General features: G+C 29.8%; 1 protein-coding gene across 1 annotated transcript; it reads left to right on the top strand.

Annotated features, from left to right (window-relative positions):
* Window positions 1–1,497: 1,497 nt before the first annotated feature.
* Window positions 1,498–36,013, top strand: LOC142324161 (uncharacterized). The gene is made up of 5 exons (XM_075364880.1): window positions 1,498–1,746; window positions 13,360–13,500; window positions 32,641–32,787; window positions 32,997–33,137; window positions 34,909–36,013. The coding sequence occupies exons 1-5, from the start codon at window positions 1,675–1,677 to the stop codon at window positions 34,996–34,998; spliced, it is 591 nt and encodes a 196-aa protein (XP_075220995.1). The 5' UTR covers window positions 1,498–1,674; the 3' UTR covers window positions 34,999–36,013.
* The last annotated feature ends 19,527 nt before the right edge of the window (window positions 36,014–55,540 follow it).

Here is a 55,540-nt window from a genome sequence, read left to right as displayed (position 1 = left end):
GTTGTATTACGATCTAAAACATACAAAAGGATTGAAAATTGCCTTTGTATCTGCAATCATAACATCAACGAGGTCTTTATGATGGATACGTAAAATGTGAAGGTAAATTTATTTTTGATGGCTAAAGTATTGCAATCTGCATCAGCTTTACCGAGACTCTTTTTTTCTTCTTCAGTCTAGCTACAGGATTTAAATCAGTATAAAAGATGATTCTTTTTAGATTCAAAAGGTTTCAACAATTTCGTCCTAACAAACATTTGGATTACGTCAACTACGGCAGAATCAGGTTTACGGAAACCCCGGGAGTATGTGTTCATACATACTACACACGATCAAGTATGAAATTAGGTTAAGTAACGTAGTAAACAGAAATGACAAAAACAGTTATTATTATACTAATAAACAGTCTACTAACGTGGACTGAAAAAAATTAACATAATTGATAAGAAATGCACCAATAAGAATGCTGGATTAAAATAAATACCGTATTCACTCATTATCCCTTCCAAAGAGACAACCTCTGTCGTGACTCAAGTCTAGTTTTTTGTATTTATTTTTTTTGTTGTTAGTTTTATACTTTCATCTGTCATACAATTTTGAGAATGGGTGAAGATTTTATCTTAGACAGGTGAGCGTATGATCTCAGGCGCATTTCTAGTACAGAATTTTATACAGTATAAATTTGAGCTAGTCAACAATTTGCTTGCTTTCTATTTAGCTTTCTTTTTTCTTTCATCCTATCTTTTTTCAAAACAGCTGGAATTTAGCTTGAGTCTGCTTGACATGTGCTAATGATATGGAGTTAGGCATTGTTAATGCTTCCTTATTATTTATGTGATTTGGTTGAGAAGAGTAACTACTCCGGTAACTACCGTTTAGATAATACTTCAGAGGATGATATGTATGAGTGTAAATGAACTGTAGTCTTGTACATTCTCAGTTCGACCATTCCTGAGATGTGTGGTTAATTGAAACCCAACCACCACAGAACACCGGTATCCACGATCTAGTATTCAAATCCATGTAAAAATAACCGGCTTTACTAGGACTTGAACGCTGGAACTCTTGACTTCCAAATCAGCTGATTTGGGAAGACGCGTTCACCACTAGACCAACCCAGTGGGTTGTACCTTTGAGCCTGCCCGGTAACTCTCTTACTTTATTGAGAGCTACAATTAATGTCAGTCTAAGTATGGAAATCTTGGCAAACTCTGTATATTTTATATTTTCTTGAAGAGCAATAAATAGTCGAATCTTTAAGTAATTTAAAATGGTAATGCCAAATTAAAATAAATAAATGGTTAGGCGTTGTCAGCATGTAAATGTCTCTCTAACATAGTTTCTAAGTTCAGTGGTAGATTATTCATCAGAGGATATTATTAGAGAATATATTACACCAACATGAACGAAGTTAATAATATAACTAGTTCATGAATTATTTGACTCATTGACTCATTCAAGAACTTCATTCTCTGTTAAACGAATTTGTAGTGGTGATGTATATTTTGTAGAGTTAGTTTTACGTGTGCAAATTAGTAAAAAATAAAAAGTAATATTGAATTACAGAATTGTTATTGGTTTGGCAGCTTATTGAATTGCTGCATTCTTATATTTATGCGGTAGAACTATTATTATGGTTTGCTGTTATTATTAGTTCAAGATTAAACTGGCAAAATGCAGAGCGTTATCAATACTGTAAAAGGAACTGCTTTAGGAGTTGCAGAATATTTAACACCAGTTTTGAAGGTAATACAATTTTTTTTTTGTATTTGTAGTTTAAATATATATTTGCAGGCTATTGAAGGTGTAATTACGTTTTGTTCCTTATTAAAATACCGTTAGTTTTAGGTTACAAAGTAATGATGTTTTATAATTATTTTTTAAGTTGTTCTTGTTTAAGTTGTAGTAGTTGTTCTAGATTGTATAAATACTAAATATGCAACAATATATATTATATATATATATAAAACGAAAAATGAATGTATTTTGTACTATTAATTTTTCTATTACAATAAATATCCATTACAATAAATATTTTGTTGCTGTTATAATTCTAGTACTTTATGATAAAACAAAAATGTTGTGAATAAGTAAATAAAAATACAAAAGTAAATATTTGCTTGATGTTAAGTTAGACAAATAGTAGCATATTGTTTTCACAACATATTTTTTTCTTTTCTCCGCGGATAGGCCTTCAGGGACCATGAAAATATCATTTTATGTAGTAAAAGTATCATTTCTTTTTTCTTCCAGAAATTCTTCATTTTTTCAGACTGTTAAGCAATTCTTTCTTCAGATAATTCTTCTCTGTTGTGTTTGTTCTTCTAACTTAAATGAACCTTTAATTCAAAAATATTCTTTTTGTATTTTCAATATAAATAGTCATTTTCTGTAATGAGCTTTTTAGCTCTTCTTTCATCTGTTTAAAGAGTATTTTATTAAAGAGTAATACAACTTTAACATAATATATAAATATATAAGAAGATATATGTATATTAGAAAAGTTACTCTTTATTTTTCTTTGCAGTAAGTGTAAAAGGATTATTACAGTTTGATTAGGGAATCAAACAGGAATAATCCAAAATGTTATTTTTCCCTATTTATAGTTATTGACAAACATTATTTTATAAATTTATCAGTAATAGTAGTTATTGGAAGGCTTGGATTGAGTTTTGTAAACTATTGTTGGGAATTTTGAAAACCAGTGGATTAAGTTGTTGCTTGTTTTAAATTCAAGATATCTTAATTAATACACTTTGTTAATTATAACCCAGTGAAGATAAGATAGTAACTTTGATATTAATTAATTTTTATTTCATTGAATTTTCTGTATCAATGTTAATTAATCTTGTAAATTTTATATAAATGGTGAATTTAATGATCCTGCTAAATTAGTTGGTAAAATTTTATTATTATAAATTATTTACTTCTCAGAAACAAATTTATTTACTTAAGATTATCAAGTCATAAAATTGGTATAATATAATCCGCAAACTTCATTTTGATATATGACTTGATATTTGTGTTTTATTTTTACTTATTTATTTTAACTTTTTTATAAATATTGTATATAGATTTTTTCAGATTTTGTTGGTTACAGTTTGTGTTGGAAGTAGCTCCAAGTTTATTTCTGTCTAGAAATACTAAGCAGCATACTTTGTCGGGAACTCTGTGTTCACTCAAAAGAGACTGACAACACTTATATAATCAGCTTAATAAAGTCCAGAAATCTGATTGCCAACTAAAGAGGGAAAAGCTGGCTGGAGATTGAATTTTTATGAGCTGATACATATTTATAAAAGTTATAGGTAAAAGACTTTACAGGTTAGATAATAAGGAGAGATTTCAGACTTTTGTAATGCAGTTTAATGAAGGAAAGTGAGCTCTTGAAGTGTGAAAACAGAATTGTTTTGTAGTAACTAAATTAAAAGATCTTGAGGGTAAGTCAAGAATGGAAAATATTATTTTTTTGGGTGCTAACTTATTCTGAAGAACATTATTGTAATAAGTGGTTAGGGATTTCTGTATCCTTAAGACTAGATTAGGTGTTTGAACTAATGAACATAACTTCTGATATCTGTAAGCAAAGTCTACCTGGTGATTATTGACATTTCCCTTATGATGATGTATCTTCTAAGAAAAGTAGTGCTTATTTAAACTGCTTAATCTTTTTAGAAAAAATAAATCGTCATTAGTTCGGCAATCTTATTTAGAAGTGAATAAAGGTATAAAGATTGTGTCAGCAAAAGTGGCAAGTTTACTCAGTCGGCTTGATAGACATATTGATTAAGGCATATAGGGTAAAGATTTTGGAAAGTATTTAAGAATTAAAAAAAACAGGATATTTATTCATTATCCATCTATCAAAGTAATTAGGTAAATTATTTTAAGGATCTTTTAAAATGCAGTTGTTTGATGTTGCCAATAATTTTTGCTTCCTAGGATGAAGTTTTAGACGGTTAGTTATAATGGTGGAATTAAGGTTTGTGTTGAACAAGGCAAGAGATAAGGTATTAGCCTTGGATCATCTACATACCTTGTGAGTTATACATGAATGTTTTAGTAAACTTTCTTGAACAGTTATTAGATATCTTTAATGGATTACTGTTAAAAGTGAGATACCTGAAACTTAAATTTTTTTTCTTTTCCCTCCTGTATAAGGTTGCTTGTCTAATCCTGCTAATTGTCAAGGTATCTTATTCAGTAATGCAATATAAAAATTATTTACTGCTGTGTTAAACAGATCGAAGATGTGGGTAGGTAAAATTCTGTTTTGAATGAGTTTTAGGCAGGATTTATAAAAGAATACTCCACCACAGACCATATATTTAATTTATGAAACTTTTAATGAATATTAAATTTATACTAACTTTGTTAATGCTAAGATGGTCTTTTATGAGGAATCTAGTGAGTACTAATTTATGAACGTCATGAGTTAGGATTTCATTTAAATCTATTAGGGTGTAAAAAAAATTGTATAATAATACTTGTTTTTGTGTTTGATGCGACAGTGATGTTTCATATTTTTTTTTTTAACTGATAATGTTGTGAAGTTGGTTTATTTATTATCACTGTTATTGCTTGCTTTATTTGTCGTTCTCCACTAGTTTTTGGATGAAGAGATTTAGTTTGGCTCTACAGATAAATTTACTTTTGTACATTGCTGATTTGGTGTTCTTTGCCACCTTGCTGAAAGCATTCCAGAGAATGATTTATAAATTAGAAGAGTATTGTAATGTGTGGGGTTTAACTATAAATATAAAGAAATCATTTTTCAGAGGAGCGGTAGACTTGCTAGAAGGAGCGATTGAAGAATAGAAATAGTGAATGAGTATTAATATTTAAAAATTACTTTGACATCAGAAATGTCATTTAGGAATCTACGAAGAAAAAAAAATGGTTACTGCAATTTAAATAATACTTTGGAAAAATTTTATTTGTTAAAATGAGAAACCTGCAAAGTGGGAAATCTGGATGGCTGTAATGATTTTTTTTATTAACTTATGTTGCTCAGGTGTGTGGAGGTTCATGGTGTTTGAAGAAATGGAAAGTGTTCAGAGGTTTGTGGTAAAATGATTGTTGTGTTTAATACAAATGCACTAAATTGTATGATTTTTTTTAAAAACAAGTAAAGAGCTTTTCTTTTTTTGCGCACTCTGACAATTCACTTTGATTACATTTGCAAAGCGGTGAATCTACCTGGACATCGTTTGCCCTATAAGTTGATCTGATTTGTTGTAGATAGTAGGATCAGATGGTGTAATAAATGTTTGGATTTGCCAGATTAATATCAGCGCTTGGTTTCTAGGGAATGGGATGTTATAATTCAATGGAAGGATCATTTATAAAAGTTCTTATATAAGTGATAAGTTTAGATAACGTGAGTATTCGGAAGGAAAAAACTGTTTGCAGTTGAATTCCAAGCTAGATAATGTCATATATGAATGATAATAGATTTTTTTAGGATATAATTTTTAAATCGAGGGGGTTACTGGGTTTAGACTGCAGGCCAAGTGTTTTTACCTGGTTTCCACTGCCTCTGGTGAGGCAGAGGAAGTCAGGCATCCGGTTGGAAGATACTTGACTGTTTTAGATTACATTAGAGGAAGTGTTTTGGGAGAAGAGTTCTTGATAACGAGGAGGTGTGGATCTTCAGATGGGAGGGATTGGATCAGTTTGATGGTTACTTTAGAAAGGCGATGGGATATAGATCAGGCTTACATCTCAGTTTAATTATTAATTATTTTGTGAGATAGTTTAGGCCATTATTATTATCGTTTAATTCTGTATTTGTTATTGCGGGCAACTGTTACTTTGCAGAATTTACAATAGGTGTTATATATGTTGTGTTCTAATAGGTTGTTTTGCTAAACGTATATATATTTTATTGAAGTAGGAGTTTACATAATCGTTTGATTGGCTTGGGGATGGGAGGCATTACTCTGCATATATTAAAACTTTATTGAAAAGGTTATTATTAAATTCATTACCGGATACAAAAATCTATATATTAGGTTTAAGTTTTTTGTCAAATGCTAAATTCCAAACGGATTAGAGTTTAAATGTTTGTTTAATCGGTATAAGGATAGATTGTTCTATTTAATTCATTTCCATAATATTGTTTTTGTCATTAAAATTATTAATCGATTCTATCAGTAAACTTGTAAGTGTACATTGCTTTTAGCTTTCGAACAAGGTATAGTTTGAAGTTAAGTAGGCTACTTTAACATCGGCCTAAATTTATTTGCAAACTTTATTTAATAAATATTGTGCTGAATTTTCATTATTGTATAACAAATTCAAAAGTGGAACACGAATGAGGTATGTTTTTTGTTCAGATTAATAATTGATTTTATCTAGTTTCTTTTTTTTAATAAAATTATTAAAATTCTATATTAAGAATTATATCATTTACGTTTATTGTTTTATATTAGTCGACTGTTTTTACTTCCTTGTATGAAGTAAAGGAAGTATTGTGATTGTGAAAAATTTCGGTTTTCAGATTTCAACAGAATATCTATTTCGATTAGTTTCGGTGTGACATCTGTACGTATGTATGTGTGTATTTCGCATAACTTAAAAACTATTTACCCATAGGATGTTGAAATTTTGGATTTAGGACTGTTGTAACATCTAATTGTGCGCCTCCCTGTTTCATTGCAATCGACTGGACCAAACGTGTTCAAAAAAGCCCAAAATCCAAATTTTTGGATTTTGACCTTTTCCTTAACTGCAGTAATAAGCCTTCATCGAGAGCTTTTCAACGATATATCGCGAGCGGTACCAATTTTCATAGCCAAATAAAACTTTAATTAATGAAATATTTGGTTCTTACAAGGGGAGGTCTCATCGGTTCGAATCAGACATCTCCTTTTTTTTTTTAATTTAAATATATTGATTTATTAATAATTATTAACCACCGATTGTAAAAACAATTACAATAAATAATAACAATAAAAAAAAATAAATAAATGAAAAATATCAGAAGTTATTAATGAAATAAAATTTTTTGTACTTTTCATTTAAAAAAAGATGTACATATGTAATTTAATAGGCGTACAATGAAGTCATGTAGTGTCCACATCAGATTTTTTTACTAGTTCTAATTGTATACGTGTTGGTATTAATGATCATTATTTATTGATATATATATATATATATATATATAAAAACACGCGGCGTGTGTACCTAAAATGGTGGGCTGGCTATACATTTTCCGTTTCTATGTGTCAAATTGAACAAAAGATGTCTATTTCCCCTTAGTTTTCCTTCTGTACGCCATTTCGTGTTTGTAAATGAACAATGTGTATATCAGGATCGGATTGAGGATTCATAATAAAATTTGGTTCGCACATTTATACCGATTTTGTAGTAAATAAAAAATTACAGTTTAAACGCATTTAAAAAATGTCAAAATGGCGGCCACGTCAATTTTTCAATCCTTTATATCTCTGTAATCCTAAGTCGTATCGTCAACAGCGTCGTGTTGTACAGATCGTTCGTAGCCGGTACGGTACTAGATAGTGAACATATTTCCCGAAGATTTCGAAAAGTCGTGCTAATTGTTTTGGGATTTGGAAAACGAATTTCATATTCTTCTGCAACAGCTGAAGCATTACCATTACACGCACCCAAAATGAATACCGCATCAGTGTATTCCTCTGTTGTAAATACGGCATTACTTCGACGGCAAACTGATCACGTTCAAACTAAAATTCACAGAAAACCTTCACCGTGTTTTCTAGGTTTTCTAGTTGACAGTACCGATTTCTGCACCTTGCAGAGTGATTTAAACACTAATTCATTATTTTATTGTCCACTTTGAAATAATAATTTTTCAAATAATTTATTGTATTTCTGTCGATAAAAAAATTATTATCTAAGTAATCTTTATTTTAATTTTACAATTATGTAATTTCTAGCTTTTTTAAAATTTTTTAACACTAAATTTTGTTTTTACAAATTTTTCACATCACCAAAACAAATTTGGCTTTTTTACATTAAATAAGTACTACTTCTGACGATTAATGTTCTGTTTCTAAATAAAATTGAATTTTTCTAACCTTTCTTTGTTTCATTTTACTTGTATAACACCATTTTTTTCAGATTTAAATTCTCTAAAAATTTCGCTTAGACGTTGTACGTGTTTATTACTCATTTAACGAAGTTATTGTACGTCAAATATAAAAAACAGGTACCCCACTCTATCGGTTTTCATTGCAGATTGTTTTGGGACCTAGTTTACGTGTCAGGACCGTAAAAAACAATCTTGCACCTTAATAAATGTCTAAAAAATTTCAGTACTTCAATTACTTAAGCGGCATCTTTCTCGATCGCCATCAAAACCAAAAGTTCAAACGGACATTTTTGGTTTTACACAAAGCGACTGTTACAATTTGTCGGGTTCTCGTCGTCGTTGTAATGCGCTAGTTAATGCCTCGCGAAAAGACAATTATTGCCGATTCTTATTCGTAAATTTTAATGTAACTTTGTCGGGTAATTCAAAATCGCCGGTATGGTCTTTTGACTTGCGGAAGCGTGTTTGTTTTATGACGGTGCATATCCACATGCCGCAAAAAAATTTTCAAACTTTTCTTAGTTTTCAAACGGGTGTGTTCGGTCCAGATCTTGCTGCGTGCAATTTCCAACCGTTTACAAAATTGAAGGAGTTTCTTGGTGGGAACCGCTATGAAAGTGACGATGTCAAAACAGCTGTTCGTGATCGGCTTAATGGACTGGCGACAGACTTCTTTGACAACAGCATACAAAAACCGGTGCCGTGATTTGACAAATGCTTGAACTTAGGTGATTATGTGTAAAAATGGTTAAAAAAAATTTAGATGACGAGAGTTTTTCTGTAATTAAAGAGGTTAATGATGTAGAAGAATTATTATTAAATGAAACTAGCACCGCTTTTCAACATAATACCCGGTTACAATTAGATACTCGCCTCATCTTTCTGCGGTTTTTCTAATTCCAGTCGTAAAGAATTTTTTTCGCTTCGGTACCCGAATCGTTCTTTTACCGGATTCTTGCTGAACTTTTGTCGACAAAAATTATGACCGAACAAACAAAAATCCGATCGTGCAAAATCGGGACTGTAAGGTGGCTGTGGCAACAACTCTCAGCTGAACGTTTGAAAAGCTTCCCGTGTCTTTTGAGCGGAAACCATTTATTCTGCCTAAATAGAGAAGAAATACACATTTTGGGAGAAAATCAGGATGTTTCTCCTCCTGATGTTGTGAGTTACACTTTTTAGCACGTCACAATAGTAATCGCTGATAATTGTGCAGTGTTCTTTCAAATAATCACAGTTAATTGACCCTTTATAGTCTCAGAACACCTTAGCATCACTTTGCCGGCTGATGCGTAGGTTTTGAACTTTTCCTACCGGGTAAACTCGGATGTTTCCATTTCATACTCTGACTTTGGATTCTGGTTCAAAACGATGAAGCCAAGTTTCATCACAAGTTACGAGGTCAAAAAAAAAAGCATTACATTATATTTAAAAATTGTTAATTCGGGTGAACATGTTTTGCAGTAATTCAACTTATCAGGATAATGAAACGGGCAGTGCCGATACAAATTTCCAAATTTTTATGTATATGTCCTTTACGAATAAGATCATTAATGTCATTTTGTAAAGCGTCGGGTGAAACTTCTGTCGGCTTCTTTTATGATTAAAATCGGTGACACTTTTCTGCCCGTTTAAACTGTTCAATTCACTCGTAAAAATTTTTTAAAGTCAATACGCTATTTATCGTATCGTTTTCTAACATCCATGAGTTTTTAATTTTTTTTTTTTTAATTTCAGTTCTTGTTTATAATTTACGTATTTTATTACTCTACTTATCAGAATTTTATAACGAAATAAATAATATAAAGAATATAGCTACAAAGAATGGATATGATGATAACTCATTAATCGATAATGTATGTAAAAAAATAAAATATAATTCCAAATACTTAAGTAACATAAACATTACTACGTTAAAACCCATAAATGAATAAGTTTTATATTTTATTATTAGCTGTTTATATAATTTGTACGTGCATATGTGTGTGTGTGCGCGCGTGTGTGCGCGTGAGCGAGTGTGTGTGTGTGTAAATTATTTAGATTTGTAGTTATTTCTATGAAAAAGGTCAAAAAAAAGCATTACATTATATTTAAAAATTGTTAATTCGGGTGAACATGTTTTGCAGTAATTCAACTTATCAGGATAATGAAACGGGCAGTGCCGATACAAATTTCCAAATTTTTATGTATATGTCCTTTACGAATAAGATCATTAATGTCATTTTGTAAAGCGTCGGGTGAAACTTCTGTCGGCTTCTTTTATGATTAAAATCGGTGACACTTTTCTGCCCGTTTAAACTGTTCAATTCACTCGTAAAAATTTTTTAAAGTTAATACGCTATTTATCGTATCGTTTTCTAACATCCATGAGTTTTTAATTTTTTTTTTTTTAATTTCAGTTCTTGTTTATAATTTACGTATTTTATTACTCTACTTATCAGAATTTTATAACGAAATAAATAATATAAAGAATATAGCTACAAAGAATGGATATGATGATAACTCATTAATCGATAATGTATGTAAAAAAATAAAATATAATTCCAAATACTTAAGTAACATAAACATTACTACGTTAAAACCCATAAATGAATAAGTTTTATATTTTATTATTAGCTGTTTATATAATTTGTACGTGCATATGTGTGTGTGTGCGCGCGTGTGTGCGCGTGAGCGAGTGTGTGTGTGTGTGTGTGTGTGTAAATTATTTAGATTTGTAGTTATTTCTATGAAAAAGAAATGCAGTTTTTAAGAATTACAACTAATTTTTCTAATGATTTTGATGATCACCGATAAGTAGACAGTATAAAGTGATACTTTACCCCCTCTCAGTTCAGTGTTGCCTCCCTTAAGAAAAGCTATCTGTAACTGATTTATCTGCTTCTGAGTTTTGGATAAACACTTGAATTTTTTTGTGAAATGCTTTGGTAATTGCCTCTTCAAAAATCGTTGATTAACTTATATTTCTTCAATTTCTGGTTTCTAAGCTTTTCCATTTCTAACGGTATCTTCCCTAAAGGAGTTTAATACTTTAAGCTTAACATTTAAAATCGCCTTTCTTAATAAACGTGTCAAATTTTAGCTCCTGCAAACATCAGATTTCTTCATCGATTATCAAATTTTTGTTTGATAGCGCGTAATTCTGATCACTTTTTCCAATTATTTAGCCAAAAATTTCCTTTTTCATCCCGGGTATTGTAATGAAAAGCCAGTAACTGTCGATGTTTTAGGGAAAGGATTTTTGTACATTTAGGATAATTTCATTAGAAAGACGGTTATTGATATTTAATTAGAAAAAGACAAGACGCCAAAAACAGTTTATTTACTTACCGTATAAACATTTAAAACCGACTGTAATTATTTCAAGAAATTTTTATGTTTTAGGAGTCAAAATTTCGTGAGACAGGAGTGATTACACCTGACGATTACTTTCCATACTGCACTATTATTAAATACTGTGTGGGCAAAAAATCAGTTTCTCCAGATGGGTAGGTTATATATTTGTGTTAAATATAATACATAGTATTTTCAGATTATGCAAATGTTGACAATTTTAGTAGTGAAGAATTAGGAAAGCTTGCATGGAATCTTTGTGGATGGCAGCAATATCCTCATTTCTCTACTAACACTGAATTATAAAAACTTGTTCTGGTTTTGTTTACTGAAGTGCCATTATTCCCGATACAAATACAAAAATACATTGAAAAACACTTGAATAGTAAGTATTAAAGCTGATTATTACTAAATGCAAAATAAAATTTCCACCTGTTTAAATCTGCATGCACAAGATATTGAGTTTTTAGCTCACTGTTTAATTCGATTGTTTAAAAGGCTTATATAAAGCAATATGACATTTTTATATTATAATTTTAGTTTAAATCATCAGATAGTGAAATTATGACTTTACTTAGTTTGATTATTACACACAGCATCTGTAGCCTAACTTTGAAACAAAAGATGTTTCAAATGCAAAAAGATGTGTGTTAAAATATTTCAATAAGAATTTGGTGAAAAATAAAACTGAACATAACCATAGCCAGAGACACAGACTGAACCATCAATTAAAAAGCCTGCCTATCTCTATTATAATTTAGCTAGTTTTTGCAGGCCATCATAATTAAATTCTGTTTAGATTTATTAGTTTACTTTATGTTGAATTTGTTAAATTCAACATAAAACCATAAATGCTGTTTTTATTCATTATTCTATAATTCACAGTCTAGAAATGCTGTTTATTTTTCTATCTTACCAATTCCTCCTATACCTAGTCCTAATCTGTCTTAATTTTTTTTAATTATCTAGTATATCATTTACTTTTAAACTATTAACATTTCATTTTCTGACTGTGAGAGTCATAATTTTTATACTCTAATTACCAACTTTTTACCACTTCTCAGAGATTCAGTTTGGGATTACTTTATCCATGAGGTCATCATCAAAAGAAAAGATGAAAAATGTTTCCTTAAAAATACATTTTAGTTTTTCATTGTCTTCAGTTCTGCAGTTATCAAAACCTAAAATAATTTACCATTAAATTTATTTTTGACTGCCGGCATTTGCTAGTTGATGAAAATGAGGAAAGATTAAATACATTAGTTCAGCAACCCTCAAAAACTACTAAAGAGCTGCTGTCCCTTTCAGTTTTAAAAATAAAGTATTTAAAGTGTAATACTAATATAAAAAAGTATTTATATTATGAAAAATAATTTTAATTTATTAGCTAAGGCATCAAATATAATATATAGGCACTTTTACAAGAAAGAGGTAGATTCTTAATTTTCCTTTTATTCATTTGAAATCCAGTGAACAGTTATGAATTGTTTTCTAACTAGTTTTTCTTCAAATATTGCATTTTGCTCTGCATTTATCTTTGATGTGCTTCTATTACCAGGTAGTATATGCAGTTATAATTTGATATTCACTTGTTAATTGTAATTAGTTGAATAAAAAAGTATTAAATTCTCTATATTAATTCCTCCCCCCCCCCCCGCCCATATATTTATTCCCTATATATCTGATTTCTGCTTAAGGATGATTTTTTTATTACAGTATTTTCTATCATGTAGTTTTCACATAGAATGAAATATTTGCAAAATTTGAAATTTAGAATTAATGTAATTTATGTAAGAAATACATTTTACTTTACAAATCTTTTAACATATACTGGATCCTTTCCACTCTATTATGATAAATATTTAATGATTTTAAGTTAATCAATTAGTATTTCTTTTCTATGATATGTTTTTATAATGTAGTAATTAATTAATCTTTTCCATTTGCAGATAGAATATTGTGAAGAACAAGAAAAAGTATTGGAGCCAGATGATCCAGATGGTGGTTGGGTAGATACACATCATAATGATCCAGATGATGTCGGTTTAGAAGAAAAAGTATCAGAGATGACATTTGATACTAAAACTGGTGTAAGTGAATTTACAGTGTGACTGTCTTATTTAAGGAAAGAACTTTGCAGGTCATTAACCAAGCTTAGAATTAGAACAGATTAAAAAAAACAGTAATTATGATAACTGTGTATGCATGTCACTAGGAATAGAGTGAAAGTACAGGGGAAAATGATGAATCAAGCAAGTGCTTGAATTGACACTACTGCTGTTCTGTTTAAACTTGATTGCTGGGATTCAGTAATGAATATTATTCTGGTTGCTGCAACCGAGGAAACCTTGAAAGGTATAATCAGTTCAGTAGAAAAACAGCCATGTGAGTTGGATGGAATATCAATTGGGAAAACCCATATGCATATATGACAAAAAGTATGAAGAACAGAATTAACAGGAAGGGTTTATAAGTGAGTGTTACATCATGTAAGAAAGCTAAGGAGATGATTTATTTGGGAGTAACAAATACAGAAGCCAACAACATGCATCTGGAAATAAGGATTATTAATAATGAGGATTATAATAAAGTCCGCTGTAACTGCAGAGGATGCTAGTTATAAAATAAAACAGAAAACCAAAATATCATACTGCCACATTACCAGTAATTTTACACTGGTTGAGACAAGGCAACGAATTTAATTGTCATTAATTCTTGATAAAGAAGCATGAGATGAGGTAGATGACAGATGAGAGAATGCTTGTAAATAGTATTTGATGATAGATTATTAAGAAAGATCTATGAACCCATAATGGGGAGACAGTACAAAGAGATGAAAGAATCGCTCAGGATTAAAGTTTATCTTAATCAGCAGATAATAAGAAAATACATTGACCAGGACTGGAGACTAAAGTATAAGAAAGGTCGAATATCAAGAGAGCCATTCTCATGAAAGTAAGGGAGAAATACACATAGGAAGAGATGGATTGATTGTGTAAGATAAATGTATAATGGAAACCAGGACCAGGAGGGATTGAAGTAATAGTTGCATCGATCAAGGACCAGAGTGGTGTGGGAGCACCCAATAAGTACAAAATGTTGTATTTTAAAATTTGTCATTTCAAAATTTATATTTTTAAATAATTTTCATCACTGACCATTATGGACGAAAACACAATTTTTTTTTTGTTTTGTAAAAAAATTTAATGATTTTCTTTCACAATGTTAATGCATATTGTCATTAAAAAGAATGTTTGTTAGGAAATTTTTACTAGACTTTTCATTAATAACAGGTTATTCAATGAAACTTCTAGTAAGAACAGTTCTTGAAAAACTAGATCATGAGATGAGCAATACAAAAATAAATGTCGCTATATGATGTTTTTTTACTAAAATTGCCATGTCTATTCTCAACGTGTTTTAGAGATACTACTATCAGGCATCGATGTTTTAATCATAATAAATAAGAGAAAAGAGTAACAAGATGGCTCTAGATTTTGAGGTAGATTTATAGTAAACAATAAAAACCTACTTCTTGGACATCCAGATATTTTAATTATATTATTTAATTTATATATTAATTATTTATATATTTTTAATTTATATTATTTATCATTCTGAAAAATGACAATGATATCTGTATAAAAGAAAATGACAAGGTAATTATTAAATAATTCAATGATCTATTAAAAATCGTAATAATTCCTTTTCTCGCAAGCCAAAGTACTGTGCTAAACTTAAACCATTATCAAATATTTATTAAGTTTATGTATATTCCATTTAAAATATAATATATTTTGGACTTCCCTTAAAAAATCATAACAAGTTTTTCTAAATTCAAAAATGGGCAGATCAGTACCCATAAGTATGAATATGTAGATTGATATTTATAAAAACAAGAATGCTTATGTATCCTTTTGTTTATATTTATGAATATATAATCTTTGCCGAAGAGAATAATCACTAATTAAATTAATCGCTTATTAAAATTATTATTATATCACTTATTATATCTTACACTTATCACTTATTAAAATTAACGATATCCACTGCTAACAAACTGCTGAAAACAGTACTGTTTTCATACAACTCAACACAATACTTTGGCTTAATTAAAAACAAATTAGAAAGGAATTTATTACAGTTTAAAAAATTACCAAACCATTTAATAATTTTCTCACTAATTTATTAAAATACAATTAAAAATTTTTTACAGAAATAATGCTACCTTTGTCAATTTTTAAATACTACTAATTAAAAATAAAACCCCAAACTTTCCATAACCCATTCAACTTGTTTCGTAAATATGAGCTTAAATAACTTTCATTAACACCTTCTGATTTTTATATTTTTGTTATATTTAGTGTATTCCATGTGTTTACCTGAATATTATTTTGTGTGTATAAATAATTAATTGTGTTACAATGTGATACTGGTCTAATTAATTAATTGATTTCTCTTAATATATCCACAGGTAAATGTTGGCACAATTTTTTTTTTATCTGTGGAATATAATATCTCTTTCGTTTTTCTGTTTAGCCTCCTGAACCATCATAAGGTATTACTTCAGAGGATAATACGTATGATTGTAAATGAAGTGTAGTCTTGTACAGTCTCAAGTTGAATATTCCTGAGATGTGTGGTTAATTGAAACCCAATCATCAAAGAACATCAGTATCCATGATCTTGTATTGAAATCCATTTAAAGTATTTCCCTTTACTAGGATTTGACTCTTAGAACTCTCAACTTTGAAATCAGCTGATTTGCATTGATGAGTTCATAGAGTATCATATATATCCATCCTGTATGTGATCTATGTAATATGTTATTATGTAATGATTACAATAAAAGGATTATTTATTTATTTTAGTTGACAACTACATTAAAGAACTCTGTGTTATAAAATATTTAGTCGATGTTAATGGCTACTTACTCACACTTATAGATAAAATGCTATATAAAAAAAACACATTTAACATGAAATATTTAATGCTACATATAGATTGGTTGTAAAGTAACTATTTTAAATAACTAATAGTTTTTATATTTAATAATATATTATAATGAAACAGTTTTGTTCTGTTTCTTAGAACTTACTTGGGTAGAAATAGAACAGTACCTGTTTATCGGAGAATATGCTCAACAATGCTTTATATCACTTCAGCTAATGCAGTTAGCCTTCCACTATGAAGTGCATTTAATGATATGAGTTCACCAATGGTAGCTGCACCACTCATCAAATCTTGCTGTATTTGATCCTAAGAATATTACGAACTGCCATGTAAAGCCAATATGATCTGTAGAACAGATCATAAAACGACCCAGATGCCAACCCTCTACATCCAGGTTGTGAGGTTGTATAAAAGGTGTGGGGTATATTCATAGGGTTTACTTGAACCTGAAGTCATACCCTGCAAAATTTTCTTAAGGAAGTGGATGTAGAAGTTTTATTAAATTTTTAATTCTTAGTAGAGTGTTGATATGAATTTGACGCATTCTGATCAATATTCCACTGTAGAGTTCATGCTGAAATGCTTTGTCATTCTCAAAAATTACAGTCATGAGAAATGCTGGTGCTGATGTTATGTATTAATAAAATAGGTGATCTCTTATATTGTAAGCATCACATATAAACATTTGTCACTAAATATAAAAGTTATAGCAAATTAAAATATGGAGGTAATTTACAACCTTTCTGTATACCGATAAAACTTCATAAAGATAATTTCTAAATTTGTAAGAACAGCAGATTTGATGTAGCTTTCAAAACTACTCACAAACAAAAAAATCTACATTATAAGACAAATCAATAACAGTGCTGATCAAACAACCCATAAACCCACGAGTATAAAATTAAATTGCAGTACCTGTAGTTAATATTACATTGGACAGACTGAGTGTAAATTTTCAAAATACATGGGACATGCACAAAAAACATTACTTCATATAAATGATATATATATACTTAAAACAGGTGTACTAGACCTCCCGTCCTCCTTTTCTAAAATTGAAGGAAGTGATTTTTCTGGAAGATGCAAAAAAATTCTGGTTTTGACCACGCTAACTAGATTAGACGTTAATTTTTTTAAATGGGACACACATATTTGCACCTCGAATTTGGATTCTAGAGACATACATAAGTCTTGCCCGAAACATTTTTCCATAAAGTGGTATCTTTAACCTCTAAATAACCTTCGAACAAACTTTACCTAGTCATAGGCTATATGATTTTGGAGTGATGAAAACTTTCAATGCCAATAGTGAGAATTGATTCTGATAGTTTGTGATGAAGTTCTGATAAGTGAACACATTCTTAATAATAATGTAATTAAATGGATAAATCTCAGAGAGCTGCCAGCAGGCCCATATCCTTACATTCCCTTATTTGCCAATTTTGTCCCTTCTTTTGATATTGACCTCAATACCTGTCGCATTCTTCAACATATTTTCCTCTTCTTACCTTGTGAATGTTTGTTGCTCTCTCTCATCTCTTCCAAAATACTTCAGTATTCTTTTCAGCTTAGTTCAACAAAATATACAGTAATACCCCCAAAGACCACATTAACATTACATGTAAATCTCCATTACATATGCCATCCTTTCCTCACACTTTCCCTCTGGTGCAAACAATTTATATTCTGCTTTTGAATTCTTTACAACTTTTGTCCTTCAAAGAAACTGATATGCTTTACTAGTCATCTGGTGTTTATTCAACATCTGATATCCTCTGCAAATTTCTTGTCATGCTGACTCCAATAAGAAAGCAGTGTTGTTTACACAAAGTAAAAATCCTAGTTTTGGACACCATTCTTATTGTTTAACAATCCTGTTTAATTTGTCTATCTTCTGTATTTTTCAAGCTCTAAAATTATGCCAAATGAAGCTATAAGATCTTTGTGGTTTCCTTCAATGATCTCATCATAAACATCATTGTTTTTTTGCTATTCATGAACAGTAGTTGATTTAATGTATAGCCCCATTATGGATTCTGCCATTTTTTCAATTGTTTAACTAGCAGTCTTCACCATTCTGAACCTATTTTTGTTTGCAGGAGGGGGACAGATAAGCATTTTGTATGTTATATATCAGTTTTATATATTATATGTTAGCTATTGTGGTAGAGAATAATTTTAGTAGCTTAAGTTCTTTTTTTTTATAAAATTAATATAATTACTACTGTGTATCGGTTGCTATTTTAGACACTTATTGAATGGGCTGAAAAATTTAAAAAGGATAAAAAGCTTTTCTTGAGATTATTTCTTTGTTATATGTTACTGGTGGTGGTGTAAAAATATGCAAGTTTATTGAAGATGACAAAAAATTTGCTTTCCTTTTATTCACTTGTGTAGTAAGTACTTGAGGGTACATACCCTCAAAGGCATTATCTTACTATTTTTTATTTTTTGTTATTTAAAAATATCTAACTTAATTTTTATTTTAAGTGTGGATAGACCTATAAAAACAAAAACAAGTTTGTAAGAAATGCAAATATGAAAAAAATTGCAGAGAAATAATAATGCCTACCATAACCTCAAACCTGGCATGTACTTTAATTTTCCATTATAGTCTAACTCTTGCTAGGTGTTTGGGAGCATCTGCGGCATTATTAGTCCAAACACCTTTAAAATATTTTGTGTTAAATCATTCAAATCTCTCAATATTTTCTTTGGTATAATTTTTAATAAAACCCCAAGCAAAAACATCCGGAGAAGTGATATCTGAGAGATGTAGGTGGCTATGCAGTTGGACTTCCTCGTCTGATCGAATATCTGGAGAAGTGTTTTCCAGGAACATGCTAACGTCTTCATAAAAGTTTAATGGAGCACCATTTTGTTGAAAACTGTATCCTCCAGCAATGTAAGGAACAGCAAATTTTGAAACATGTTGACATGTGTGTGCCCTGTCACAGTGGACTCTATGAAAAAAAACAGTTCTATAACATCATTTTTTCCCGTCATAGCTGACACTTACTTTCAGTATGTTCCTTTCATTCTTGATTACTGTATGGAGTTTTCGGTACAAGAAATTTGACATTGTCTTTAATTATCCCAAATGTATGAAAAGTATCCTCATCACTAAATAAAATATTATTAAGATTGTTTCAATGTGGTGATTATCTCTGCAGCAAACTGATATAATGGGCGGCAATCATTTGGTTTAATATGAAGAAGCAGCTGTAATGTATTCTTGCAAATGGAGCGCTTATGACCGATGTCGTGAACAGTTGAAAAAGGAGGAATCTTCAGTCCATAACTAGATATATATATATATATATATATTAGATGTAATAGACTTATCTGGCAGTGAATGTATCGCTTACTTTATGCACAGTCTCTTTAACTAACTGAAACCTTCTGATGATTTCCAGTTTGTGAAACTCATCTTCTAGTCTCCAATTCGTATCCTTGAAATACAATAGATTTGGATGTAGGAGAATTGACATTCAATTCAGTACATAGAAGCCGTTGAACATACATAACTGATTGAAAGCAAAGCATAAACTGAACATTTTTTGTGGGGGGTCTGCATCTTGATGGACTACAATTGTGTTCAATTTGGTTTGTCTGCACATGCATATTCTGGTGACTCTGAGAGTATACTGAACAAATCTTTGAGATATATTCTGTCATTTTAGCCTACATTTAAGAGATAACAGTGACTTTTCTTGTAGGCCATTAGTTTTGGATGCTTTCAGCCCAGACTTCCTGTATATAAAATGTATGGGTTTGTAGGTCTGATCAGCATCTATATAGATAAAATGTGTATAATAAATATATAACCTGTTATAAATTTGCTAAATAGTTCGTTTTGTTGGTTTTCCTAAAACATGCTTATGATAATAAAATTTCAGCCAATATGTAAATATACTGCAAGAGAAGTGTAAAGTTCCTTATTATAGTAAAGTTAACTCATTGATGATTAATTAATATCCAAAACCACTTTGATTATGAATATATCTTTAAAATATTCAATTTTTTTATACGTGTTTAGTGACTTTTTACAAGATATAATACTTAATGTTATTGCAATTCAAATAGTTTTATGTTATTCATAATTACCTTTGAATTATTAGTAATTTTTAATTTACAGGTTATTATTGATAAAGAAAGGAACCTACAAGGGAAGTACCAAGAATCGCATTACTCAAAATAGATGTGTAAATAATTCAGTATTTGATAGAATTATGAAAGAAAAATCCATTGAATATAATCAAAGTTATAGTTCAAATTCACATTTAAATATTCATACAAAAACGAAAAATTATGATAGTAATTTCTGCCAAAAAAGTTTTAGTGATGTTTCTTATTTAAAGATGCATATTAATTTACATTCCAAGGAGAAAAATTATGTTTGTAAATTTTGTCAAAAGTCATTTAATTTTGGAAGCAGTTAGGAATCTTAAGAGGAATCTTAAAAAAACATACAAATAAGAAAAATTATATTTGTAAGTTTTGTCATAAGTCATTAAATTCTGAATGCTGTTTAAAGCATTTAAAGATCCATCTTGCTACTCATATGAGGGAGAAAAATTATGTACGTAAATTTTGTCAAGAGTCATTTAATAACAAAAGCAATTTAACAACACATCTTAATATTCATAAAAATGAGAGAAAATATGTTTGTACCTTTTGTCAGAAGTCTTTTAATCAAAGTTCCAATTTAAAATCACATTTAAATATTCATACTAAGGAGAAAAATTATATTTGTAACTTAGCTCTTTAAACAAAGCTTCCAGTCACTTTTGAAGTCATATGTTTGGAATATGATGTCTTGGATGTAGGAGAATTGATATTTAATTCAGTTTGTACAAGCCGTTGAACATGCATAACTAATTGAAACTACTAACCAAAGCATGTATCTTGACAGTTGCATTGGAGTCGGCTTGTCTGCATTTGTGTATTCTGCTGAATTTGAGAGTATACTGAACAAATCTTGGGGATATATCCTGTGGTTTGAGCTTATGTTGTAAGGGATTTCAAGGACTGGTTTCCTAAATATAGGCCATTAGTTTTAGATACCTTTACCCCAGACATCGTGTATATAAAATGTGCAGGTTTGTAGATGTGATCAATATGAATGTGGAAGTAATAAATATATTGACCTGTTATAAATTTTCTAACTGGTTAGTTTTGTTGGTTTTCTTAGAACACGCATTTCATAATAAAGTTTCACTCCAGATTATAAACATACTATAAAATAAGTGAAGTTCCTTATTATACTAAAGTTAACTCTATGATTAATTAATATTCAATACTACGTTGATTATGAATATATGTTTAAATTATTCAATTTTTTATACATATTTTGTGGCTTTTTGAAAGATAACACTTAATGTTATTGTAATTAAAATAATTTTTTATTAATTCATAATTATAACAAAAAATAACTTAATTTGCAGGTTGCTATGGATAAAGGAACCAACGGAAGTACCAATAATTTTATTACTTATAAGAGCATAAATAATTCGTTAAATGATGGAATTATAAGTGAAAACCCCATTGAATGTAATTGTGCATATGGTGATGTAACGATAGAACATTTAATAGAGAATATAAGTAGTGAAAACAAGTTGATTGAGCAAAAAGGAAAAGAATTTGTTTGTGAATATTGCAATGAAAGATTCAGATGTAACTGTTATTTAAAGAGACATTAATATTCATACTAAACAGAAAAAAAATAGTAACTTTTGTCAAAAGTCATTTAATTTTGAAAATGTTTTAAAGAGACATCTTAATAATATTAATACAACAGAGGAAAATTATGTTTGTAACTTCTGTCAAAAGTCATTTAATAGTAAATCCTGTTTAGTGAGACATCTTAATATTCATAAAAAAGAGAAAAATTATATTTGTAACTTTTGTCAAAAGTCATTTAATCGCAAAAGCTGTTTAAACAGACATATTAATATTCATACAAAAGAGAAAAATTATATTTGTAACTTTTGTCAAAAGTCTTTTCATCATAGTTCTACTTTAAAATTACATTTAAATATTCATACTAAGGTGAAAAATTATGATTGTAACTTTTGTCAGAAGTCCTTTAATCGTAAATACCATTTAAAGACACATGTTAATATTCATACTAAGGAGAAAAATTATATTTGTAACTTTTGTCAGAAGTCTTTTCATCATAGTTCTACTTTTAAATCACATTTAAATATTCATACTGAGAAGAAAAATTATATTTGTAACTTTTGTCAGAAGTCTTTTCAGCATAGTTCTACTTTAAAATCACATTTAAATATTCATACTAAGGAGAAAAATTATGATTGTAACTTTTGTCAGAAGTCCTTTAATCGTAAGTACCATTTAAAGACACATGTTAATATTCATACTAAGGAGAAAAATTATATTTGTAACTTTTGTCAGAAGTCTTTTCATAATAGTTCTACTTTAAAGACACATTTTAATATTCATACTAAGGAGAAAAATTATTTTTGTAACTTTTGTCAGAAGTCTTTTAATACTAAATACAATTTAGTGAGACAGATTCATATAAAAGAGAAAAATTAATTTATAACTTCTGTCAGAAGATGTTTAATCGTTTTTCTAATTTAAAGTTGCGTATTAATTTACATCCCAAAAGGAAAAATTATGTATGTAAATTTTGCCAAAGTCTTTCAATTGCAGTTGTTATTTTAAAACACATTAATTTCCACTTAAAGAAAAAAATTAATATTTGTAACATTTATCAAAAATCTTTTAATCAGATTTACATTTTGGAAAGACATCTTAACAATATTCTTATTAGAGAATCATTATGACCTTTTAAGAAAGTTGATTAAGGAAAAACGTAATAGCATTCTTTAATATGTGTATAATTTAAAACTAGTATGACAAAATTTTTCTCATGTTTATAATGTAACGTTACAGTTTTCTCATTTTTGTATGTTACAACTTATTCTAGTATGTTACAACTTAAGGCCGGGAATTTCTATCTTGTTTGCCTCAAACGCAGATTTGTATATTACTGTAGTTTAAAATATATGTTATGTTCATGATTTGACATCAATTCAACTAGGGTACTTCACATGTTTTTGGTTTGTTCATCATGAAGCCGTATTGATTATTCCTTTAATGAGATCAATTTTTGTGGTACAGAGTTGTTTTTAGACTATTGCCTAAAAATTTTTAATTGGGATTAAACATGGGGAGTTACCTGGCCACAGGAAGAATGAAAATTTTTCCACTTTTTTGGCAGTATGGCATGGCGCCAAATCTTAGAATACTTTGTTACCTTGTCTGGATTTTTTTTAAGTTGTATCACAACCCTTACTTCAGAATTTTTATATATACATAATTTTCAACATGCCATCTAGTGGAAGTAATCAAAAAGGACCTTCAATTGTGAAACATTCCCAAAACATTTTTTTATTATTGTTGGGTATGAGCCAGTGACGTATTTTCATCTGATGCTTTTCTAACATATGGAACCCTTTGCCCCTGAACAATAAAAGTTTACTTTTCTCACTAATATACAATCCTGTGATGGAGTAGTTTTTCTTTTACAGCTACATATACCTTTCCTTTCAGATGAAAATGAATCAGTTTCTTTAAATTATTTTATTAATATAGTAGTCACCTTCTCTAGTCCATCACATACTTGAAAGCTCTTTGTCATGTTATACTGGCATGCTCAGAAAGGGAAGTAATTTTTTAATACTTTTGTTGGAGTTGTATCCGTTATTATATATTCAAGACACGCAGAACAAAAAATACAAAAATAGGATTTTGTAATAAAAAATTATATGAACGTTTTCACTATTTATAAAATGAGGATTGCTAAATAATTGAAATAAAATAATCTCACATTACACAGATAACTTAAAGAATGGGTGTGGTCAAGCAGTGTAGCCTTAACATAGAAATAAACAAAACAATTTTCTGTTAGGATTAATTTGCACGTTACTGTAAGGTTATCCCTTTTTAACATTTTAATCTATTTGTTAAATCAAAATAATTTAATAATTATGTAAGCAATCTTGCATTAATGTTATATATCTTCTTAAGTTGTAATGTAATGATAGTAATTTATTTCAGTAATAGGATTTTGATTTAATGCTGAAATATTGTTAATTACACCTTTGGCAGTTAATTTTGATCCTTGGCATTTTTATTTTCATTTTTCAGTAAATTTGGATCAATAATTTTGCTTTATATTATGATGTAAATGTTCTGTATATTAATCCTCACTTAAAACAGGCACATTTTTTTCATTAGATTGTATCTTTTGTTAATATTCATAGAATTCTACAAGCATATGCAGTATAATAAATGATAATTAAAATTAGATTATGTATATGAAATAAATTTATTAAAAGTAAACACCGAACAAATAAAGAAAAAAATAAATGTGTTTATAAGTACTTTAATGATCTGACATGTCAGATTAAAAAATATTCCACATTTTATTGAGAGATTAATTTAATTACAAAAAAAAACAAAAAACAAAAAACTCTGATGTGGACACCACATGACTTCCTTGTATGCCTATTAAATATAAGAATTTTTTTTAAAAATTCTATTTATTTATTTCATTAATATGAGGGTAAGTCAATTATTATCCGCAATGTAGTTATAGATTTTATTGCAATACAAATAGGAAACTTACTTGTACATCATTTTTCAACATAGTCCCTTTGCATTTAAATGCACTTGGTCCAACGTTGCACAAGGTTCCTGATGCGCTCATAAAAGAAGGTTTTCGGTTGAGCTGTGAACCAGGAACGCAACGCTTCTTTCACTGTTTTGTTTGAGGTCAAAGTAGCCGTTCACACTTTGAGTGGACCAAATAAGTGGTAGTCAGAATGGGTAAGATCAGGACTATATGGAGGATGAGCCAGTAGTTCAAAGTTGAGTTTCTGGAGTGTTACAGAAGTGTGGGCGGGCATTGTCGTGCAACAACACCTTTCGACAGCAGTCCTCGGCGTTTGGTTCAAATTGCAGGCTTCAGCTTGGCAGTAAGCATCTAACTGTAATCCCCACTGTTTATTGTCGTCCCCCTTTCCTCATAATGTTCCAGTACTGGGCCTTGTGAGTCCCAAAACATTACTCTCTAGCTTGTAATGATGGATCCATGTTTCGTCACCTGTGATGATTCTGTCTAAGAAGATGTCCTGTTTGTTATCATAGCGAACCAAATGTTTTTAGCAGATGTCCAAGCGCATTTGTTTATGCGACTGCGAGTTGTTTTGGGACCATCTTGCTCAGACTACGAAACCCAAGTCTGTTACGGATGATTTCGTAGGCAAACGATGTCTGTAATTTGTCTGTAATTTGCAGACGATGTGCCACTTCATCAATAGTTACTTGTCTGTCTAAGAAAACCATGTCACGCGCACTCTCAATGTTTTCCTCATTTGTGGCAGTAAACAGTTGTCCGGCTCCTTGTCATGCATAATACTTGTGCGACCATTTTTGAATTTTTCAATCCATTCGTAGACACTCCATTGCGGCAACACACTGTTCCCGTACTATACTGAAAGTTTTAGATGAATTTCGACCCCTGATACATCTTCTGACCACAAAAAACCGGATCACTGAATTCTTCTTTGGTGCAAACAGAAAGTGAAGCAGCCATGGTTAACGGCAGGGCAGCGATAATGGAACTAACCTAGCAGCATCAAACCTGCACAGACATAACAATTAAAACACGCATACGTCGCCTACGCAACACGACAGTACTATCAACATAAACAAAAATATAACTAAATTGCGGATAATAATTGACTTACCCTTGTATTTTCTGATAATTTTTCATATTTTTGATTGTTATTGAATTATTTATCATATATTTTTTTTTTACAATCGAAAGTTAATAATTATTAATAAATCAATATATTTAAATTACAAAAAAAAATTTAAAAGAAAGAGATGAAATCTGATTCGAACCGATATGCTCTTTTTAGATCCAAATATTTCATTAATTAAAATTTTATTTGGCTATAACTCTGGAACCAATGAAAATAAGTACCACTTATGATATATTGCCCGCTTGGGCCTATCCCGTTTCTCTTTTCCTGACATAACACACACTAATTACGTTAAAAATAAATTATAAACGATAAATAGCCAACTAAATAACGTAGTAGTTGTTTACAACGAATGAACAAGCATCCAATCAGAGCAAACGTAAACAGTAAAACGAGACAGGACAAGGCAATAAGTCGGCGCGAAAACACAGTTACTGATCACAATACAACAAGATGGCAACCTTTACTTTGTTTTTTTTTTTCTGTTCAGCCTCCGGAACCACCGTGTAAGGTATTACTTCAGAGAATGAATGAGGATGATATGTAAAACTGTATGTAACTGAAGCGTAGTCTTGTATAGTCTTAGTTCGACCATTCCTGAGATGTGCGGTTAATTGAAACCCAATCACCAACGAACCTAGCATTCAAATCCATATAAAAGTATGTGCCTTTACTAGGAATTGAACCTTAGACTTCTTGACTTCGAGAGATCTACGGCCGTTACTATGGTAAACAAACTATGCACTGAATTAACAAAACTATTAGGAATTATAATAATTTCCAAGAAATCACAAATAAACAACACGCTTAAACACTTAATAAAACACAACACTGATAAAAACCCACCAAAATGAGGTGGAATTTAATAAAAAATAACACCTGATAACCCATGTTCCAGATAGCCTAAGATACCCAAGCTAAAATAAATAAAAATAATTAATTTTACCAAAATAAATTCCTAGTTATTAACAAAACAACTTACAAAACCTTTCCTAATTGGAGGAAAATAAAACTAACTAATGAATGAATTAATTCCAAACTAAATACTAGTATGGCTGGAGCAGTAAAACACGTCCTAACTCGACCAATTCATGTATCGAACTTGAGTACGTGTATTTTCTGGCCTATGGGGTTGACCAGAAAACTTTAAACCTTAATAAACTCACAGACACAATCTCTAAATTTAAATTTATGCGAAAAATAAGCGAATCTTTTCTAGCCATCTGGTTTTTTGGGTTCCTTAGGTACCAAAACATCAAGATATGTTGAAAACCGCATATGCACAAATTGAACTAATTACAATACTTTTCTTTCTATAGCGCTATCTAAAGGGAAAGTAAAAGGTACTGTTATGTTAGTAACTGCTTCAGAAAACCAGAAGTCTGTAAGAAGCTAGTGCTACCTGAAACAACAGAAACAGCTACAGCCTTATGATGACTTTTAAGAATTTGGAAGTCATTTTAACTCCTTTTTAATTCTTCTATTATCATCTCAAGAGTAGTTAATGGGGATTTAAGCCTTCAAAAAACTTAATTTATGTAATAACTTAGTTTTTAAACATTTATTTAAATTTTCCATTATTTTTTTTGTAGTTATATTTTCAGAGTTCCGCTAATACAGTTTTAATTAAAATCTTAATCTATAATTCAGATAATAATAATCAAGGTGACTTGATTTATTATTAACTAAACTGACTAACTATTATTAACTAAATAGTTATTATAAATAACTAATTATTTTCAAAAGTTAGACTATTGTAATCAACAATCTAAAAGTATGTATATTGAAATTACTGTATTTTTAGTACATAATAAAATAAATTGATTAATTAGCATTCAGAATCACAAACATAAATGTTTATTTCATTAGCTTAAATTTTGTTTTACATTGAACCAAGTTGTTTTTGTTATTTTTAAATTGCATTTGATTTTAGATAGAATGGCAAACAGGTAGTGTGTTCTTTACACACATCAAGACTGAAGAATATCCTTGTCAGTGATCCTTGGCTCATAATTGATATCTTGCCGTGTTTCTCAATTGTTCTGAGCATAGTTTGATGCTTTTAGACATGGGGAGGCCTTTGAGCATGTGTGATAAAGGCGTTTGACCTGATATAAAATCATTTGAACTAGCAATTTGTATGCAATGTCATGGAGATGGGAAATTGAGAAAATTTATACATCTAAATCTAAAAAGTTTTGGCATCTTAAGAGTAGTCTATTAATAACATATTACTAATTTTTCACTGGCAGTAAGTATAGAGCTACATTAAGTTTTGTTCGTGTGCAAACACTTTTTGTATCGCAGGTATAACTGCAATAAATAATAAGGTAATCATCAGTTTAACCCTTATGTTGTGAATAGACTGCTTGTTGAAAGGATCTTCTACATTATCTCTCACCACTGAATTTAATCATGCACATAACTAAGTTTTCATTAAAATTAGAACTCCATTTTAAGTATTCATCGAATATTAAGCTAATTATTTAAAAATTTATCATATAATAAATATTATTTTTAAAATAATATTAACAAAAAACGTAAAATAATTAGCTTAATATTTATCTTAGAAAAAGCTTTGGTAAAATGTACTTCCAATAAAACTGTATGTATTGTGATCTAACGTACTGATGTATACTTAAATGGAGAATAGATTTCATGAAACCATTATTAGTTCAAGTGCATGATTTAATTCGGTAATGACAAATAACGGAGAATCGGTCGGGTCGAAATTGACAGTAAAATTCTAAATGCAGGATTGCACTGAGAACTTGCGGTGCTATTCAGTTATTCTGATATGATTAATGTTGCTTGAATATCTGTTGTTAATATGTTAAACTGATAAAAGAGTAATTTAAATATAAAAAAATTAAAGCAATTTTGGAGTCTCTTCATTACAGTACAGCACCTATAACGGAGCTTGTTCAATCAGGATAGAAAGATTTGGATAACGTTGCAAGAAGAAAGGTCAAACGCGCTGACCAAACCGTTAGAAGCAAAGTACGTACTAAAATTTATGTCCTACTCGTCATGACCGAGATACTAGACGTAATTCTAACGAAATGTTGTTAATACACGGATAGTCAGTCATTATTATAAAGACTCGCTATATTCCTCCTAACTTCTCAGAGGCATGAGGAACAGATTATTGATAATCTTTACCAGTTCATGTCGACAGCCAAAAGTAATTCTCAGACTATTAAAGGAATTCAGATGTAAAAAAATATTTTTATTCAGAAATCCCATTAAGCGTAAATTAGTTAAAAATTGTATATACTCGTTTTACTCTACATGGATAATTTTTTACTTTACTTTGTACATGGAGAAGAAAGAAAAATTTTTCTGAAAAGTAAAAGTACAACTTAAATACAGGGCAAGTTACAGAAATTTTAATCATTGTCTGTGCTGGATTTTATTCTGTGTATTAAAATTTACTGTCGTCGATTTTTTAAACACTACGTCATGGATTTCAAATTATTGTTAACTGGTGTTTGTTTTAATTTGCATTGAGGTATATTGGCATCACTGATAGTGTTTTCATTACTGTGACAGTTCATGTTTAAGTAGATCGTTATGTGTTTATTTTCAACTGGTTTTTTTGTACAACGAGTGCATTGTCATTAATTTGTAATTTTTTATTTGCGGGTTATCCTTTAACTTATTAGATTACGTTTGTAAGTATTTATGTTATAAAATTTTTGTATTGATGATATCAACCAAACAACGTATGAACTACCTATTTGTCATGAGATAAGTCAGGCCCGTTAGAATAACCGTGCTATGTCAGTCTTATTTATATACAGGTATTAATTTAACCCAGAAATGTAGGAGATAGCAAGTCCAAGGATAGCAGATTATTCTCTTCTTCCTCTTAAAATAAGTGTATTACTAAAACATTAAAAAATAAGTTAGTGAATGTAAAAATTGTAGATTTTTTAATTGAAATTTGGCAATCCCTATAACAGGATGTATATATACATCACAAAAATTTTTTAAAGATATTGGAGTAATTAGTGCGAGGAATTCATTATGGATTAGAATAGAATTACTGTCAACCACGTTTTGATTTTATGATATTTAGAAAAGAACTTTCAATTTTTTGCTTTTCATTGTAATTTTTATGCCAGTTTGTAACTTTGTATTAATAAAATAAATTGTCGAGTTACTTATACTCTTTTTTAATTGCGATGGTGTTATTGATTACACATTATTGTGGTACATACATCTTCAAAATGCATCAATCATCTTTTTATTACAGATTCCATAAAAAAATTAAAGCAACTATAAGTTTAATGAATTTGCTAATTAAAACCAATTTACCATTGATAAAGTTATTTATATATTTTTTAGATTTATTATTTGTACTATTTATTTCAGTAGGCAGTATATGTTAGTAAGTCTGTATGCATCAACAGGTAATTTTGTAAAATTTTTAGCTATTAGTTTTTTGTTTTTTTTTTATTTTGATATTAATCCCACTTTTAATATCCATCCATATAATCTTCCAATTCAAAACTTCTCATTTACAGATTCTTTGATTTGTAAAAATTAAGATAAACATTTTTTATACATCATTACATTTAAGTTTTAATGAAAATAAAAATTAGTTTAATACATTGTGCAATATTTTCTTGTTTTGTAAATGAAACAACTTCAGTAGTGCTTTGTTTTCTTTTTTTTACAATTTTATCATTTCTAGGAACATAAAAATACAAAAATAAATAAAATCTCATTAAATATTATATGTAATATATTATTTAACATTCTTCCTAGAAATATTCTAGGATTCTGTTTGAATAAATAAAAATATTTGTTGATGTATAAATAGACTGTAACCATTTTATTTACTTGAATTATAAAATATAATACTGCGTGATGATAGAATTAGTGTGTGAAATTACTTATAAATATACGCTGATGTGATTGTATTAAGATATAAAAGATGTTCACCTTACGAGTTAGTAACAATGAATGAAAATTATTGCATGCTACAATAATGTGAAAAGAATAATCAACTTAACTGATGGCTAAAGCCAGCTGGTCAAACGATCATAAAGGCCCTAGTGAGTAATAAGAAAATTAACGCTACGATCGTACAGTTTTAAACTGATTAATAGTTTTTAACACGTACTGTATTATATTATGTAAGTATATAAATAACTTTTTAACGATATAGTGTCGTATATGATCAGTCAGCACTTTGTTGAATTATTGTAGTTGAATTATTGTGTAGTACACAAGGGTACTTATGTATTAACGCCACCGCAGCTACAGCTTTATTTAAAAAGAAAGTAATCAATCGGATTTCGGTGGAAAATGAACAGTCTCTTTATTAATTATAATAAATGGTTTTATTTATTTTATAAATATAATTTAACCAAACTTAATTTATGCTCGCTTCGCTCGCTAACCTTGACTAATTAACACCGTAATTTTTGGAGTATTTATTTAATAATTTCAGTTATTATTGCAATTATTTATTATTTAAATAATCAAAGCACTCCTGTTAATTAGTCAAGGGTTAGCGAGCGTAGGTTAAGTTTGGTTAAATTATATTTATAAATAACCATTTATTAAAATTAATAAAGAGACTGTTTTGAATCTATGTTAAACTCTATATCGGCCCATTTTCCACCGAAATCCGATTGCCTACTTGTCAATCAGATATTAAATAAAACTGTAGCTGCGGTGGCGTTAATACGTAAGTATCTATACAAGTCAACTGTAAAACCTAAACCAATGCAGAAGTTTTATTTATTTATGTCTATTCATAAAAAAAAATTTATGTATATGTGGTAGAATTCCTGTTCTTTTTAAATTTGTATTCCGTTGTAACTATATTTATTAATTAACATTAAGTATTATTTATTTTGTTAAATGAAAGAGAAAAATTATTAATACTGATCAATTGATTGAATTATGTTTAATAATTTAGTTAGGTATTGATTTTTTTTTATGCTACTACATAATTTTCACATGTTCTCTCATACTTATGCTCAAGTTAACATCTGTCATTTTAGTAAATTGCTTTGTATATGAAATATGTAGCCATTTTAAATTGGACTGATGATTTTTAAATTACTCGAAAGATTAAACCAATTTATGTTATTAGGATAGACCATATATTTCTTATATTAGCAATCCTAATGTTAAAGGAAGCAAACAAAACTACCAAATAGATTTACATTTTACATTTAGTTATGGACTATTGTATATAGCCATTTAAATGTGATGAATATATATTATTGTTATCTTTTTTGTGGTTTTTGTTTCTTCATTTTATTAGAAAAATACAATTTTATAGAGTCCATCATACCTTTTAAAAGTAAAATAATTAAGGTAAAAAAGAAGGCTACTGTGTTAAAAGCTCAAAACCTGTGGAAAAGTTGTATTCAGCGTAGCTATTGTTTGTATTTTTCAGGTTTAAGTGAATAAAAATTTGGTTGTTATTTTATTTTATTTTTTCATTTTTTACAGAAAATGAATGCATCCATTAATAATACATTTTTTGATGAAGTTCCATTAAAGACTTCTATTGATGTTAAAACAGAATTAGAAGAAAGCATACCTGATGAAACAGAATGTTTATTTTCACAATATAATGAAGACATGGAGTATGATTGTGTAAGTAAAAGAAATATAATTAAAATTTCACTGGGGGAGGGAAAAATGTAGTTTTTGGTTAGTCATTTCTAGCTGATGTAAAAGACACTTAGTTATTGACTAATTTCTATTTTATTGTATAATTTAGCCCAACAGGTTGGTCTAGCGGTTAACTCAGAACAGAAACTTATTTTAATATTACTGTAGTGTATGAAATCTTTCTGTTGCAGGGAATAGATCATAATAAATTATACACAGTGTTTCCTATAAAAGAAGAAAATGATCCTTTAAGTTTAGATAAAAACTGTAACTATGAAGATTTGATGTTTATAAAAAAGGAAGAACAATATCAAATTAAACAGGAAGAACTGGTAAAGTTGTTTATTTAAAAATATAATGTGTTCAATCGTTTTTAATTTAACTTATTAGTGTTATAATTTGGATTGTTTGCTTAATTCTTACTCTTAATTACACATGTTTTTTTAATCTAAACATTTCCAGGTTATCAACCTCTGGTAATACAGAGTGATTAGAATTGAAATATACACTTTTGGTAGCTTATAAAAATTAAACTGGTGTATCTGAATACAGAAAATGATATGGTTTTACAGGGAATTTTTTTAAAGTTTATGTTTGTATATCTGCTCAGCTGCTAATGTCACTGATTGATGTGTCATGTTACTAGACTGGCAAGGCGGCCACTACTGCAGTAGAGTAAGTTTTTTATGTGTTTGAATTAGCCAAAACATACTCTGTTACTGCTGTGTAATGGCATTTCAGAACAAAATTTGGTAAATCACCATACGGTAAAAGTGTTGGCCACCAAGTAGTCCAGACTTGACACCTTGCAACTACTTTTTATGGGGTTATGTAAAAGACAAAGTTTTTGTACCGCCCCTTCCTGTTGATATCGGCAACTTAATATAACGTATTAGAAATGCTGTTGCTACCATTGACCAATATATGCTTCCACGTGTTTGGAATGAATTCAACAACCATGTTGATATCTGTCGTGTACACCATTTGTAACATTTATAAATATGAACTTAAAGTAATCATCTCATCTCTTAAAAATAAATTTTTAATAAATCTGTTGAATGTGTATATTTTATTTGTAATCACCTGTATATAAAATAATGCATGACAATTAGAAATATTTCTGTATTTATTTTGATAAAATAGTGGCAGAAACTCGCACAATGTTAGTGCAGATATTCAGTTATGATGCTTTTGGCCAAACACAGATCTACGATTGATTTTTAAAAATGGTCAAGTATGTGCTGATGATGGTGAATGTTCAGGATGACCATCTATCAGCATTACACCAAATATAAAAAATTTATAATGAAAGAGATGAAACAGAATTTAATCTAAAATTCCTGTTTCTTTTACTTAAAATATTATTTACCTAGTTAAAATGTTTTAGCAGAAATATTTTTTTAAACATGATTTCAAAAGTAGAGTTGTGCAAGCCAGGAACGTATGAAAAAAATTAATTTTATAATAACTGAAAAATTATACTTAAAAATCTGATGTGGAGTACAATGCTGCACTCATATAAATATGAAGTGCTGAAAATTATGTGGATTGATGTAAAATTTTTAATATAAATTTGAGAAGAGAGTAGTAAGTTGGCAAGAGTGGTGGGTGGGTTTTGTCTATATTTAGGAATGTTGTTGGACATTGAAGATTAACAAATTGAATTGATTTTTCCTCCCCAACCTTGTATCGAACAAAAATAATACAAGCATAATTTATTGGAAAATCTTATGTTTTGAATTACTTTGTGGAATTATAAGTTAATTAAGCATTGTTATTTAAGTTTTTGTGCATAACAGATAAATTTAATATTTTATGAAATATAATTTAATTTTTTTGTTCTCATAATTATATATATATATAATACACACACATTATGTGCATAAATTAAGTTTGTATCTCCTTTTTAGATGATTAATGGAGAATTTTATCATCTTAACAGTCTTTTTGGTACTGTTTATAAAAGTTTTTGATGTCCTTTTTCTGTTTATTTTTGGTGTTTACAGTAAGTTTAATTTAGATTGATTCATCTTATTCTGTGTTATTCATTGCTTATTTTTACTTTTTTTTTCTCTTGAATATAATATATATCTTTTATTTTAGGATCTTGCTGATAAGACAATTGACGATTCAGTTCTAGAAAATGTTGAGGATAATATTCAGAATACGAAATATATGACTCAGGAAGTGTAAAGATAACGTTTTACGTAATCGCCTACGTAAATTATTAAATAAAATCGACAGCGTTAGTAGTGATGGATTTAATAATGATAAAACATTAGAATTTGAACACGATATAAGAATTAATAATAATGATGTAAGCGATAGATTAGTGGAGTGTAATAAACAAAATATTAATGATGCTAAGAAATATACGTGTAATCATTGTGAAAAAACATTCAAATCAAAATATAATCTGATGCATCACAATAATATTCATATCGGGAAAAAAAGTTACCATTGTACATTATGTCGAAAGTCATTTTATCGAAGCGGTGATTTAAACAGACATTTTTCTATTCATATCGGTGAAAAAAGATTTAAATGTAACACTTGTGAAAAATCTTTTAATAATAATGGTAATTTAAAGAAACACCTTATAATTCATACAGGTGAGAAGAAATTTACGTGTAATATTTGTTTAAAGGCTTTTAATAATAGTAGTAATTTGAAGAAACACCTTACAGTTCATACTGGAGAGAAAAAATTTATATGTAATATTTGTTTAAAATCTTTTAATAACAGTAGCAATTTGACAAAACATCTTATAATTCATACTGGGGAGAAAAAATTTACATGTAATATTTGTTTAAAGTCGTTTAATCAGAATCGTGTTTTAAAGGCACATCTTTCCATTCATACCGGTGAGAAAAAATTCTCGTGTAATTTTTGTCAATTGTCTTTTAACCAGAGTTGTCATCTGAAGTCACATCTTTCTATTCATACTGGACAGAAGAAATTTACATGTGATTTTTGTCAAAAGTCTTTTAATAGAAAAGATAGATTAGAAAAACATGTTATTGTTCATAAAGAAGAAATTTCTGTAAAATTTTCTTCATAATAGTTTATACTTATATAACTTATAAGATTTACTAATGGTACGCAGTATAAAATTTAGAAGAAGTGTTTGTATTGTTTTTTAAATGTTTGTATGAAGTTAGTGTATTATTTGATGTACAGTATTATTAAATTTTGTTTTTAAGAATTACTTATTTAGTTTTGTTCTACTTGTTAGTAAGTAACCTGTACTTGTTACTTATGTACTTGTAAGTAGATACGTACTTACAAGTACTATAAGTAAGTACTTATTTAAGTACTTGTACATAAGTACTTAAGTAACAAATTCAGTTGTTCTGTAATAATTCTTATAGTTAATCGCCGGTCATACCGTATCAAGTCTCTGATTCGCTTAACATTGTCATCACTTTTTGACATTAATGGTCTTGCAGAGCATCTATCGTCCGCAACTGATTCCTAGCCATCTGAAAATACTTTAAATCACCTAAAAACTTGGGCTCCTAACGAAGCGTCATCTCCATACGTACTTTTCAATTTTGAAAAAGTTTCAGTAGCATTCTCACAGAGTTTAACACAAAACTTGATTGCACAACGTTGCTCATAATTAGTGTCAATCATTTTTGTAACACACAGCAAAACCTTGTTTCACAAAAAGTTTGTTTACATCTTCATGTGGCAACAATAAACCAAAAATAAATCAGCTGTTCATATAACCATTTGTTTAATGATAACACTTTACAGTGTTATTACTTTGGCTGCAAAAAAAAAATAGTCTCATTACTTTATTTACAGACCTCATTTATGTTTAATAAGTGTAAATGACATTATTTCCCGATCAATAACTTTCTTAGAAAAGAACAAAATTAATTAAAAAGTAAGTCTCAAATGTAAATTTTGTTACACACGCTTGTTTAAATCAGTTGTAAAAATAGTGAATCATTAATTCATAAAAAGATATTCCATATTTCAAGTGTAATTTTATGATTGCAAGTGTGAAATATCATTTAAATGAATATCACATGAAAAATCACAGTTTTAAAAATTAAATATATTCTGTTGAACATTTATGCAAACATCTAAACAATATTACAACCTTTTATTGACTTTTCTTTTTTTAGAAATTTGAATTCTAACATAATTCAAAGTCATATGTGAATACCAGCTGTTAACATGAATTTTAAAATAATATGAAAATTTTTTGAACTTTCTTAATAAAAATATTTCCCAGCTTAATTTCATAACTTTCCTAGCTACATTAGTCAATTCATTTTTCAATTCGATTATTTTAAGCTCTATTTTTTATACTTTTACAATAAATTATTTTTTTTATTGTTAAACATAACCAGAATTATGAATTTTTTTTTCATATGTTTATATAAAAGTATTTTTTATAGTTAAATACAAAAAACTGATTGCTTATACATGTGAAAAGTTTAACGTTGAGACTGTTTTATGTTTTTGTTCTTTTTCAAGAGCTATAAAAGTTATTGTAAGAAATTTTAATTTTATTGGTTTTTTAAAAATAAATCTTTATTAAATTAAAATTACTTGTTTGATTATTCTTAAATCTTTTAAATTTAAATTTTAAAGCCAAGATGCTCAACAAAAGCAAGGAATAACCAAACAAAGTTTTTAATTTTAGTACAGGATTATTACAAATGATATTTCCGATAACAAACTTGAATTATTTACATTTAATAACACTCAACACATGAAAGTAGCATCAATGGAAAGGAAAAGTCAAAAATTTCCAGTGGTTGGTACAGTTGTAGTGTAGTTATCAATTTCATTACTAGGATGATAAGAAAGAAAATAGCTGCCAATGAATACAGGAAGATTGTGTACTGGATTTTCACATCTGCTAGTCTGTTATCACTCTGCAACATTTTTAGAAGGAAGTTTGGTGAAGATGCATCCAGTGAGCTGCGTATCCGTAAGAGTGGTATTCTATATTTAAAGCAAGGGGATACATCTATAAGCGAAAGTCAACCAGCCATTTACCAATAAGTGAAAAGTGTAGAGTGTGTGCAAAATTTTTGTACAAGTCCACAGAAATCCATCATCTGGAACAGGATACACGAGGTTTAATTTTTCAGCAGGATGGGCCGCCACCCTACTTACAATTGAATATCAGAAGTGAACTGAATGGGTTCTTTTATGACTAACTCTCCTTCCTCTTATATAAAGCTAAGGCAGTGAGAACATTTCTCTTGCGTTTCATTTGACAAACGTTTGTGTTAAACTGACATGATAAGCACAATTTTCTAGATTTTAATTTCATAAGAATCGACTGTTGTACGTTCTCATTTGTGAGAATCTACATTTTTGTTGTTGAGAAGTTTGTGCGGAAATATTCACGGCATTTCTTTCTCTATTTTTCCTTAAACTATCATTCCTTCTTGGCAACTTTTGTTTAAACGTCGTCTCATTTGAGTAGCATATTTAGTACGCTTACCCTTATTTTAATTATATATATATAAAAACATAATGTGTGTGTGTAATATAAAGTACTAGATGCCACTAAAACATATTGTAACTTAAATATATTAAATAAAATATATAACTAAAGTAAAAGTATTTGCAACAAATATTTATTTTTGAAGTCTGTGCCAGTCAACACAATTTAAACAAAAAAAAAACTAGAAATTCTGGAATTAAAAAATCAGGAATTAATCAAGAAAAATTATAAATTTCTGTAAGAAGTTTTCTATGAAGACGAAAACAAAATAAAAGTAGTAACAGAATAATTCAAGGAAAGGACCAGTTAAAAACTTAAACAGGAAAAGGAAAGAGTATAGGACATTAGAAAAAGTGTTAAATGTCATTCCATAGTAAGCTGAAACAAAATAAAAAAGTCAGGATTAAAAAAAATCTGAAATTGCGAAGACATTTTTTCTTTTTGGGGCCACCATACTCAACATAATTTTTAAGATAATACCTAAATGATGATAATAAATTAAGAAAAGGTTTTTGTACAAAGATACAACCATAATTTTAAATAAAAAAGTGTTGATAAGTTTTGACTAATAAAATTTTGAATTTTAAATGCAGTGTGTAACATGCAAGATAATTTTTTTTTTAATTTATTTAAAATTTAAATCCATCGACCACTAGAGATGGGTTGAGAAAAAATGTTTTATAGTGGTTTGAAGGATTACGATATAATAGATGCAAAAAACGTTTTTCTGAAATATGATTTATCTAGTCATTTATTTTTTTTTTTGGAAAGGAGTGAATATTACATGAATATTTTTGGAAAACAATAAACATTTTGGTCAAAACACCAATCCCCACCCCCACCTCTTTTCCCAAATTTTTGCAAAAATTTAATATTTGCCTCCAGGGGATAAGACCTGTTTACAAATTATAAAGAAAATCTGTCAACCCGGCTTCAGAGTTATATGTTACAGAGATATATGTTACAGGCCAACATACATACATACCATACATCTGTCTGACAAAAATTATTTTTTGGATTTTAGAGCATTGATTTTTGGTTGCTCTTTTCACAGATTTACATTTTTTTTTTTTGCTGCCAGAAGGACCAATTAGTCATTTATGTTTAGTCTTTCTTATCTTCCAATAGTCTTCATTTTCCTGGAAAAATCCCTTTTCCATTCCTCTGTCCAAACCGTCCCCGTTCTCTTTTTAGGCTTTTCTGCAAATTTTAACACCGGGCAAGTTGTTATAATTTCCAGATCCTGTTCTGAGATCTTGCAGTGCAATGCATGCTTCTTTGATGTCTTGAAGCACCTCAGTGAGCCACACTGGTAGTGTTTTTAGCTTTAGCAATCTTTCCAAGAGTTGTTTACTTTTCTTTGATTCCTCCAAATGCAATAGGTGGCTAAAGAATTTTTTTCTCTTCTTTCTTATTTCTTCTGTAATTGGTTTAACGACCTCATAGATTTTACGGTTTGGGAGTAATCTCCACTTTCCTTCCACCAAGTTTACCCCGCCAATACAGGACCTTACAATCCTTCTTTCTATTTTGGCTAATTTTTCAGTTCTCGATGCTATCTTGATTTGACCCAGTGTTTCACTTCCATACATTACTACCGGTTTGATCACCGTATTATAGTATCTTATCTTGGCTTGTTTGGAGATGCATTTCTTGTTATAGGTGTTTCGTGTGACCACTTGTGCCATTACTAGTCTGTGTGCTCTTTCTTGCCTTTCTTTATTTTCTCGTTTAGATTCCATGTGATGGATTCATCTAAATATTTAAATTTTCATACTATTTTAATTCTGCGACCATTGATTTCCAAATGTTTCTGCTGTGTCTTTCTAGTGAACATTGCTTCTGTCTGCTTGTACGAGAACTGAAGTCCAATTTTCGCTGCGATAGAGGCCAATGATTCTATCTGGTGTTCAGCCTCTTCCTCTGTATTTACAATTTATTTAAATCTATTTTTTATTTTTTCGTTTTGAGAAACATCAGGAAAGTATTCTTTTATTCATTCCCCAGCAGGGAGACTCTTTTATAAATACCTAAAAGGAATAACTTAATTTTATTACGCAATATAAAAGGTGATCTTTGTTATATTATAAATAAAAACTAAGTTTATTTTTTTAATGTCTTATTTAATGCATCATTTTTTTTTTTTAAAAACAATTATAATGAAAACATAGCAAAAAACAGAATCAAATTTAACAGGAAAGAAACACAACAAAAAATTAAGATGAAATTAAAATAAGAAAACAAAATGAAATTATTTACAAAAATTAATACATGACGAATGGTGAGCCTGGATCAGAATTATTATGTTCTTTGAAGTTAGGTGTGCTTGCATCAAAATGAATATCTTCTTCGAAGCCTGAATCAGAAGATTTATCTTCTTCAAAGGTAAATGAATCTGTAACAGTATTTTTAACTTTTTTGAGGTCAGGATAGCCTGGATGGAAAACCTGATCGTGCAGCTGAAAGCTTAACTCTAAATCTTCTTGTATTTTGAACTTATTCATGATTTCATTTCCATTATAGTTAAGTCTTCTTAAATTGAAAAAGAACTTTTCACTGGTAGCAATCTCTTTATGTGAATTATTAATATAATTCTTTATAATTCCATTTTCCTGGTTTACAATTATATTATTTTTCGTAATTCTTCTAACCTGTATTTTATTTCATCACAGTTTTTGTGCACAGTGAAAAACTCAAGATATCTTTTTTCGTTCAGCTTCATTTCATCAATTAGTTTTTCACGTGATAAGATTCAAGCTTGTAAGTCAGGCGTAACAGTTCTGTATAATGATACTTGCTCCTGTAATTTATCCGACCTTTTATTGCTAGCCAATAAATCGGAACTTAACTTCTCTACTTTTTTTATTAGCTGAGAATTACTTTTATTAACTTCGACTACTTTTTTAGGCTTCCTGACTTTTTCCTTAGTTTCTCATTTTCAGACTTGCGTTCAGATATTTCCGACTCTAAAGCCATTACAGTCTCTTGGTAGAGACTGTTTTTTTGCGGTGAGATTCAAAGTGAAACATCTTTTAGACATGATTAATCATTTCAGTTTTTTAATATCCAGTTGTAAATTTTCATTTATATCCTTTTCAAAATGATACTTATTTTTAATATAAGACGGCTTTCAGTTCTTCGCAGGCCTGTTTTCTTTTTTAGGTGACATTTGGAATTATTTTTTTGTATCTTTTTCTTACAATCGCTAGCTGTTTTAAAACAAGAAGAAGTTGAGTTTTTAACGAATACATCCATTTTTGGCTCGCCTATTTATAAATTCTTGTCGTTAAATAAATACCAGAAGGATGCGTGTGACATTATTATAAATCTTAATGGTCAAATATTCCATGCATAGAAAAATGTAAAAAATATTATTAATTGTATAGTTTATGCTTATTGTAGAATAATTCTTAATATTAGTAAATTCTTCATGTAGTGACCACGAATAAAGCGTTTAATAATATGAATTCAATATAATTCAAATTTATAATATTTGCATCACTCGGTAACCGAATAAAAATCTGATGTGGGCACTACATGAATTCTTTGTATGCCTATTAAATTACATATTCACTTTTTTTTTTAAAAGAAGTACATAAAATTTTATTTTATTAATCTGATTTTTTATTAATGAATTATTAATTATTTTAAAAGTTTTTTTTACAATCTGAGGTTTAATTATTCTGAATTTAAGGGGATATGGAGTAACAATGAAATTTACAATTTTTTTTTAATTTCTCAGTAACAAATGAAGATATCAGCTTTAATTTTTTTTTTGCGTAATCTTCATGTGAATATCTAAAAACCAATTTCTAGATTTTTTAAATTCTGAGTTTCAAGGGTTAAAATGGTTTTTTGAATTTTTGTTAAACCTTGGCTATTTTTTTAATATCTCTGTAACAAATGGATAAATCAACCTAATTTTTGAATGATTGTATAATCTTCATGTGAATAAAACATTACTAGATTTTTTAAATTCGACCTTGAAAGGAGTGAAGAAATGTAAAAAAATGTTTGAACAATGATTGTAAATTTTCCCAATCGTGACCATATTAAATGAGATATTCAGTACATTTGGGCTTGGAAATACTCTTCAGATAAATATTTAAAAACCGTTTTTGTGTTTTTTTTAATTTCATTTCTTTTCAGGGGTGCGTAGGTATATGGTGCTGTGGCTCAAACAACACAGCCACTGCCACCGTTAATGTATGTGTGATTGGCTGCACTTGCTTGACTAAAAAACAAAACAAGAAGATTGACCGCCACAGGAAACACAAATAACCACATAGCGCAGGCAAAGCTGTGACAGGGAACTAGTATAATACATATATGTACTAGATACCACTAAAAATTGTGAAGTAGAATAATTTATAAAAAAGTAAAAATAAAAGCCGACTTTAAAAAACAATAGTACTAAAATGTTACAAATAATTATATTTTTATTTATTAACTAAAGTAAAAAGTATTTACAACAAATAACTATTTTTGAAGTCGGTGTCAGCTAACGCAAGTTAAATAAAAAAAAACAACATATGATCTATATTATACAAGTACTACTTGAAACAATGCAAAATTGGTATTAGAAGTTTTACTATAATAAAATGAGATCTACAGAAATGTAACAAAAAATATGTGACATACAAATATATGCTATAAGAATACTTTATAGATGCTTAGGTACATATGAGGTGTGACAATAAAGTATTGAGACTGATTTTTCTTTGCAAGATGTGGCAACCTTGCAGCTTGCGTAGGCACACCATCTTTGACCTTGGTCTATAAGCTACTTCTAGTCCAAGCGGCACATTGATGCGACTGCTCGGTCGTGAGTTGTGCTGTAATAAATGAACACGTGTTTGTGTCTCTCGTCACAGAAATGAAACCGCAAAATATTGCGCGACGGTATGCCGTTTCTTTTTGCGTTAAATCGGGTGAAAACGCGACGACAACTTACGGTAAGCTTCAGAAGGCTTTTGGAGAGGAGGTTATGTCAAGAGCTCAAGTTTTTCGGCGGCATAAAATTTTTAGTGAAGGCAGAACGAATGTTGAAGATGAAGACCGCAGTGGACGACCTTCAACCTCACGGACAGATGTCAACTTGACCGGGGTGCGTGAAATCGTACGATCTGATCGAAGATTATCCGTGAAAATGATCGCAGAAGAACTCAACATCGATCGAGAAACGGTTCGTCTAATAATAACTGAAGATCTTGGTACGAGAAAGATTTGTGCAAAAACGGTCCCCAAAAATCTCACACAACAACAGCGAGAAACGCGGAAAAATGTGGCAGCCGATCTGTTAGAACAAACTGAAATCGATCCAGATTTGTTGAGCCGTGTTATCACTGGTGATGAAGGTTGGTTTTTTCAATACGATCCAGAGACAAAACGCCAAAGTTCGCAACGGTGCTCAAAGGGATCACCCGGACCAAAAAAAACCTCGCATGTCAAAGTCAAAAGTGAAACGCACGCTTGTGTGCTTCTTCGATTCCAAGGGAATTGTTCATAAAGAGTGGGTGCCTCCTGGACAAACAGTTAACCGATATTTCTGCAAATAAATTTTAGAAAGACTTCGTAAACGAGTTCTTCGTGTCCGTGACAACATTGCTGATAATTGGATTCTGCATCACGATAATGCGCGATCCCATACTGCTCTGTCAGTACAGCGATTTTTAACCTCAAAACAAATTTCAGTACTACCACAGCCACCTTATTCACCAGATATCGCTCCGTGCGACTTTTTTCTATTTCCAAGAGTCAAAATGGCGGTCAAGGGACACCATTTTCAAACAATACAAGATGTCCAAAAATCTGTGACGAGGGTCTTGCAGGATATTACAGAAGATGAGTTCCAGGAATGTTACCATCAATGGCAGAAGCACTGGAATAAATGTGTGCAATCAGAGGGGAACTACTTTGAAGGAGACAACACTAAACATGACTAAAACGGTAAGCAACATTTTTTTTTCACGTCAGTCTCATTACTTTATTGTCGCACCTCTTATATTGTCAGCAAGTACATTTGCCTTAGCGAACTCAAGATGAGGTATGGTCGTAAGATGCTCTCTTTTATATGCTCTTGAGATCCCACTTTACATGTGGGAATCCTGTTTAGCTGCCTAGCGGTCGGTTGAGGTACTAACTTTACGTAATTTTATGTTTAACTTGTGCTGGCTGACACCGACTTCAAAAATAGTTATTCGTTATAAATACTTTCATGATTAAAATATTGAATAAAATTGATTTTAAATGAATTAAAACCGAAATTTAAAAAAAAAAAAATTATTTTGGATCTCCCCATCAGGCAGAGGTATTAAGTAATTTAAAAAAAAAATCTTCTTTATATAATTCAAACCTTTTAACGCTCAAAATGTATTTTGTTAAACAAAAAGATTTTTTTTTTCATTTTCGGGGCACCTGCAAGAGGAAGCATTGGGGTAAAATTAATTTTTAAGAAAATAATTCCTATGTGGTGATAATAAATTTAAAAAAGTATTTTTTTAAATTGTGCAAACAATTAGTTACAGCCATAATTCTAAATGAGTAAAGTTGTAATTTTCTAGGAAGAAGATGAAAAACCCACCGGGTTGGTATAGTGATGAAGGCGTCTTCCCAAATCAGCTAATTTGGAAGTCGAGAGTTCCAGCGTTCAAGTCCTAGTAAAGTCAGATATTTTTACACGGATTTGAATACTAGATCGTGGATACCGGTGTTCTTTGGTGGTTGGGTTTCAATTAACCACACATCTCAGGAATGGTCGAACTGAGAATGTACAAGACTACACTCATACATATCATCCTCTGAAGTATTATCTGAAAGGTAATTGCCGGAGGCTAAACAGGAAAAAGAAAGGAAGAAGATGAACATTTTCCACTGTTTTTTTTTCAAGAGATACTACCGTAAGAGCTATCAAAAAATTAAGGTTTTCACATTTTAATGCAGTGGGTAACTTGCAAGTTGGTTTTACATTTATAGCCTAAAGAGTGGGATTAAAACACGCGTAAGAAAAGATTGGGAAAAACACCAAATTTTTGATTGGAAGCTATGACTTTCACATAATCTTAGATATCTTCTTTCTTTTTCGTGTTTAGCCTCCGGTAACTACCGTTTAGATAATACTTCAGAGGATGATATGTATGAGTGTGAATGAAGTGTAGTTTTGTACATTCTCAGTTCGACCATTCCAGATGTGTGGTTAATTGAAACCCAATTACCAAAGAACACCGGTATCCACGATTTAGTATTCGAATCCGTATAAAAATAACTGACTTTACTGGGACTTGAACGCTGGAACTTTCGACTTCCAAATCAGCTGATTTGGGAAAGACCGTTCACCACTAGACCAACCCGGTTTTTAATCTTAGATATTTGCATCGTTTAATTTAAGAGTGGTGTTTTAAACATTTTTTTACATACTTTTTATTTATTTATGTTCATAAAGTAATGAACTCTAACCAAAATGTAGGCACCGGAATGTACCGATCACTAGCGGAAAATCCTGATTCGTTAGTATCAATTTCTAGAGTTAGATTTCTTATTTAACTTTCATTATATCAATATTCATCATTCAAAAAAAAATATTTTTACCCAAGAGGTAATAAATTTTGGACACCTAATAATCCAATTCTGAGACGCCGTACGCCAGGGCAACCCGTTTGGAGGGTCTAGATGTGGAAGGCGTGCCATAGGCACGCCTCTGCATCTAGTATATTCGCTAAATTGGGGCGACGGAAGCGAAGAAGAAATATAATCACCGAATCCTTATTACAAAAAAAAAATGTGTAAATATATTATAGTTCGAAAAAAAGCGTGTCCGCACGCACGCACACATGTATAGATCAATATTACGGTTCCTGTACAAGATTGAAAGAGCATGTGAAATGCAGTTATAGGTGTTATATACAGAGTTATATTTAAGTATGGAAACAGCTTATACTGCATAGCTGAGAGGTCTTTGGAGGGAGAATGAAATGGGGTTCATCACAGTTAAAAAAATCTGCATTATGGTGGGTTTTTAATTTTTTCCGCCATATTGAATCAAACTTAATTTTTTAAATAGGAAGGTTGACGTATGACACATCATTTCGGTTTAAAATTTTACAAGAAAAAGAGTGTTGAACGCCGTTTGAATTTATTATTTAAATACTCAAAACATTACTGTGTTAATTAGACAAGGTTAGCGAGCGTAGGTTAAGTTTGATTAAATTATATTAATAAAATATAAATTGTTATATTGAGTGAGTTACTAAGATGTTCAAACTTGATTAGCGAGGAAAATAATATTTTTTCATTTTAAAATTATTTTTATGCCCAAAATCAAGGAAATATAATGATTGTTCAGGAGTGTTGGGAGGGGGGTAGAGCCCCTCCGATTTTTACAATATAGGTCTAAATGTAAAATTATAATTTTACCTTCCGATAATTTAAAAAAAAAATATATAGAAAAAATCGAAAAAATTTGTTGACAAAATTTTTTCCATTTTTTCTCGACTTAAAATTGGTTTTTAACATGATAATTATTTTTGAGTGATTTGGTAAAGAATTTTTGGGTGGCATATAATGAAAGTACCGAACATAATCGCCAGGTATTTTTTAATCGCCTAGTAAACTTTTACACGGACTTGAATACTAGATCGTGGATACCGGTGTTCTTTGGTGGTTGGGTTTCAATTAATCACACATCTCAGGTATGGTCGAACTGAGAATGTACAAGACTACACTCATACATATCATCCTCTGAAGTATTATCTAAACGGTAGTTACCGGAGGCTAAACAGGAAAAAAGAAAAAAAGGGATAAATGCAAACCCACCGGGTTGGTCTAGTGGTGAACGCGTCTTCCCAAATCAGCTGATTTGGAAGTCGAGAGTTTCAGCGTTCAAGTCCTAGTAAAGCCAGATATTTTTACACGGATTTGAATATTCTGTGGTGGGTTGGGTTTCAATTAACAACCGCACATCTCAGGAATGGTCGAACTGAGAATGTACAAGACTACACTTTATTTACACTCATACATATCATCCTCATTCATCCTCTGAAGTATTATCGGAACGGTAGTTACCGGAGGCTAAACAGGAAAAACAAAGGTATAAATGCAATGTTCAGCATTTTAAAAAGTTTACGGTTGAAGTGTAGAGAAGAACAATTGCTGACATTTACAGGAACCAAACTGCAACAGTAATAATTGAAGAACATAAGAAAGAAGCCGTAATAAGAAAGGGAGTCCGACAAGGATGTTCCCTATCTCCGTTACTTTTTAATCTTTACACAGAACTAGCACTTAATGATGTTAAAGAACGATTTAGATCTGAAGTAACAGTGCAAGGTGAAAAGATAAAGATGCTACGATTTGCTGATGATATAGTAATTCTAGCCGAGAGTAACAAATATTTAGAAGAAACAATGAACAGCATGGATGAAGTCCTACGCACGAACTACCGCGTGAAAATAAACAAGAACAAAATGAAAGTAATGAAATGTAGTAGAAATAACGAAGATGGACCACTGAATTTAAAAAAATAGGAAGAGAAAAGATTATGGAGGTAGAAGAATTCTGTTATTTGGGAAGTAGAATTACTAAAGATGGATGAAGCAGGAGCGATATAAAATTCCGAATAGCGCAGGCGAAACGAGCGATGATTTGAGTGCATCGTCTTATTGAAGTTAGGTATAGGAAGAATTTTTGTGTGAAACCTTCGCTGTTAGCAAAGGCGGGACCAAATATATCCCATTTAATAAAAAATATTATGTCTGGAAATTAATTTATAACAAAATTCATTTTATATTTAGTAATTTTCACTGATATTAATTAACAAATTAATACCTTATTCTGTCTTAGAGAACATAATATTACCAATTTTTTTTTCTTAACTGAAAAAAAATATATCGGTGCAAAAAACAAAAGTTCAGTTTTGTAAATTACTATTGAAAAAAAATGTCTGTTAATTTTCGACTACATCGGCAATTGTGATGACGTAATTTATTTTTATTAAGTAATATTTTGAAACAGGTAAAAGTAAAAAAAAAAAAACGTTTTGAAATTGCTTTCTTCTTTTATTTTAAATTCAAATATATATTTTAAAGCGATTATATATATTGAAGATTACTAAGTTATGTCAGGAGGGATTCATTAGAACAATTAAACAACTGTAATACAATTGACCAATCAGAAACACAATAAAGTAATTAACTTGTTTTTCAATTCTTATAACAAAGTTGTTTGTCTCTTGTCTTTTAACGTTGGACGGATAAGATATGTCACGAGGTAGTCGCTCGGGTCTGTAACGAAACTCTCCGATATGATTGACCAATCAGAAACGCAGTACGGTAATTAACTTGTTTTTCAATATCTTGTAACCTCATACGAAGTAAAAGGCAGTATCGCCGAAAACGTTGAACTATGTACATCTGTGGTAACTTGAACAATCTTCTAGACTGGATAACCACATAATTTAGGACATTATTTTAAAGTGAGGGACATTTATTTTATTGCATACAACATAGTTTAATTTTTTTTTAATATATCGGTTTTAAATTAAACATTTTTTTTCTTAATTACAGTTTAATGAAAATTAAAATTTAACCTAGATTTTTTAAAGCACGTTGTTACAGTTTATATGATGATCTTTTTTTTTATGAAATTTGGTTTTTTAATTTAAAATCTATTCTAGATAAATAATAATCTTCCATTTTACAAAATTTGTTTTATTCAAAAAAAAAGAGGGGTGATGTAATCTTTTTTTGAAAAGATACATCAACATGGCAAAATTTTTATAAAATTAATTACCGATGAATTTTATGTAGGAACTAAAATGAATTTTATTCAAGAAAATGCTATAAAATGTATTAATATTTTCAATAATTTTATAGGAATTGCCAAATTTTTATATTACATCTGGATACTTGTACAAATAGTTAAGTGTAATTTCAGTATATATACTATTCAGTATATGTACTGAATAGACATGTTTTTTCTTGCGCTTGGCTACCTTTAATGTCTACTGAAAACAAGTACAATACCTTGGTACGATGAATATCTTGCAGGAACTATCAAATTTTATTGTTTGATGTATCGAACACTTTAATTATTAGTAAATATTTTTTAGAAACTGTATTAAGATAAGATTGTAGTTTGAATTAAAAAACAATAATGGGCAGTTATGTATCATATTTAAAATACTCTTATTCTTTTTTAGTTTTTTTCGGATCATAATAATTGTGTTATTTCCCCGCTTGAACAATCTTAATCTTCTTTCATACAAACTCATTGAACCAAATATTATTGGAAATCCTCACATTTTCACATTTATGTTATCAATTTCTTTTTTCAGTAATTCTCTAGAAAGTTGTAGAAATAAGAGCCAATTATCACTTGTACAAATATTTTCCATTATTGCAGAGGTATTCTTCCTTTATTTCTCAAGAGTTTATAATAATAAGAAATTATCTTTTATCTTGATTAAAGATAATTTAAAATTTATTTTTGTTTCCCATATTTCAAAATTTTTCCTGGACATCAGTTGTAGTTAACTGCATTCATTTCTGGGTCTCTTGGTTATAACCTGGAAAAGAAATCTTTTGTAAAGGTGTTTTATTGTGTAATCAACCAAACCTGTTTTAGCTAAATTTATTTTAATTTTTTTCAGCTCTGTAATAAATAAAAACTGAATATTCAATACTTGTTCTAATCCATTTTCAATATTTTCATTTGATCCATTACCATTTGTAGTGAATTGCCAACCGACACACAAATTTCTGAATACTGTAATACAATCAAAAAGGTTTTATCGTATTTTTTAATTATTTTCAAGCAGTTGCAATTTTTTTATTTATTCTGATTATACAGATGACTAGGTAGAAAAAAAATAAGCACATAATTTTTTTAATTACTCATTTTTCTTCTAAATGAATTTTAGTCTACGCTTTAATATATTTTTTATGTAATTCTATCATTTACAATTTTTTGTTCTGCTTTTTCTTTTCAGTTACAATTATTTTACTGAATTTATTTAATTATGTATAGCCGTTTGTAAAACTTCATACAGGAAGAAAAATACAATCCCAGTTTATATTCATACCTTTATGGATTTAACTAGTCAAATGACCACATACTGTAAAGGTTCCATTTATTTTCATAATAACAAGTAGTACAATATAATCTTGTTCTTTATGTGAATTGTCTGTTTTTTAATGTAATGCAAACAATACAATTTTTTCAAAAATATTAATAAGCATTAGTTTCCTAACCTTTTAATTAAATATTTAAATTTAACCTCTTTGGAGAGAGATAAATGTTTTTACTATGTATATTTTGTATATAAATTATGTTTACACGGTTTTGTTGCCTCAAATACAGTAATTTTAACAATATACATAAAATAATTAGGTAGCTTGTAATTGCATGTCCTTGTTATGTAGCTAGTAATTTCATGCGGCTTGTAATTGCATGTTCTTTTTATGTAGCTTAGAAATATAACTGTTTTATCATAAAAAATTGTTTTACTAACATTGAGTAACTTACTAACATTAATTACACTAGTTTAAGTTTAGTTGATGGGTATTTTATGTATATCATTCATTCTGCTGTATTTGAGTTGAATATCTAAATTTAAATGTAATATAAATCGATTATCAATTATTAAATTATAACTGTTTCTTCAAAGAGGTTAAATTATAATATAATTGATTTTAAGGAACAGGGTAAATAAACCACTTAAAGGCTGTTTATACAATTTCTCCAGTTTTGTTTAAATTTATTATTTTTAAATAAGGAGAAATTTGTGATTTACTAATTCATAGTATTGGCTTTTTTCAATCGTATTTGATCTGTTTATGTAAAATAGCCTCGCATCTTATTTTCTTTGTGGACTTGCTTTTATTTTATAATTATCCTAAGTAATTTCTTAAATAAATAACCATATTTAACAACAAAATTAATTCTAAAATGCCCATTGATTATCTACATATAAACAAATTTAGGAATACAACACATCATCAGTTTTTTGGCATTCATTAAAAAAAAACTTTTCACCCTAACCATCTAACATTACATAAATCTATTTTTGACACCATCAAACAGTATTTGAAAGTATACTGGACTTCTGCAAGGAACTATTACAGTATATCCATCAGGAATCCGTCAGTATTACCTTTGATCATTTTTACAACCTAAAAATACACTACATTAAACCTTTCGTATGAGCAAACTATATATATAAACCCCCTGGTTTTAGTCTTCTAGAGTAGTATATACCATATGCTGCCTGGTGGTTATCCACTGAAATTATTAGTTTATTTCTATAAATGTATATTTTTTATAAACCATTTTCCAAACCCATGCAAAACTGAAACCCCCTTCTCAGACACACGTGTGTCTGAAGGTTAATAATTACGTGGAGTGAATAATTACTGTTTGCTTCTTTCCACAAAATCGCCGCCCCAAAACCGCGATTGCGAATAGGTATCACCATTTGTAAGTTCCCTATTACCTTCCTTTCCTTTCAAGAAAGAAGAAAGAGGGAACGAGCCCAGCAGCCATCAGCCCAGCAGTCACAAGCCCAGCAGCCACCTGCCCAGCAGTCACCTGCTCAGCAGCCACTGACAGCACAGAAGAATGAAGAAACCTGCACTTTCCCCCGTTCAGCCCTTCGGGGCCTCGGGAATTTCAAGGTTAATGGTATGTAACTTCGGTTACTACCAATTCTTGGAAAGTGCAGGCCAAAGAAGAACGAAGAGGTCTTCGGAAGAAGAAGAGGGAGAAGAAGAAGGAAGACCAACCACTCGCCTCAACATCACGGACTGGAGTCCGGAACAGAGCCCAGCAGAGATGCGTCCTGAAGGGCAGCCATACCAGAAGCGGATGAAGAGCTTCTACACAACCTCTCCTATTTCAAAACTTACAATAAGACAAAATAACCCAGCAATAGCGACTCCTCCGGAAAAGGGGACGCATTCCTCCCTCCTTATAGCTAGTGTCCCGTTGTGGCGTATTCCTGCTAGCCTATTAAAGAGTTAGCACCGAAAGGACTTCAGTGGACGGTCTGAAGGGGAATTACGTCGGGAGGACAGGCTTTATAAGCCTAGCCTTCCGCGGTCGGCCCATGAAATGGGTTCGATAACGCTGGTTTAACAACGGATTGGAATGCAATTAAATCCGTCTTAAATTCACTAAAATAATAGTAGAGAAAACTTGAAAAATTAGATCCGAGATTAAAAAATAACCTTTTAAAAAACAAGCCCGATTAAAATGATCCAGCAGCAAGGGACTCTGTCCAGGTTCTGCGATAAAGTAGGGAGTAATAGACTCCTGCCAACTTTGCATTCCATTCCATTCCTAAAACTGAAATCGAGCACATTCTCTTTCTTATACGAGATTAGAATTGGAAATGTAATCGGTACCTGTCGCCTGCTATTAATCACTCTGCACCTCCCACTGTTCACATATAGAATTTCTTTGTAATTATATTTCATATTGTTGATGAAAAAAGACCTCCTTATGGATTACTGAATAATAAAATTAAATTTTTTTCTATAATCCTACAGATAAAGGTAGCTTCAATATTACATTTAGTAGTTGCATTATTTAATACCCCCTTTTCACTTGCATTGTCATCAATCACAACTTGATTTCATTTGCTATCATTAGCAACTTACCTTTTTTTCAATAATATAAATTATAGACTTTTTTTTTTTAATTCCAACCAGGATTGGCCATATTATGCTGTGAAAATGCGATCTTAAGAGAATCTTGAAAGGGGTAATTAAGAGGTCTGGATAGTAATGCATACACCTGCACAAGTACAAAAGGGAAAAAAAGAAATATATAAAATACAAGTAAATTCATTATTATTAAATACTCTCTGAGTAATTGATTTCTTTGAAAAATCTTCTATTTTTAATATTGAAAATAATAGAAAAATCCCTTAAGTTATGTTTCTTCAAATCCATAATATTTTTCTATTAAAATTATAAAACAAAAATCTTCTGGTTAATATTTCCTAGTACAGTCTTCTAATTTTTTTTGTAGAAATACAGGTTCAAATTATGTAACTGTAGAAATACACAGTATTATACAGACAGAAAATTTTTGATATTCTCCGACGCAGTTCAAGGTGTATCATTTTAGATTTTTGTTCAACATGTGGCAAATCTGATATGCTCTGACAGTTCAGGGTGTATGAATTGTTTTAAATTTTTGATCAACACATAGCAAATCTGTTATGCTCTGAAACAGTTCAGGGTGTATTATTTTAGATTTTTGATCAACACATAGCAAATCTGATATGCTCTGAAACAGTTCAGGGTGTATTATTTTAGATTTTTTATAAACACATAGCAAATTTGATATGCTCTGAAACAGTTCAGGGTGTATAATTTTAGATTTTTGTTCAACATGTGGCAAATCTGATATGCTCTGACAGTTCAGGGTGTATGAATTGTTTTAGATTTTTGATCAATACATAGCAAATCTGTTATGCTCTGAAAAAGTTCAGGGTGTATTATTTTAGATTTTTGATCAACACATAGCAAATCTGATATGCTCTGAAACAGTTCAGGGTGTATTATTTTAGATTTTTGCTCAACACACAGCAAATCTGATATGCTCTGAAACAGTTCAGGGTGTATACTTTTAGATTTTTGCTCAACACACAGCAAATCTGATATGCTCTGAAACAGTTCAGGGTGTATAATTTTAGATTTTTGAACAACACATAGCAAATCTGATATGCTCTGAAACAGTTCAGGGTGTATTATTTTAGATTTTTGATCAACACATAGCAAATCTGATATGCTCTGAAACAGTTCAGGGTGTATAATTTTAGATTTTTGATCAACACATAGCAAATTTGATATGCTCTGAAACAGTTCAGGGTGTATTATTTTAGATTTTTGATCAACACACAGCAAATCTGATATGCTCTGTAACAGTTCAGGGTGTATAATTTTAGATTTTTGAACAACACATAGCAAATCTGATATGCTCTGAAACAGTTCAGGGTGTATTATTTTAGATTTTTGATCAACACATAGCAAATCTGATATACTCTGAAACAGTTCAGGGTGTATTATTTTAGATTTTTGATCAACACATAGCAAATCTGATATGCTCTGAAACAGTTCAGGGTGTATTGTTTTAGATTTTTGATCAACACATAGCAAATCTGATATGCTCTGAAACAGTTCAGGGTGTATTATTTTAGATTTTTGATCAACACATAGCAAATCTGATATGCTCTGAAACAGTTCAGGGTGTATAATTTTAGATTTTTGATAAACACATAGCAAATCTGATATGCTCTGAAACAGTTCAGGGTGTATTGTTTTAGATTTTTGATCAATATATAGCAAATCTGATATGCTCTGAAACAGTTCAGGGTGTATTATTTTAGATTTTTGATCAACACATAGCAAATCTGATATGCTCTGAAACAGTTCATGGTGTATTATTTAAGATTTTTCTTCACACAAAGCAAATTGCTGTGACACAGTTCAGGGTATATTACAACTTTTTCGGATATGTTATATCCGAAAAGATTATATATATTATTATATATAAGATTATATATATAGGTTATATCCGTTTGCTATGTGATATATTACAACTTAACGGATAGGAAATTCGATGTGCTCTTACACAGATCAGGGTGTATTATTCACATTTTAGCTTGTTAGGTACCAAATAAGATTCACAATTATTTTTAATTATAGTTCTTGATTACATATTGAAATTGTAAATATCTATGTTGTGTGCAATGAATAGTTTTCGCGATAGCCGGGTACAGAAAGCATTCGTACCGCGTCAACCGCGTCGCGACCGTATTTCATCATCCCGATATCGTTCATCGGGTTTCGGTTGGGGGTTGCTGTGTATATAAATGTGTCTATATATTGGGGGGTGATATATAAATATGATAATGTTAGAAATATTTTATTCATAATATTTATAATTATTCTATGTTTATTATGTTTCTTTATGTTTTCAGCTCATCACTTCGCTACCAGTGGCTGAAGTCCTCCTTCTAAATCAATTTAAATTCATAAAAAATTAAATGTTATAATTTAAATTTATTATTTAATTTTAAATTTAATCACATAAAAATTCCTTTGTATAGTTTAAATTGCTTTATAAAATTTTATTTGAAATATTAATGAGTGGGTTTTTAAATTTCCTTTTTTATAAATTATTTAAACTTTATTCATTTCATTGATAAAATTAATCATTTATATAAGTTCAAGAAATTTAAAAAATAAGTAAATATGT

The sequence above is a fragment of the Lycorma delicatula genome, chromosome 4 (genome assembly GCF_047948215.1).
Source record: "Lycorma delicatula isolate Av1 chromosome 4, ASM4794821v1, whole genome shotgun sequence".
NCBI lineage: Eukaryota > Metazoa > Arthropoda > Insecta > Hemiptera > Fulgoridae > Lycorma > Lycorma delicatula.
The sequence above is the reverse complement of the archived record's forward strand: the minus strand, read 5'-3'. Positions and strand labels throughout refer to the sequence as shown.

Excerpts from the sequence above, each read along its gene's own strand:
- LOC142324161 (XM_075364880.1), top strand. The coding sequence starts at position 1,675 with ATGCAGAGCGTTATCAATACTGTAAAAGGAACTGCTTTAGGAGTTGCA. Across the intron at positions 13,501-32,640 it reads CATTTGATACTAAAACTGGT|AAAATGAATGCATCCATTAA; the intron begins GTAAGTGAATTT and ends CATTTTTTACAG. Across the intron at positions 33,138-34,908 it reads AAATTAAACAGGAAGAACTG|GATCTTGCTGATAAGACAAT; the intron begins GTAAAGTTGTTT and ends CTTTTATTTTAG.